At 38.6% G+C, this 59,280-nt stretch overlaps 1 protein-coding gene across 1 annotated transcript; it reads right to left on the reverse strand.

The window, feature by feature from the left end:
* Window positions 1-951: 951 nt before the first annotated feature.
* On the reverse strand, window positions 952-42,484 carry LOC139738141 (adenylosuccinate synthetase isozyme 1 A-like). Its single transcript, XM_071648805.1, has 12 exons — window positions 42,181-42,484; window positions 23,896-23,998; window positions 21,803-21,916; window positions 21,074-21,137; window positions 9,067-9,174; window positions 8,440-8,521; window positions 7,414-7,540; window positions 6,848-7,002; window positions 6,406-6,530; window positions 3,350-3,447; window positions 2,214-2,363; window positions 952-1,004 (listed from the first exon to the last, which is right to left on the reverse strand). The coding sequence occupies exons 1-12, from the start codon at window positions 42,358-42,360 to the stop codon at window positions 952-954; spliced, it is 1,359 nt and encodes a 452-aa protein (XP_071504906.1). The 5' UTR covers window positions 42,361-42,484.
* Window positions 42,485-59,280: the final 16,796 nt, after the last annotated feature.

Here is a 59,280-nt window from a genome sequence, read left to right on the forward strand (position 1 = left end):
AGATTCCTGAGCAACACAGTTTGAATTAAGTACAAAAATAATTCGATCAAAATCCACATCGCGGTGAATATGCATTCCTCATTAGCCAAGATATTTTCTCCCATTCTCCAAAAATGGGAATGCAATTATGGTAGAATCACCACACAGATTATACCACATCATGACGAGTTAGCAGACATAGCAGCTGACTTTGTAGAGGGAAGAATGATGTAAAAGAATGTCAGAAAGCTGGTTCATCATGCAGGTAAAAAAAATGACCTAGTGAGACCACTATCTTTCCTTTCCTATTGTTGTGTTAACTCCTACCATTCACAGTGGTAAATTTAAATAAATCTATACAAAACCTAACAAAAGAAAAGAGATGAGTATTACAAGTCTTCAAGCCTCTCTAACTATTTCAAAAGAATGTGAGATAACAAAATTTTACGCACACAATGTTGGCAAACTACAAGACGGGGAGATATGATAGTTATGATGCTATGCAGCATGAGTGGGGAAACATTTAAATTTGTGCTAGTGGGGTACAAACATCGCCTCTTCAAAACCATAGTTAGGATGTGAATAATGTTAGGGTTAAAACGCCTGGAGTATCAAAAACAATGGCCGATCATCACTGTACAAGCTGCGGATATAAAAAGGTAGATAACCGGACTTAATAGTGGGTACATCTCTAATTCTACTGCACGAGGAGCGAGTGGTGTAAACTACATTCGTGAAGATGGCATACTGGGTGTGGCATCTCCCTGCGTCATCCAAGCGTTCTCTCTGAATGCTACATCAATGCAGCGTTCCTGATCTCACAAAGTGTTTGCAGTGTAGCACACAGCTTACAAACAGACAATGATGATGCACTTTTTTTTTTCTGTCATCTGCTGTTTCATCTTAACCTTGTTGCTCCGACGTGTCGATGTGAAGGGTCTTCCCCGCGATCCTCGTCTGTCAAGCCTCTGCCTAGAAGAGCTTGATTATCGAGTCTCTGCTCTTCCCAACTCCGACCCACTTGACTGTGGAGGTGAACGGCGGTGAGAAAAGACAAGAAGTTACAATGTGCAGATGATGGAAATGAAATCAATTAATGTTAAGGATGTGCATACATAGCTGGCAGCAGTGATTCATACGGCAATAAACAGAAGATGGCGACACCTCTCATAGCTGACAAACTTACATTCACACCACCTTCAGGTTGAGCTACGGCCACTAGATTGTTTTTCAAATTATCTTACATCTTTGTTGAGTATTTGCAGTGCCTTGCTTTGCCGTGATATAGAATAACCATAACAAAACAAAACAAAAAACAAAAAATACCCAAGGAAAAAAAAAAGTGGGCACTCTTCACTCTCAACCACATTCTGAGGCAAAAGTTTCAAAACATACTTCATCAACGAGTTTTCCACTTCCCTTATTCAGTTTCTATAGTGGAGAAAAAAACCCCAGAACAAACGAGTTCATGTGACATCAACACTTAATTAAACTGATGCACTTCAACTATCTGAAGTAATGGCCACTAATTTGCACTGTATGAAGATGCTATTGTTATACTGGACATACCATATATGGGTATGTGTTACCCCGCCCCCATCCTTCCCTTGAGATGAAAGCAACATACCTATTAAAAGAAAATGGCATGAGTATGTGACAAACTGCCAAGTTTCACAACAATTACAAGCTATTCCAGTTTGCATGTGACACGGAATCACAATACATTTTATGAATACTCTGAAACCAGAAATTTTCACGTGCATGAAAACTTCGGCAAATTTTAGAGAGGAGCCATGATTTGTGGAAGCAAAATTAATTCAATGTCATATCCTATATTGCAAAGACATTGATGGAAATGGCAGAATTCATCAAAATCTGCACAAAATCAAGATGAAATGAACAAAAATGTTGAATTTGAAAGAGAACCAGGAACTTTAATCTTTTAAACAGTTACCAATTTTAGAATCAATCATGAAGTTAGCAATTTAGAGGCTTTTGAAAATTTTGCAACCGAAACCAAAACTCATATAAACAAAGGGTTCAATTTGAAAGATCACGCATTTTCACTGTACCCCATGACACACTGACACTGAATAATAAAAGTCATGATAAAAACGACACACCAAACAACAGATATGCAGTTTATGGGATTTGATGGGTGACATAACGGAGCTGTTTTGATTGATTTATCCCTTCCTAATTGGCCAAGGGACAGGCATTCTCATTGAGCTTACTTGGCACCCCAATCAGCTCCTCTGCTTTCCGCACGTAGTTCTGGGCAGCCTCAGGAAGGTCCTCAAACCGCCGGGCATTGGCCGTACACGATTTCCATCCTGGCATGGTCACGTACTCCACGTCAACCTCCTTCAGGACATCCTGCCGAGCTGTTGTTTGCGTTCAAGCACATGAAAAAACGAAAAATGAAATAATTTTTATGATTTGACATCAAATGTACTGTTGGAAGCTTGCAGTTTGGAGGTGTACAGCTGAGATGTTTTAGTTAAACCATTTTATAACTTGGTCAACCATTATGATATCATATGGCCAGACTTGTAAATTCGTCAAGAAAAATGTGATGATGTTTCCTATTCACTAAGTAACTGTAAGTTCTAAAAGTGGTCTGAAACAGGAAATCGTGTGATTTCAAGTAATATACCACAGGAAAAAAAAATGAAAAGAGGACTGTTTACAACTTATTTGATATTGCTATTCCTGCAGCAACCTTACAAACTGTACATAACTATGCTCACATGTCTTTCAAATAAATGGGCCCGATACAAGGTACCGCTTTGTTCCAACAAGCCATTTTCACTAGAGGTTAAGAAAAGGGAGGATCTATTAAAGGAATCTTCAACAGAGAATTTATGATTTCTTTCTGACAGCAAAATGTTTGTTGTGTATTCACAATGATCACTGGTTGTTTGCAGGTTTCTGTCAAAACTGCTAAATTCCTGAAATGCCTGTAAAGCTGCAAGACAAGTGGGTACTTCAACATGAGTCAGGGAGCAATAACTGGTAAATACTTGGCATGCACATGTTCCACTTCAAATTGCCATGTTTACAAATAAACAAACAGGTCTACGGAAATATTACATCCAGCATTTTTCAGCCTCTGATGACATGAGCAATTAGACACAAAGCACCAACAACAGACAATTACTTAGAGTGCACGTTGTACTCCAATCCCAACAATTAATAAATCAAAGGACTTAAAAGAGATTTTATGAATTAAAAGGTTTCAATGACATTTGACCGACATCACTTGCCTAAGACAAAAGTATGTCAAAATTTTCTTTGAGCAATTGAAAGTTTTCCTGCCAGTCGTAACTACCTGATGCAAGCAACACATGCCTTCATCTCGCTTCCTCACCTGGGAAGGATTCTAGTGGTTCTCCATTGAGGACATACTTGACTCCTATCTTGATCTCATCAAAGATGTCCAAGATGTCCAACTTGGTCATGGCCAGCCTGAGTAGGGACATTAAAAAAAATAATGAATATGGTGAAATCATCTCTACATAAATGAGAAATAAAACTGATGTATTCGCATATCTCATTTGTCACAGTGCCAGACAACGTTCTATGCTTTCATTGCAAGTTACAATTTACACTTGTCTTGCAAAGACAAGTACAACATGGGGTTCGACATTGTGTCACAAGTGCAATTCTTCATTGTTTTTGATTACTGTAAAAGTGGATATTTTCGTGCGACTAATTTTTTGTGCTCATCCTGATAAGAGGAGTTTCGCATGTTTTTAATTCTTGCGGAATCAAGCCATCAACTACTGGAACATATATGGCAAGCACAAATATTTGCGTGCTTTTATTTTCGCGCTAGTTTCTGGTCGTGCGAAATGCACGAAAATTTTACAGTAGTTCACAGTATATATATAATTTTTTCTGTAAATACCTTTATTCTAAAAAGACATGATCATTGGGAGGCTTCAAAAGATATCACAAACAGGCAGACTCTGTCAGCCCTCATATCTGCATGAGGTGTCTGTCTATGCCTAAAGAAAAATCAGTGACATTCTGATTTTAATATATGCTCGAAATGGAAGGCAACAATACCTTTGTATGTAAAAGAAGTCACTTTTTTTTAACGGGGGCTGTAGTGTAAAACATTGAAGTAGAAAGAAAAATTTCACTCTCATCCATTGCTTCTAAAAATGTTGACATCTATTGGGTTTATGCGGTTAGCACACTTCCTGAAAACAATTTTCTTCTCATGATCGATCTCCTTTTAGTGCACATTATCACGCTCTAACAGCTGCAACAGGTAGTGAGCTGTGATCATGGGAATGACACGGCGTGAAGGAAAGGAGAATTGAAGCTAAAATTTCATTTGGGTTTAAAAGGTTTATATAAACAAGAAATCAATCATCGTTAAGTGTTCAAATGATGTGTGAGATCGTATCAGGGCAATAACCACCCTACCCCCGGCTAATTACTGGTTAGTGATAAGGTTAGAGTAAAGATTAGGGTGAAGGTTAGGTTTAGGATTCGGAGTTTGGGTTAGGGTTAGGATTAGGTTTAGGATAAGGATTAGGGTTAGGGTCAGGGAAAGGGTCAGGGGAACGGTCAGGGGAAGGGTCCGGGGTAATTGCCCAGGGGGTAATTGCCCCAGACCCGTGTGAGATAGCAGCACAGCTTCTGAATCCGGACCTTTTACATCTTGATTCAGGGATATCTCTCGTAGGATTGCTTGTGTCATACGAACATGCTCTCTCGGTAGGCAAGAGTGCATTTATTCTGTTGGCGAGGTCTTGAACGGAGATGGTAGGAATGAAGGAAGAGGGGCCAAGGAAGTGAACTAATGGGGCATGTTGCCATGGAAACAGGAAGTGAGGTAAGGGGAAGCCAACCAAAAAGAGGGACCAGCTGAGGGATAGGTAGACAAGCAGATTTAGAATATTTGACTCTTGAACCCTCAGAGGGCACCAATGTGGGAGTTCACGGTTGCGATTTGCGCATGTGCAAAATAAAGGTCAAATGAGAATGTTTGTATATTTGCCATTGACTTTCAAACGAAAAGAATCCTCAGGCAAATGAGGATTTGGAATGTTAAGTTGTGTGTTTCACCTTGTTAGAATGCACAGGTGAAAGTGATTCATCAATAATGTTTAACAAAAGCTGCACACGCATTTCATTGACATTGATTACAAAGGTGGCATGCTTCAACAAACAAGGAAAAGTAGAAATTACGCGGTGCGTAATATATGTCCCCGCCGGAAGTAGCATTTAGTAGCAAAATGTACAATATAGGTAAAAAGATCAAGGTAAAAAGATCAAGGTCAAATGTCAAGAAGTCAAATGTCAAAATTCTGTGTAGAAGTTTTGAAGCCCTCACCTAGTGCCATCACATAAAGCAAACGGAATCGAAATCGGGTTAGAAATGGCTTAGGAGTAGCATTTTGTAGCCAATGTACAATATAGGTCAAAAATCAAGGTCAAAGGTCAAAGAAGTCAAAGGTCAAAATTCTGTGTACAAGTTTTGAAGCCCTCACCTAGTGCCATCACATAAAGCAAACGGAATCGAAATCGGGTTAGAAATGGCGAAGGAGTAGCATTTTGTAGCCAATGTACAATACAGGTCAAAAATCAAGGTCAAAGGTCAAAGAAGTCAAAGGTCAAAATTCTGTGTACAAATTTTGAAGCCCTCACCTAGTGCCATCACATAAAGCAAATGGAATCAAAATCGGGTTAGAAATGGCAAAGGAGTAGCATTTTGTAACAAAATGTACAATATAGGTCAAAGGTCACAACTGAAATTCTGTGTAGAAGTTTCAAAGCTCCCATGTAGTGCTATCATATAAAGCAAACAGAATCAAAATTGGCTCATATTTGACAGAGAAGTAGCAAATTGAACATTTTGATCACACACGGACGCACGGACGCACACACGGACGCACACACGGACACACACACGCAGAGACTCCAACCCCAAGCACCTTCTGATCTGGAGATTCTCCCGCCCAAAACCCCTAGCAAACGGGAGACTCCAAGTTGATATGTGCGAAGCGCGAAGTTCCTAGGATTCTAGATGTTCTCTGGTGCTATCTAAGGCTTATTTTTTCAACATACAATAGAAAGAAGTAAGAAATCCTTTCCACCGGGAGACACAGAGCCAGGGCGGGAGAAATCAAATCTCAAACGGGAGAACGGGAGATTGTGCAAAAATGGGCTTTCGGCGGGAGACTCCCGTCGAAAACGGGAGAGTTGGAGTCTCTGCACACGTACGGAGCCCGTTTCATAGTCCCCTGCTCGAACTCGTTCGGCGGGACAAAAAGGCTCTGTCACAGGTCCTTTCCATGTTATTTGAAAGTCTGTGGTGTAAGGGTCAAATGAGACATGAGCTAACCATGAACTCTCTTATGGATGTATGATGACTGTGATCATTATTGCACTCGTCCATCTTCCACTTACGCTGAGAATCCATTGATCATGTTGACGTATTTCAGTAGGACCACATCCAACCATCCACACCGCCTCCTGCGCTTCGTCGTCACGCCAAACTCCTGGCCCGTCGACTGGAGGAGGTCTCCGATCTCCTGCAGGCAACACAAAGAGATGAAAACTGTGTTAGTAGACAGGTGGTGATACCAAACATCTGGGAGTACAGCAAGCAGCAGTCAAACTATTTCAAGAGCGCTTTCCCAAGGTCTTATCTTTGAGGTCACTTCATACATATTCATGAGGGCTACCTCCCTACTATTGACAAGATTACATAATGCACTCACTGAAAACGTAATCTCTTCTTTTCTCAAAGGGAAGCCAATTACAACTAAATTGTTTTGCTGACAAATACACTCATTCTTTTAAGACCAATTAGACAATTAATCATGCTTCAGGTGGTTTGGAACCTTACATTCATTAGCTCAGTTGGGAAAGCGCCGTCGCCCACTCGTGTGGTGTAGGCCTTGAAGACACCATACACCTCTCCGATGCTGCGGGGTGGCACCCCAAGTCCTGTACAGACGCCCCCTATCGAGCAGTTTGACGACGTCACATATGGATATGTTCCTGTTGGGGAAAGGTTAATAACATATTGGAATTCATACTGATGCTGCAATTGAACATGAAACCTTTGTCACAGTCTAATCTTCTGATACTGATCTAAACACAAAGATACAAAAAATATTTGACATCAAATGAATAGTACCCCTTACAAAATTTCAGTGTCTGGATATAATGTATGGAAATACCACGGTAATACAGTGCATCAAAGGAAAACAAAGTTCACAAACAAATTCTGTACTCATGCAATGAACATCAACAAGCCTGGAGAATAGTTAACACACAGATTTGTATCATTTCAATTTCCAAATTCTTATTACATCATCAATTTAGCAAATCTTGGCATTGTTTACCCCTTACCCCCACCTCCCTCCCCCCCCCCCCAAAACAAAGAGAGAAACAAATGGCAAAACTCACCAAAGTCTATATCAAGCATTGTTGCATTGGCGCCCTCTACCAGGATGCGTTTGCCAGGTTCCCTGAGCATGGAGTCCATGAAATACACTGTGTCACATACCATGGGCTTGATCTTTTCTTTGTACACCTATGGTGGTCAAAAAGGGAACAAAAACAAAAACAAACAAAAAAATTGGAAGCAATTAACATATTGAGAACACATGTATATGTATGTAAACAACTCTCCATATTATCTATGCAAACTGAATAACAAAATACAGAATTACTCTATCAAATCCACCCACATCCTACCCTGCAAGTTTGACTGGCATCCTTGAATAGAATATTCTCTTCAGGTAACATTAGACCTACTTATTGATGAAATTGCTATTAAAGTATGAAACTAAAATGACTCATATTAAGAGAATGATCAACACATATTCAATTTGTCTTCTACCTGCTTTAATTTGTGATAACACAGTAGGCAACATATTGACAATTACCTACTATCATAAAAACACAATTGATAATATTGATAATCATAAAATGGAATACAGAGTGAAGGAGGAATGCAAATGGGAAGAGAAACAGATACGGGAAGAAAAGGCAGAAGAGGAATAGAAGATGGGGAAAGATGAAGATGATGAGGGAAAGAGGAAAAACATTTACAATAAAACACATATTACTGGTAGGTAGATTACAACTACTCTTCTTAGAGTGTGAAACATCGATATTAGACTACTGTAAAACGAGAAATGTTCGCGTGCATTTTAATTTCGCGAATTTCGCGAGCGCGAAGATTCACGAAATTAAAATGCACGCGAAAGTTCTTTTCTACACTATATGCATTGAATACCAGTTCCAGTTCGCGAAAATTTCATGCCGCTAAAAAGGCCGTTGGCTCCAATTCGCGAAAAATTCATGCCGCGAATATATCATGTTTTACAGTATTCACATCTCATCATCAGACGTTAAAGCTCAAGACCGTATCAGCTGATTTGGTGGACATTTTGACATGAGGGACCTGTGCCAGGGAACCACACCCACCTTGTATTTCTGAAGCTCAGCCTCCTCGTCTACCTCAAGCTGTGGAAAGAGCTTTTTGTGTATCCTGACCAATGTTCGGAACCTATTGGAAAAAACAACAACCGCAAACGAAGAAACAAAACAAATGACAAAACAGGCATATTTGTCCGTCTGCATCTCTATCAATCATACATATATGTAGCTGACAGTAGCGCCTGGTATTCAAGGACAATTTAATTTGTTACAATGATTTGGGCATATGGAACAATTCCTTTTCTTTCTTTTTTTTGCATCAATGTTTTCAGCTTGTCTGACTCTATCTTGGAATGCAGAACATATCCTCCCCTCCCCCCCCCCCCTTCAGTCTTGCCGTCTGCTACAGAACTCTGTATGTCACATGGGACGATGTCTCCACTGCTGGTGATAGCAGTGATATAAGAATGTCAAAGACTAGCATACACACCGCCAGAAGTGTATCTGAGGCAGGGAGAAAGAGTTCCACATCAGACAGAGTAGCACCTGCCAGCGGCTAGTCTACTCTCCAGGTGCTTTTCTCATTAAAGCCTACTCTGGGGTTGCGACATGTCCCCTCTCATATATATGTATACAAGGTATTTGAACCTGGACGCTTGATGAAATAGGTCTTACTTGTCCGAGAAGATCTCAAAGTCTCCCATGAGGTCGCAGACCCGTAGGCCAGTCCTGCTGGCCTTGCAGGAGTAGGTTGGACCAATGCCTTTCTTGGTGGTGCCCAGACTGAAAACAAAAATAGAAAAAATGCATAAAAATTAGTAAAATAACGAAGAAAAAAAAGACCAAAAGGCTTGAAAAAAAAAAGAAAACTGGACATCTCTTGACTGCAAGAGTGAAGGGGAAAAGATATCAAAAGAATGAGCAAAGAGGACAATGTCAAGTACATATCAACACAAAAACCCACATACACACACACACATACACACAAACAAACACACAAGGACATTTATACACAAAGGCAAAGATTTGCATGCTAACCCTTAACATAATTTGTTCAAATCTGATAAACATTAACTGAGATGTGGTCATAAGAGAAGTAAAACTAGTGGACATTAATAGCATAATTGATCATGTGATAATTACTGCAAAACTTTCACTCCTTGTTCACAGTGTGACTGCGATATCAAAATCTTTACTCCGCTGCATTCTACCCATTGACGACAACAGGAAATTCAACGACTAGTTTCCATTTTCTGCGCAAAAAAAAAAAAACCTGGAGTAATTGAGCTGTTAAGCTGTGTCACATGCTGAAAGGGATGATATAGTTTGGTTGAAATGGGGCTTCAGGTTTTCAACTTTGGGGAAGATAATGAGAAACCTGTTATGAAATATAAAGAGCATACAATTCTATGAGAAATATAAAGTTTATGTGATGACAATTGGTTTTGAAATTGCTGAGATATCCAGAAACAAAGAGGTCCTAATAAAAGATGGGTCCCACCTTTTATTGGGACCACACTGTTTTACTTAGTTTTTAGATATTTCAGCCATTTCAAAACAGATTTCCATCAAATAAACTATAATTCCTCTTAGAATGGTATGCTTTTTAATATTTCATAAATGGTTTGTAATTATCTTGCAAAAAGTTAAAATCTAAATCCTGATCTCAAGATAACATTGGTGGGAATGGAATGGGGTGGGGGGGGGGGGGGGGGTGGGGTGGGGGTGGTAGATTAAAGAGCAAGAGGGGCTGATATACATGATATATTCATTCCCCTGACAGGTGATATATATGATTTTATATTCTCACCTCTTGCCATACATCACAGTTACTACACACACACCATGCATTCGTTCATAAACTAAAGATATGGTGATCAATCAATTGGGGCACCAGCACTACATGTACCAGGGAGGTAGAAAGAGAATCAAAGAGTTAGTATTATAGCATTACTCTTGTAAGTTAAAATGTTAGCAGTATCTCCAACTTGCATTAATATGTGTGAGTCTCACCAGTGATAGTGAGAGTACTGCTCTAAATATCCAAAACTTTTCTTTTCTATGGTTAAAGTGCACCTATCACTAATAATATCTACAATGAAAAGAAGAAAACAACTAACTTTCAATGTGGACATGGAGACTTAAGTCTACAGGTCAAGCACAATGACCTCATTCTAGACAGAAATTTTCTATGACACAATTTAGGATTAGTGTGCACAATATGGCAGAAACCATGGCACACTTATGTAACTTGGTCACACTTTCATTGGGTATTTCTTTTTGATTTTGTTATTATTATTCATTTTTGACATGTTTCAACATTTGAATAAAACCTGAACAATTTCATATTGTATCAATGCAGCACATTTTAGTGGTTTACAAAACGTACTTAATGTTTTACGAAATATCTTATTATAAGACATAAACATGCTTGAAAAGTGTACCCAACTAAACATTGGTACTCAGAAAGTGTTCAGCACCAATCATTACGCATTTTCCTTTTCTACATTTTTCAATGACTGGCCCTACTCTTGAGCTAACGTGATATAAAATTGCAGTAAAATCATGAAACAGATACCTGTCATTGTCATATGTATTATATCATACTGCACAGGGCATACTCTGATCCCATTCCAGATGTACACAGAACTGCTGTTAGCTGGCCTTAAGTGCATTGATATCGGCTGGTTACATAATTATTTGTGCACATACTATAATCATTAGTGCACAGAAGCACATTGTTGTCAACCTTTCACACTCTACTCAATGGTATCCACACCACAGTAACCTGCTCTGGGCAAGTGACTCGTCTGAATACCATCTTTTCCCAGGACAGGACCACTCCTTTTCAAACTCTTGCACCTCATTATTTGTGCTGACAATACCCCTCACCACTCCCCCCACCCCCCCCCCCCTCCCATGACATGGCAATCTAGGCTACGTGACATTCTGCAGCATTTGCAAAATGCTATAGGCAGAAACACATTTAGGAGGTGTTCCCATGAATTAACACCTCAGACACATACTAGACACTATTATATTGATACAGTTATTTATGACTCTGTTGTACCAAACCAAGATAAGGATATCTCAATTTTCCTCTGTTCAGAAACAGTGGCAAGGCCTAGAAGTGCTAGTCTTCATTAGACTTCTCAATTTCCCAGTGGACCAATATTTCTGATCACTGATTTTAGGAAACAATAGCTCGAAAGCATTGTTTAACAATGTTTTTAGTATAAAAATCTGAACTACATGTTAGGCCAAGTAAAAAAAGATAGCAGTTTCTCGTCCGGGTTTTTTGAGCAAGGCGATGAGGGAGGTCCATACTATTTGATATCTTACTATTTTTTCGAGGATTGTCAAAATGAAAGTAATATGTGTTTCTCTTCCGGTAATTCCGAGAAAGGTAAAGAGAGAGGGCTTTACTATTTTCTATATCCAATTTATGAAATGAAATATCACTCTGGTAGCTGTGTTATGAGAGACCACGTCCCAAGGGTGGTATTCTGAAATCCTTCCTAGGAAGAAATTTCTTCCTAAGTCAGGATTTTTTCCTAAGTGGTATTCTGAAAATCTTCCTAAGTTTCTTCCTAAGTAGACTTAGGAAGAAACTTAGGAAGGGGGCGGGAATATGCAAATTTCTGACTTAGGAAGAAGTTGGTATTCTAGAATGCACTTAGGAAAGAATTTTAGGAAAATATTCAGGAAAGCTCCACCCCTGTCCTAAGTACGTTGTTAAGAATCGCAAACTGCAAGCATCGTGATAGGCGTGCTTGTCAGTCATTGCGCGCACAGGTACTTTGATGCGCGAAATGAGCGTGAGAAAGGGGACATGCCGCGCCCTCGTGTATGTGACCCTACGTCATAGTAATATGCGATTGTCATTGGCAGACATCGGTTAGTTCCTTATGATACGGCATTTCGTATTGGCTTAGGAAAGCACGTGGGCGGGAATAAGGATGGCCTAATTTGCATTAAGAAGTGCCTAGGAAGAAATTTCAGAATACCAATTTTGTCTTTCCTAGGCACTTCCTAAGTTTCTGACTTAGGAAGAAACTTAGGAAGAAACTCAGGAAGATTTTCAGAATACCACCCCAAGTGTATGTCTTGCCTGCACTCTGCATTTTCAAACAAATAGATTATGTACCATACTTGAAATGAAACTTCATGCATGCAGAAATACATTTGCTTTTTCTTTCCACTACAGATGTCAAGGGAAAATGACCATCTTAATACTGGTATTTAGTGTTGTAATGGCATTTCTGATACCAGTGTACTTGCAATTCTGATGTATTGTGCTATTAAGTAAAACAGGTATAAAACCTGTCTTTCAACAAAGAATGTACGACTGAAATAAATTCCATGATATTCAAAACACTGCTGTATTCACCATTGGTGTTTGTGACTTTTTGTGTCCACACAGCTGGTATGTATAGAACTGCATTTCTTCACAGTACAATAATGAAGCACATTCAACTGGAAACTGGCTCGTACAATTGCAGATGGATGTCAAAATAATACTAATATGGCATTACAGCATTAAACATTTAAAGATGTTTCTTCATGTTCTAAAAAGACATTTGATAATCACTCATCATTTGGATGATGAATGATTGTATACCACACTACAGATGATACGACTCACGGCCGTGTCCGTGAATTTACATCGTAAAGAAAAGTATCCCGCAGAAATACGAGACAAACCAGAATCCGTGGAAAAGTTATTTATTTTGTAGATACACCCATTTGATAATTCTACTCTCTAAAAAAAGATCGAGTGAAAATATTCACTCTTAAAAGAGTGAATACAAAATACTCATTTTGGAGAGACCTCAGGGATCACGCGTACGCACATTTTGCCAATACGGTGCGGCGTGCGGCACGGCCACTGCACCGGCACCGTATACCTTCCGACACTGCACACACATGCACAATCACATAGTCACAATGACATGAAAATGTATACAAACTCGATACAATCCTCACAAGCATTTGTACAGTACAATTCATCCGCTTGAAATATGAGAAACGGGAAAAATACGAACAATGCGCGAAACATGCGTGGAATATCAGCGATTGATCGCAAAAATGTTGCCGCTATCGCGTTCACGACGTACCGAGTGCGCTGTACATCACAGCTAGCCTCGCCTAGCCCAGGCCCGCCCGCGCGCGCCCATCCAACTGCAGTTCGACCATTGAGTTCGACTGCTTTGTGGGTCATTCCTTCTTGCCGAGCTCGCAGTGTGATGAAATGCATGCGTTATTACATACGCACTACAGAAGTTACAGCTAGCTGTCCTGTACAGCTAAGTAGAGGACGCAAGGCGTAATTAGAAATGAGACATCACGATTGGTAGGTAAATTGTCGATTTTTTTTTCGGCGGCCGAAAAAATAGTAAATATCAAAAAAAGTCGATGCGGCAATCGAAAATCGATGCGGGCGGGGAGCGGGCTGGGACGAGAATTATGAATTTTTGGTATTTTCAGCGCCATTTTGAAAATAGTAAATAGTAAAAAAATCGATGCGGCGGCCAAAATCGATGCGCGCGAGGACGAGAAACTGGTTTCTTTTTTTACTTGGCCTTACAGTCCTACATGCTATATCAGAATGTCTGATATTGTGTATTTAAGTATGAAGCTATGGAAAAACTTAGGCCTCAAAATACACGCTCAATGTTAAAAAAAAAAAAAAATAAGGCAAAGTGACTTTACTTCCCTTAATACTCAATAAATCCATACAAACAGTAGAGTCAACTGCTATAAAAACAGTCAAAACAAATACAGAAATAATTGGTGCTCATTCTATCATGTCCTGGATACACATCAGAGACCCTAAATGAGGTGTTCAATGTACAGTTGTACTTAAAAGCTGCAGGAACCATAATTCACGATCTCTATCAATTCACATGACTCGTACATGGCTCGCAAAACACACAAAACATATCCAACGGGGGAAAAAAAAATTACAAAACCCAGCTATGACTATAACTGATTTTCACTTCCAGTTTCTTTGGTAGAATGGCTGGCTGTGGCGATTCAAACACCTTCCAAATCTTCAACGCTAAGGGTAATGTACTGGCTGTAAATGTGAAAATTTTTGCGATGTTGAAATTTGTGCATTTCGCGCAACCACAAACTAGCGCAAAAACAAAAGCACACGAAAATTATTGTTTGCCATATGTCCCAGTTGTTGACGTCTCCATTCTGGGAAATTAAAAGCATGCAAAACTCATCTCACCAGGTCGAGCACGAAAACTTCCTCACATGAAAATATCCACTTTTACAGTACTACATAATTATGTGTCCCCTTTAGTGGGAACCCCATATGAACTCACATGCCACTCTTGTCAAAACCTCTAATGGTTGCATTATCTTTCCTTCTCTTCCATACTGAAAAGGTTACGTAATCAAGACAAATAAGCAACATTCAAACCAAGTAGACAAACCCTCTGCATATAAAAGAAAATAACAATCACATGGATGCACAACACAGACAATGTTGGCGGGGGGGGGGGGGGACCAATAATGAACGACTCATTATCTAACAACTCATAGGCTAACAGAAAGAGGCAAATAAACAGATATAAATTGGAATAAAAACAAAACAGGACGCGGCCCTGGCGGGGTGACTTCGTGTCAGAAGCATTATTACTCATAAGGAAACAAACTTGACTGATATTGCATGATGACAAATGCTTTTAACTGAGAAACAGCGTCATCAATTAAGCATGTCCATGGATTATAATGGCATGCCAGACAGATCTTTTTTTCATGGCACTGTGATTTTGGACATATACTATGACAATATATTGGCCTGCCAACTCTTTTTTTTTTTTTAGAAGAAGAAGTCGTGTTCATGTTCACATCTTAATCAATTTCTGTCACTCTATACATAAAGACTACTTTAATAGACAGTATTAAACTTTGTGTGTATGTGTGTCTGGATGAATGTGTGAGTGTGTGCGTGTGCGTGTGAGTATGTACGCATGCGAATTACCAGCCCTTGGTTTGGAAATTAAAAACATGAGAGGGTATTTTGGTTTGATCTTGGCACAAACTGAATTGTAACAATGTCACATGACAGTCACATGACCATATTTAACAAAAGAGCAACGCCCTCTTACAGGGCTCCATGTGACAAACTTGATACCCTCCGCCCAGGTAAACATGCACACATGTTGATCAGTCAGCACTGGTTTGGAAATAAGTGTAGTTTAGTGTCATCCTCCGCCACCAGTGAACATTTTTTTATGACTAACGTGAACAGGGTGAGCTCCACTTTTGTTTTGTTTCTTCGTCAGGTGCCAAAGCACACTGAAACGTGGAAAGATGTTTACTCAGAGCAAAGCTGATAAGCATTTCAAGGTAGCACAAAACGAAAGAAACACATGAACATCAGAAAGAGAAAGAATGAGAAAGAAATGAAGTTGGACTTTGGGCTGAGCAAAATTACGACATCGTTGAAAAGGGTGGTAATGGCATATAAATACAATAGATTTTGCATTTGTTAGTAGGGAACAAACAAACAAACAAATGGCCACAAAAAACGGCTTACAATAAAAGGTAGCACAAAAGGACATGGAACACACATCTATAAATCATACCAGACGTCCACAGCCTACAGACAGCCGCTGGAATATGGAGCACACATACACATTACATCCACAAACAAGATTCCACTATGAAAGCAGTTGGAAATGGCATTAGAAATGAGATCAGAGCACCTGCCTGGGATAAATGGAAACCTTCAACAGTGATGAATTCAATCATTAGCTGTCTAGAGAGCTCCCTCGCCTCTTTCTGATACCAAAAGCATCCAGCTGCTCCCGCTCCCGTTGTTATTGGTTTTCTTCATTGCTAATCCATGCCTTTTGACTTATCTAAGTGCATAATTTGTCAAATTATCTAAGCCAGCTGCACCAGTTGTATCTGACCTCAAGTCAAAACTGTGTTAATAAATTGGTACAGGTATGGGTTTTCTAATCTGGAATTATGCCTCTGACCAGGAAAGTGTCATAGAAAGAGAAGAAATCGGAATCTCTCTTTCGCACCCATACTCCGTGCCGCGGAGAAGTTAATACTAATACGTAAATGCACTCCATCGCAGGTGTTAATAAATCGCTCTGACAGAAGAGAGCACTTCTGTTTTGGTACCACAGGTATGCATCATTCCTAAATAACAAAAAGCCTTGCAAGCAGCAGTTCACTTTCCCTTTCAATATTTTTGCAGTGCTCAGTAATTTAGTGTGCCAAGAACAGGACATGGGGGAAAAAAATCTGTAAAAAAATTGTAGTTTTCTAAAACCTGTAAAATGTTACTGAAGTATGCACTTGCCAATTACATAATCGCAAAGATTTAACATTCAACTGCTAAACCTGGCAAACAAAATCATGCACAAATATGTGCAAGATGGTTAAATGTTAACTTTTTTTTTAGAAATGGTAATCTAATACCCTTTACCTGATTCTCACTGTCCTTCCTAACAACTGTCCTTGTATCTTATTCTCCTATCTCAATTATTGCAGCCTTTATTACCGGCTCATTGCTGTCCTTCCACTGTCTCTAGCTTTATATACAAAAAAGACCTCTCCCTATGTCCCTTCCCTCCTTCAGCTTATACACATTATATTCCCACAAACCTCTTTCTCACTTACATTGTACATCATCACACAAGAAACATTGATACACTGTACTAATATATATATATATATGAAATATTTTCAGTCCTTGGACATTAATAACAAGGAGATTTGATGAAAACTGGAAGGATTTGTTCCGCACAATTACTCAATACATGCATGACTCAGGGCTATGCACAGATTATTTCACAGGATTATTTTATAGTCTTATCAATTTTGCATTATAGACTTGTGTAGAAAAGAAGCTGTGTGGTAAGATGTCTTGTATGGAGAATGAAACCTAAATATTTTGAATTAAAGGAAATGCAGCAATACTAGTACAACATGTCAGCAAATTTTGTCAAAAATCTGGCAATCAGCTGAAAATTTATGAATTTTCAAGGTTTCAGTACCACCATCAATGGATGAGAAGACTACAACAGTCTGTGATGTCACACACGGATAACGACATCAAGAAAATTGGGAAAATTCAACATATTTTTGCTTTTTTAGAATTTGTGAAACAGAACTTTCAGAAAGCAGTGGGAATACTATTACTCACAACATTACTATGCTAGTAACAAGTCGAGGAAAATTGCACTTTTGATAAAAAAAATTAATTCTTTTTATATTTTCTTTATCTTGTCATACATACTGTAAATATGTGATGTCACAAACTGTAGCAGTCTTCTCATCCAGTGAAGGCTGCACAAAAACTTTAAAAATCCCTAACTTTTCAACAAATTGTCTGAATTTTCCTCAAACTTCAGTGTTCTAAACTTGCTGAATTCACTCAATTCACATGTATATTTGGGTTTTCATTCCCCTTCATATTCTTGAGTGCAACATAATTCTGCACATCCACAAATTATGATATTGCGCCCCCCCCCAAAAAAAAAAGAAAATAGTAATCACATTTCGTAAGTCGCTAGAAGGCTTTAAATCACACATCAAAGTCATATGTGATGCCAATGGCAATATGGTCAACTTTCTAGTATTTGGACTTACATCTTAGCAAATCAGGATTTAGCACTTAAAGGACAAGTTCACCTTCATAGACATGTGGGTTGAGTGAATGCAGCAATATTAGTAGAACACATCAGTGAGAGTTTGAGCAAAATCGGACAATCCGTTAAAAAGTTATGAATTTTTGAAGTTTCTGCTCAGACACGGCTGGATGAAAAGACTACTATAGCTTGTGATGTCACATGACTACAACGATATAAAGAAAGAATAAAGAAAATTTGACATATTTCCATTTTTCTCGCATAACAAAAGAACACTCGACTTCTCTCTTTCAGAAGGCAGGGGGAATAATATTACCCTTAACATACGTCAGTAGCAAGTCGAAGAAATGTGCACTTTATTCAAAAAGTAAAGTTTTGTGAAATTCTCTTTTTATTTTCCTTATATAGTTGTACGCATGTGACATCATACACTGTAGTAGTCTTCTCTTCCAGCAGTGACTGCGCAGATACTTAAAATATTCGTAACTTTTGAACGGATTGTCCAATTTTCCTCAAACTTTCACTGATGTGTTCTACTAATATTGCTGCATTCTCTCAATCCTTGTGTATGTGAAGGTGGACTTGTCCTTTAATGCCATATATGGACCCTCTGAACACAAATACTGACAAAAATCAAAACTGGAACAATGTTCACTAGAACTGGCCCCCTGATAACCTGTCATAGTAGACCAGTGACAACCGACCAGTATGAGAGAGAGAGAGAGTATTGAATGGTAAACAGCTTTACTACAAGAGGCAGGATAGGAAACATGTTATTTGTTTTTACTAGAGATACCTCACCATCTATATCTGAATCAGACCATGGTAAGCTGTACAATGACCTTTATGTATTGGTCATGTGGTCTCACTCCCAGGCTGCTCAATATTTAAAGGGATGGTACAGTATTGGTAGAGCTGAGGATTTGGCTTTTAACTTTTTGCGAGATACCAAGAAACCACTTCTGAAATGGTACAGAGCATGCCATTTTAAGAGGAATTCAAAGTTTATTTGAAGAAAATCGGTTTTGGAATGGCTGAGACATCCAAAAACAAGGTAAAACAAAGCGATCGTAATAAATTATAGATTGTGGGTCCCATATTTTAATAGTATTGCTCTGTTTTGGGTATCTCAGCCATTTCATAACCAATTTCCATCAAATAATCATTGAATTCCTCTTGGAATTACATGCTCTTTCATATTTCATATGAGGTTTCTCATTATCTCACCCAAAGTGTTAAAAACCTGAAGTTACGTCTCAACCAAAACTATACGAGCCCTTTAAGCCAATCTTAGCTGCATTAAGGTGTGGAATGACAGTAGTTAAGAAACAACAACAATATGCAGAGCACAATATCTTTGTGTAGAATAAAGCTTTGAAAAGAGACACCATAGCAACAAGTTTTCTTGTCTGCCTTCATCATTCCTTGAGATCATTCAGGTGTGAATCATGGAGTTTTTGCCTGGAAGGAAGGCTACGCTGGATACAGTAACTGCTCCGATCTATATAATGTTTCACTACATTGGCACAGCTGTGTTTGTGTGCGTGTGGGGCATTATGGTTCTCTGGCAGCTAGGCGATAGGAAAGCAAAACCAGTCATATCCGTACATTGCAATCAAGCTAACCCAGCTTATTCACACCAATTCCTCCTTTTAATCACTTCACATAACACATCAAAGGCAGTTATCGCCAAAATAATCAAGAGCTTTTCATCCGATTGCCCATTCAGCCTTTAAAGTGGTCGACAGATGACTCGTGCGTGACCTATATTGTCGGGACACAGTGAGAACAATTTCCAGGCACTACTCACACTGGCAAAATGCATTCTTGCCTACTTCCAAGTGAAAAAAAAAAGAAGGGACAAACTTACTGCCCTGTTCACTGTATCATACAAATGGCTGAAAATGTCATGGGTTGAATAGATACCGGACAGAATGGTAAATGGACTGAGGGATTTAAATTGTTAATTGGTTCAGTCAGTGCTGAAGCTGCAAAAAGCTTATACCTTCGTATCATGTACAAGTTGTGAAATAGTGGCCATAGGGTGTCCTAAACACTGTGCCAAAGTTTAAAAAGTTTTACAAGAAAAAAAAATCCGCTATCCCCGGACAAGGGGATAGAAACATAGCCACTTACTGCTATGAATACTGGTATCTTGATCTCATTTTCTTGCTCTCTCTCTCTCTCTCTCTCTCTCTCTCTCTCTCTCACACACTTTAACTCCAACAACATCAGGTCAACTTACTATAGCTACGTTCACACAGAGGCTAATCATCGATGGCAGCTAATCATGACTGGAAAGAGTGAGTGTCCACACGACACCTAATCTTCAAAATTACGCTGTCTCGAGTCGGAGTTCCAAGAGGTGACATACACACAGAAAAATGGAAGAATTTATACACACTTTCAGCACTTCTGAGGAATCTGATAATGTGAGACGATAAAGCAATGCACTCCACTCATTGGGGGTTAACATGGAAGCTAACATGAACTAGAGAGGATACGTGAACTTTCTAGCTTGCTGATCATCTTTTCCACATGATTCGAAAAATTTAGGTGGGGACGCCCCCACAGCTTGTGGATAGAGCACAAATCATATGAAATCTCTTAAGTTTTAATTATTGACAAATCTTAGAGATTGCTAATTTTAAAATGCGTCTACACAGGCCTTTACTAAAAATACTAGCTAATCATTAAAGTGTAAACTTTGAGTTAATCTTTGAGATTAGTACCATTCAACGTATGACATGAAGAGATCACAGTTAGGGGAGCATGCTTGAAGGCGATACGTGATTTCGTGCATTAAATTCAAAATACAGCCAAGCCACCCTACTATTCCACTCTACTGTGACAGAAGAAATAAGTAACATCTCCAAAGCAGGCTTTGGACTAAATGCCCCCTCCCCACCCCCCCCCCCCCCCCCGAAAAAAGAAAGAAATGAAAAAAGAAAGACTTCAAAGAAAAGTATCAATTCTCAAAATCACAACTTGAGCATGTAAGTATAAGAAATGTAAATAAGAGTTGCGGCATACACGTTACACAGAAAATAACTCACCTTGACTTGTTCTTAGATTTCTCTTGCTCTTGCAAGCCATCTACTTGTTGATGTAAATCCAGCACTAGAATAACAAAAAGAAAAGATATATTAGGAATAATTCTTATTGGTGCTACACAGGGGAGAAAATGAACTGTCAAACAGTCTGCAAAACTGTATCAACATGTCAAGACATAGCAGTTAGAATTGGGAGTATTTTGGAAACAGGGGATTGGTAGTTTCAGAAGATTAAAAAAAAAACCCTCACACACACTCACATATACACACACACACACACTCATACACAAAACAAACTCTACAACTGGTGTAGGATGCTTGGATTCCTAATGGAATGATACACATACGTACTGACGGACAGTTGAGCTGTTTTCAATGGTGACTGTCATCATCAGAAAGCAATGTCCTCCACTACTGAGACACTGCTTGTACACATTCTAATTTTTGTGTGATGACGTCAAGTTTTGATTTTTCACTTCCATTTTGACAGTAAACCAGCAAACATCACATTCCAACAATCAGCTGCCAGAAAGGGATAAATATGGCAGACCAAAAATATGAAGCCTACCAAAATACTTGTCTTACATTAAAGAGAAGAAGAATATAAGATACTGTCATGTCTCCTTTAGAAATGGATTATGGAAGATAATGAGCAGAAGATTTAATTTCAAGAATGAAATCATGAATACAAATGTCAATGGAAATAAAAAGAGCTGAGGATCAACTTCTCACCAAGATGGGCCCTGTCCGAGATACGGAGCCTTTCATGCCAGCCATTCAGTCCCTTTGTAAGAGCCTTCTCAGCCTCCTCAAACAGCCCCGGTAAGTGGACGACCAGACCATTGCCTGCATGATTCCAGGATCACATTGTAGACAACATTCAATCACCCATGGCAAACAAAACAAAAAATCACATCTAGTCACAGTTGATGGGAGTGAAGTACATGTATTCCTTTGTATGCTTGTTCCCAGCATACCAGTGTGCAAAAAAAGATTAATTCAGTTTTTAAAAGTCTACATTGGCAAAGATACATTGCAGCTGACTGCATGTAACATGAACATGGCACAAAGAAATTACCATTTCTGCAAAATTTGACACTTTCACAAAGATCACCTCATCCTAACCCATACACAATGAAATATACATGTATATCTACACAATACATATACAGATTTCTTATTCATTGTGCCTTTTTGTTTTGTGTTGTTCATACTTATCTCCGTATCCTTATAAAAAATGAATCTTACAGAATATACAAATATACTGATAGAGAAATACAGTATTAAAGGATAACTACTCTAACTCAGTAACTGAAGTTAACTTAGAGATATTCACTGAATCCTTGTGTTGGACTTCCTAATATGAAATTCGCATTATTTCCACAACAATGAAGAAAGTCTGTATCATTGCCCTATAGATGCAGAACTCTGGATGAAATTGATCTTTTGGATCTAGCACAGCAGAGCTGTATTTGCGAGAGTAAAAGTGCCAATGATGTATCACTTGTATATTAAACATCAGGTGATAACATCAAGTACAGTTGAACCTCTCGTATCCGGACAAGTCGGGACCGGGGCTCATCCGGATAAGGGATTTGGCCGGATACGAGAGACTCAATGCTTTATACATGTGCATACACATACACAAGTACTGATGTAGCCCATTGTAGTACCACATGTAGCAATGTGTTTACTGCAACCTTTTCATTGTTACATGTGAGAGGACTCAAGCGCAAAATCTGTCCATGTTCTTGCGATGATTTGGGGATGTTTGGGGATGTTAAAATGTCTGAAGGTAAGCAATTTGGAAGGAAATTTGATGTAATGTATGATAATCATGTTGGAAGTAATATGTAATTCATGTGTGTTTGTGTACGAGCTCTCAAGGAGTTGGGAATCCCCCTTTCCTCCCGTAATTATTAAAAAAACAACAAATCACGGCGAGAATGCGTGCGTATAATAGAGAGATCCGGATAAAGGGAGGCCGGATAAGAGAGGTTCAACTGTATCTATAGTTCATTCATTCAAGTGCCTGTCCTCTACATCTAGATATTCTCCTTACAGTATTGCTACAGGGACATCATGCTACTTTTGTTTGTTTCCAGTTTATCCAGTGCATTGTACCATAATGCATTGATCAGTGAATGTAAATTCCCATGTTTATTATTGACCATGAAAGAGAATCTAAAGCTGAATCAGAATCATACGACAAGCTACAGGTTTCACTGGCACTTTCCTTCCTTATGCAATTTGTATCAGCTTGAGCTATGACAGACACACGTATGTTGAATTCTTAGGCAAGTACTTTAAAATGATGCATCAGGTTAAAGGTACTGTTTACCATTGGGAGCAGTGATTTTAAAAAAAAATGTTCGAGATATCACATTTGATGCATATGTGTAGGTCAGTTGTATCACAAAACATCCTACAAATTTTGCAATAAAGCCTAGAATGTAATCACTATTTTTCTCAATGAACCATAACTGTACGCGGTTTATCGGACCATGTTTATTATAACCATTGGTCATACTTTGTTAATGTAACAATACTTAACACTAATTACACTGATTCAAATGTCTACATTGGTTGTTTCCTTCCCTAACTCACATTTTAGAACTAGTTTAAAGCATTAATGCTAGGTTTTTGTTTTTATAGGCAAATGGTAAATTATGCCTTTAACCCTTTTTGTGTCAAAGACTTTAGACAGTGTGTACAATGCCATGGGGTTTACTGTGCCAGTCAGTACTCAAAGCACCCAAAGGTATATTATTGATAAGACCAAGGAGGTATCTTTAAAGGAATGTTCCCTCCTTGATAAGACATACCTATGACTGATGTACAGTTGGGATGTATGATACCGCTGGGCAACAGATGGAAGTCGTATTCCTTGTCGCCGACGACAACAGTGTGGCCAGCGTTGTTTCCTCCCTGCAATTTCATCATGTGTGAAGTCACCAAGTCCGCATTTTAAGTTAGAAAGAAGGAATGAAAACAATTCAGAGGGGGAAAGAGAGAAGAACAGAAGGTGAGCAGAGAAAAAAAAAGAGTAAAAATAAGAAGAAAATAACACCAGAGTTAAACGTCAAATTATTGATAATATTGACTTCAATGATAATGTATGAGGAAATTTATCAGACGTAGCATTAGTAGCAGTGGAATTACAATATACAATCTTGCAAAATATTTCTTTTCTTACACATTGTCATTCAAAAAAAGTAAGGATGTCACAAATGTACACACTAGTAGTTATGTACATATGTATGATGTACTGTATGCATGGCTGTTTTAATGTGTATGTACACAGGTTGACCAGATTCATGGAGAACATTCTATATGGTATAGATATACACTGTAGTACATACAGGCTGACCAGATCAGAGGAGAATTTTTTAGGTGGTATACAATGTAGCTATACAGTACATGCATGTAACAGGAAATACATTATAGCTCACTCAAGCTAGAATGATTTCACCCATTCCAGAAAGTTCTGGGAAGTGCTTACATGTTTGGCTGAGTGAGGCACCGTCCCTGTAGCCCAATGTGATTGGTAGTTATTCTTGGTAATGATGTTTTGTACATAGTTAGGCAGTGAGTCATCCAGGATTCCTGGAACTTGGACTAGCTAGAATGTGTGGCCCCAGGTTGGAGAGAGTTACAGAATGTGCTAGAAGGGGTGAATAGATAGTATATAAGCTAGAGAAATTCTACAGTAGGCAGAGTACCCAACACCTCTGCTCTGAGAGTTACGTCACTTCTGGCTCTGAAGCGACTTGTTATAGTCAGTCCTGTGTTACCTGCTGACCTGTTATGTTTGTGGAGATAAGGCCTGGGAGACATTTTGCCTGCAGGGAATTAATGTGCCCTCATTGGAGATAGACACCATGTTTGTGTCAATGGACATTGCTACGGCAAAGCTGTGATGGGCTCGATTCTTAGCTGAACATTATTAAGTGAATCATCATTCAACGCATCAACTGGACGTGGTCGTCACAACGTTTGGACTCTGCACGTTTCGCCGTGGACATATATCGTGGATTTTACCCCGGATCTATACCGTGGACTATCGTAACCTGCGCCTCTGGAGTTACGTCGGAGGAATCATTCATCGGTGCGTCAAGGATCATTCGTCTGTGCATCGAACATCGTATTTGGACACTTTCAAAGGATTATTTAATACGTGTAAGTGATTCCACTACCGATTTATAACCGCTTCTATTGACCATTGTTGTATTGATGTGACGCCGATTACCAGTCTGTACCCACAATATCACTGTTAATAAACCACCTGAACATCAGTTGATTGTTTCTTTTGTGCGATCATTCTCAGAGTGATTTTGGTCGTAACAAGGAGTACACAAAAGAAATATCTCATTCAATACATAGTAAATGTAAAGCTCTTAGTTCCTGCAGAAGTAAGTGGAGCATGACTGAAAAAAAAAATCTGAAAGGGAGAATTTAGTATAATACAAAATTGCAATGATAACAATAACACAGCTGTTGTGTGTGCACAAGCCAAAAAAAATCCTTGGGATGAGCCAAAACTGTAAAATGTTGCTTCTCAAAGCATCAGATTTAATATTAAATATTCATTAATAAAAAGCCAGATGAGCAATTGCTACGGGCAGACAAAGCACAGTCTCAGTACTTGACATATCTCCATATTCGCTAATCTAGCATAAACACCAAAGTGTCTCATCAAAGGAGAACAGCAAAAACAGGTTTGTAGGGAGGTCTCAAGTTTGAGAAGGCTGAACTATAATTGTCAAAACAAGTCCTTTTTAAATTTTGGAGGCATCTGTAAACATTATTTCTCATTATGTTCGAGATGGAATATATAGAGTAAACATGCATAAGCCGGAATCTCCCAGCCCACTCTCATCATTAAAGAATATTACTGCAAGGGCTTTCAAAGATTTCCACCTATCCGCGAGCAGATCTACTTCATCAATCACACGATCGCGTGCTGCAGGCAGCCAATTTCCCTGCGCTTTTTAGGCAAATACACCCGTTTCCGGTTTGCCGGCACCACCGAGTTCTGAGAACCTTGCACATATCTCGCTCGTGGGTAGGGGGGAATTGAGAAATCCCTTTTAATCTGTCGTCCAATACACATGGGACTGCAGTGCGTGGGAGTGCCTGAATTAACAAAAGAACCAATTTTGATGGGGGGGGGGGGGGGTGGAGGGAGGACTGCACTTGAAGGGGAGGGGATGGTTGCAATGCATGAATGCCAGGCACAATTACTGCCATTCAGCTGCTAATTTATATGGGTTGATTGCTCATCACTGCATTTTATGAGGAAACACTAATATATCAATGGTTGGGCATTGCTTAAAAATTTTAGCTTTATTGATAAATGAGTTTTTTCTGTTTTTAAAGGGGGAGGGGTTGTCTTATATTATCTTTTACCACAGCTGCTATTCTCATTACATGTGTCATATGTGTTGAAAATATGAAACCACAAATTATATCAAATTAATTTCATGTTTCCATCATAATATTCTTGGTAAATCTCATGTGTCAGCATCAATGTATTACCACAAGTCGTACCAATCAAAGTCGATTGGAAAATTGCATACATTCTACAAGTCAAAAAAAATAATAAAGGTACGATATATATTATGTTCAACTCTTTAAACGAATTAGAAGACCTATTATTTTAAGTACCTTGCTAAGACAAACGATTAAAGGCGAAATTCACACTGGAGTAGTTATGATTTGAAGTTCAAGTTTTTGTTTCCAAATGAGCTGGAAGAACACATCAAAGAATTACATTGTATTTCCGTACATTGCGAAATTTGATATCTACACACACACACACACACACACACACACTGCAAACAAACATTTTTCTTATGACAATGTGCCCATCATATCAGTATCCTAGTACACGGATCTTGACAGATAATTTGTTTATTAATCGATCTTGAATTGTGTGTATGTGCAAGTGTGCGAGTATAAGTGTGTGTCTGTCTGTCTGTAACTTGTCAAAATCAAGACTTGGTGACATAATTTCCTCTGGTACTCTCCACACCTCTTTTGCTAAACTTTATTAAGATCTGTAGTTGCTGACACAGCTGCTTTTTTGAATTTTCCGCTCCAACTATTCAAGAATATATTACAATGTACATGCGCAGGGGTTAAACTCTCAACCTGGTCCTTAAGGCAGTTTAGAGCAACAGTGATAGATTAAAAGGCACCATTAGCAAAGGCTGGCAAGAGAGTTACCCACGATATATAGCAAACAAATGCCACTTTAGACCCCACTGCTAACGTGTCACACTTGGTCCTTATCATAACATCTCCCGCTGGTAAAGGGCAGACGATTACCCATCCACTAGTATGAATGACAGATGACATTTAGATGCTGTCTCTGGGATGAGAGACGACTGTATACCTGCTCAATAGTGCTGCCGAGCTGCCTTGTATTGATGGCAGGACAGGTAAAGACGGCTTCTTGCGGAGCTGGATAAACACAGATTTAATGCGATCGAGTGTCTTCAAAGACGTTACATCCCAACCCCTAAGTTACCTGCTATTTGTTCACCTGTAGCAATCCACCAAAGACGTCTCCGCTGAATTGGTTTTCAGGGTAAAGTCCTCAGCGTTTAATACAGGATCACTACCCTGACTGGGCACTATCTGGACAACATACAATTGTATGCAAGGCATCTTATATTTATCATACTTATAGGGTGATACAGGCAAACCGACACATGATTTTTCATCAAATATACCCCTGCAAAATGAATATCATGTTTTTCTATCAAATATTCCAACAAAATAAAAACATTTTTAACTTTACAAAATGGGAAAAAATGGATGAATGTTCACAAACATGCAGCCATGGGTATTGAAAAAAAAATGTTCATAAATAAATGAATGAGGACATCACATGTTAGTGGGAATATTAAGTAGCAGATAAGAATCTGTTGCCAAGACAACAAAGTAAATAGTCTACAGTCTCAAGTCATCCCAATTAAGCAGTGGAGACTTTACTCTGCACTATTACTGCTCATTTACATTACTTTTTTTTCTTCCAAACTTTGCAGGCATCTCAATAGCTTTTGGGGTTATCATGGGTCCAATCTTTGTTTGTACAGCATCAAGATTTGTCAACATTAATGAAGTGCTTCTGATAGAAAACCAAACATCACATTATCTATACATGTACTTGCTTCCTGGTGCAGACTTCATGAACAAAGCAAAGGATTTATACACACCCTGAGAAAATCCTCAACATGAAAATAAACAACCCAAACAAACACAAAGCAGACATCGTAAGGAATGCCAAAACACCATGGTGTTCCTGCGCAACCAACATTTACAAAGTCCGAACCAATCCTTCAATGACCCGTAAACCTTTTCCAGCATGCCGCTATCTCTTAACATCATTATGGTGGTACTCGGCCAGTGTGTCACATCTCGGGGAGTTCGAGACTGATGACCAATTACTCAACATCTCCCCCAATTAGTGGACACCATAGAAGGACATGAAAGACATCAAGCTATTCAGGAAAAGGTTAAAGGTCACTTATGGTACCAAGGAAGACACTGTCCAACAAACTTGACTTCCACAGCTTATACATAGTTGCATGCAACCCATCCCTTTTCCACGATAAAAAGTCACTGTACTTGACTCACTCTGCACTTTCATTGTTACCAAGGGTTCAGTATGACCTGGGCCCCCATTTCATAAAACTTGTTAATGACAAGTTACTGATAGTTGTTATAAGCTAATAAAATTCTTGCACCTTACTTGCTGAGAGCAAATATGTCAGAGAGATGCGGCAGTTGTTATTGATAACAAGTTTTATGAAATGGGACCCTGGTCCTTCATACATCATGTCAGTCTGACCCAGTCACATGTTCCTGCACTGACCACCACAGTGCAATGTTGGGGGGGGGGGGGGTTTGAGGCGGGTACAGGAAACAGGTAATAATATTTACATAAAAAACAAAAAAACAAAGAAAAAAACATTTTGGAAAATTTGGCTTGAAACAATTTTGTGCAGAAATACAAGTTGCATTTTTCACACAAAGGTGGAATCTCGCATCAATATATCATGGGTAACATCCACCTGATACTGACAATTACACTGTAACTGTAAGGGATAGAATTCAAACAACTCTCCACTAAGTTCAGAACAGTTTGGAGGTCTGAACACTTGATATGTTTCAAGCTAGAAAAGTTCTTTAGTACAAGTATTCATTTTTTGTTGTTTTTAATTTACCTTCATGGAAACAAAGAAACAAGAATTGAAGGGGACATTCTGACTGATTTACAAAAACAAATTATATCAAGATGTATGGTTTAACACCACAGGTGGAAGCAATGGAATACACCAATGTATCAACATGTGATGGTTTAACAGACACTTTCAATCACCTTGCAACTGTACAACTGTATGTCACACATGTATTTTTCTTTTAGAACCTACAGTTAATAGGAAAGCAACACAAATAAACAGACATACACTACACGCAAGTACATTGTAGACACAGGCCCACTATCACATACATACAGAGTAAATTCACAGTATTTTTATGTACCTATCTGCCAAAGTTGCTACGTTATACAATGTACACTGCCAATAAAACTCTTCTCCATATTGTCTGACTTTAACGACCGTCATAAAATGTTACACAGAATGTTCAATGAATGTAACATTTTGTATGTCACATCAATCCATACCAGCAGTTTTACCAATATGCCACCCAGAGCATTGCCAGGAAACTGTTCAGACCAGTGTGCCATTTTCCAACATGTTGTAACTCAGCAGGAAGTTTACTGTCAACATTTTGCAACGCAGAAAAATCATGAAATTTGTCATTATATACATATGAGAATCCTCCCCGTGGCCAATCACAATACATGCTGGTGTGACATCATGGCCATTGGTGCAGCCGAGTAGACTGCTGGAAACATCACCATTTTTTCGTGATGAATTCTTCACGCTGAGCAGCTCAAAAACATGCACTAATACATGACACGTGTGTATTCATGGTTCTTAAATATCTGCATCTTGTGCAATTGTCAACCTGTTCAAAATGAGCTAAGAAAATTGCAGCTAGATATTTTCTCACATTTTAGAATTCACGCTAGCTAAAAGTGACATGAAATATGTGAAAATTAAAGGACAAGTCCACCTTCATAGATATGTGGGTTGAGTGAATGCAGCAATATTAGAAGAACACATCAGTGAGAGTTAAAGGTAAAATCGGACAATCTGTTCTAGAAGTTATGAACTTTTGAAGTTTCTGCTCACTGAAGGCTGGATGAGAAGACTACTACATGTATAGCTAGTGATGTCATACAACGATATAAAGAAAATATAAAGAAAATTCAACATATTTTCACTTTTCTCGCTTAATAAAAGGTCACTTGACCTTTTTCAGAAGGCAGGGGATATGATATTACCCTTAAATATGTCCATGACAAGTCAAGGAAATGTACACTTCTTTTTCAAAAAGTAAATTTTGCGAAATTCTCTTTTTATTTTCTTTATATCGTATGCATAGACATCATACACTGTATAGTAATCTTCTCATCCAGCAGTAACTGCGCAGATACTTTAAAAATTCATAACTTTTGAACGGATTGTCCCATTTGCCCCAAACTTTCACTGATGTGTTCTACTAATATTGTCGCATTCACTCAATCCACATGTATATGAAGGTGAACTTGTCCTTTAATGCACCGCAAAAATGTCTACATTTACAGTACTTAGGGGGTGTTGCAAGAAAGTTGCAATTAATTGCAAGCTCCCTTCTTGCAACTGCAACTTGCAATTGATTGCAAGTTGCGATAGATCTATCTATTGCAAAGTTTGCAATAGATATTTGCAATTAATCACAACTCGAATTTCTTGCAACACCCCCTTAGACTACTGAGCCAAATGTATAAGAATGTGGTGCATTACAGTAGCAAAACTTGAAAAATGATTTCTACCTTTATCACTTCCATCTTCAGTGTAAATGGAAGGCTAAAAAATCACACATTTTTATTTTTGAATAGTTCATCAACAGAATGAACCATTTCAAACTGTTACCCCCCCCCAAAAAAAAAGATCATCCATTTCATTTTCTTCTGTTACCACATACAACACAAATATTAACATCCAAATCCCATGCCAAACAGTTTCTTGTCCACATAGCTAATATAGAAAACTACATGTAGCTATCTTTTGACCAACTTTGGGTCCCCTACACCTATGCCCCCACCAACACTAAAATTGCTATTTAAATAGCTATAGATCTTCATGCCCTAGCTGCTCAATACTCATAAGACTAAGACCCCATTTACAGTGCGGGGCTGGGCCGAGCCGCGGCCGAGCCCCGCAATTTTGTCCGTTTACACTGCCGGGCTCGGCCCGAGCTTTTTATTCAAACCTTTCAATATTTTGTGGTAGTGGCGCTCTGCTTGTAAACAAACGCAATTTGGTCATTTGGTATGGTTGGTTTTCAGCCTCTTTGCCAACTGGATTCCGTGGCGACGAAGTCGCCGTTCAGGCAAAGGCCTTTGCCGAAGGAAAAATCCTTTGCTGGACAAAACCACCTTAAACTATACTACTTTTCGACGTTGAGGGGGTTAATATCCTGAATAGCGAAAAAGTATGGGCAGAGGGTCTGGAAGCCAGACTAAAATTGGCCGCGCATTTGGCCCAGTTTGCGTTTACACTGAGAAAAGGCCGGGCTCAGCTGCGGCCGAGACCACCTCCAGAGCGTGGCCAAATGCGCGGCCAATTTTGGCACCGCATTTGGCCTTTTGCGCGTTTACACTGAAATGAAGGCGGGCTCGGCCACGGCCGAGCCGCGGCCCAGCCCCGCACTGTAAACGGGGTCTAATAATTGCTACTTTTATTCTCTCCTGAACTGTGTCACTACTGGCTGTGGGAACATGTGAGCTGGCTACCAGACATTCAATAAACAAAGTAAACAAAACAGAAAATTACCTTCACCTTCTTTTTATTGATCTCGGTATTGAAGTAAGCCCCTGGCAGGTTCTTTTATATGATGATCGTTATAAAATGACAATACACAATAGAAGAAGTTGCAAAGGTAACCTTGCATACTCACCAAGGGGGTAAGGTAAACCAACAATACACCCCCATGGCCAGTAAGTCCAAAAGAACACTGTAAACTATAAACAGTAACTTGGGTGCTATTGCACTGTTGCGTGTGTACATAGGACCTACAAGAGGTGCATGAAGTAAACATGTTCCAACCATTCTATGTTGGAATTGGTCACACTTGCTGATTTGTTACAAAGGTAAACATGAGGTGGGGGGTAAGACACAACTCGGCCACAAAAGGATGAAATAATTTTGCATGTCACGGAATGTTCCACTAAGGAATGTCTTGATTCCACGGAATTAAAAACACACAAAATACATCTTACCTGGCTGAGCGCGAAAGATTACCGGTACTCGTGCTGAAGTATCCACTTTTACAGTAGTGGGTAAATGAACATTATAGGAAAATGAGGTGGTGCTACACAACGGCATAATCTGGGGTATGATGGCACCCCCGGTTACGACATGCTGCATCATTTTCTTACTTTGACCAATCTTGAAGGACTGGACTCTTCCATTCAACTGAGAGGGGGGTTGTGCTTCAAAATTTATACCATGTTTCTCCCCTCCATTAACACCCATTTGTGATTTTGTTTATTTCCTTGATGGCGGAAATAGCAAGGGAGTGGAAATGGTGTTCATTCCATCAATAAATGATGTTATCATCTTTATCCTCTTTTTTGTTTGCAAATACAGCAATAGGCTGGACTGCCCCCCCCCCCCCCACACACACACACAATTCAAGGGGTACAACACTGACATGTAAAGTCAATATCCTTAACAAAAGGAATTTAAAATCAAAATAATGTGTGGTTCATTTCTGATCTCTCAAAGGCAGCAGACCAAAGGGGAGCACTGTGATTGAAATCTGACACAAGTGTCTTTTTTAATCCATCATGTTGTCATCTTCATCCTCTGTTGAGTTCGCAAATTACAGCAACAGGCTAGACACCCCCCACAACTACAGGTGCATAAGCCATTATTTGTATACTCTCTCTCTCTCTCCTTCTGTAAACAACACTACCATGTTTTGCAAATATATCTCAACACCAGGAATTCATATAGCCTAATCAATAAATACATTGTATGTGGTTCACTGAACTGATACATCAAGGCCAGCACATTCGAGGGGGGCATTTTGATAGAAATTTGACACAACTGTCATTTCTAAAACCATTTCACATCTCCACGTTGTTTCAAAAGGAGTGGTAGACCACTCCTCTGTGTTGTTCAGAATAAGCATTCAAAACGCAATATAGAAGCATTGCAGCAGCCAAAGCTTTTTAACATCATTTAGCTACATTGTATAAAAACATGTTTATCTGTACCCTTTTCAGCAGCTGTGATAAGGGCTTTTTACGCTTGCAAATTTTTGCTTAGTCTCGTACCAACGGTGGGGCTAAGATGGGCCTTAGCCCCACCGTTGGTACCGGACTTTCCTTCGCCCACTTTCTGTTTACACTCGTTTTTGCGAAAGTGGGCTAGCCCCACCGATAATCCTGTACTATCTGGCCCTGTAAAATAGCAGGGTTAGCACCGCAATCCCGCAATTGCGGTGCCAAGCAAACGAGTGTAAACAGAACGAAAAAATAATCCGGGGCTAAGCGACGGAGACGAAGTCCGACCCCCCACTGACCAATCAGAAAAGAGGTAATCAAGTGCTGCCGGTGCGTGCGTGTACTTGTACAGTGCACAGCATAATCATGAATATTCATGTGGTTTTCGAAAGTACGGGGCTAAGAAATACGAGTGTAAAAAGGTCAGTTTTCTCCTTAGCCCAAGAAAAGAGCTTAGTACGGGATCTATCCGCGAGTGTTAAAAGCTGAAAAAATTGGTACGTGACTAACGATAGTCCTGGGTCAGAGAAAGTACGGGATTAAGAAACACAAGTGTAAAAAGGGCTACAGTACACTTGGGAAAATAGATTCTTCTGCCAGGAGGTTACAGGTAAAAACAGAGAGGGAGAAAAAAAAATCTTTAAGAACAAAAATTTATTGAAAGTGATGTACTGACATTTCTAAATTTCATATATTCTGTTTGGCACAACTGTTAACCCCGTCACCTTGTATGATTGAACTGATACTTAGTTGATCTTCATCAACTGTTTCTTCATGGTTTTGAAACTGAAGTCGAGAAATTTGGCCCTGGACTTTGACTTTTTACCTGTGGAACAAAGTTCCCAAATTCAGCAGTCTCTGACAGAATTTGGTCAAACTCAAACCTTAATTCACAGATAAACAGACCTCTTCCCCCCCCCCTTCCAAAAAAAAAAAGGAGAAAAAAAAACCAACAGCATCCAATATTTGATACTTCTGGCAGTGCTTCTTTGGTAGAGGCACACAAATGAACTCTTCTGTATACCTGGTATATTTCCTTGAATCTTTATCGTTTTCTTGAATTTCACAAACTTAAGAACTCAATTAACAAATTGACAACTACAGCAACACCAATGCTTTGTATGACTGTCTGATGGTGGGAAATAGTTAACTGTTGTCTTTAACAAAAAAATAAAAAGATAACACTTTCTGCTCATTTCATAAAGGTGGTCCTCACTCGCAAATCCAACAACTCGCTAAATTGTCTTACAAGTCCTTAGTTGCAATTTTACTCTATACAGGGATAACTATATGGTAGACATAATTGATTTGCATCTGATACAAATGCAGCCATTTCATCATAAATGCAAATACTGCATCTGTGACTCTTACCTACGAACAATAACATGTACACATTTTGTTCCTGAGAACAAATCAAAAAAAAAAGATACATCCTAGAATGCTAACTGTTGAATAGAGTATGATCACTGAAAACAAAATCACAAGCACAAAAGTGTTTTGTTTTGTTGTTTTTTTTTACGCTTTGGAGCATTTGAGGAATTTGTGCGCCCCTGGCTGACTTACATGTACAATATAAGTTGCAAATCCACTAATGAATAGAAAAAGTAAATGTTGCAGAAATAGCCTTGAAATCTGCAATAAATAAATAAGACTGACTTTAAGATAAAGATGTGGTTGGAATTTTAAGAGTGGGAGGGAAATGAACAATAAAGCTTAGAATAGAATGCTGACAGTTGCTACAGTCAGAAATAAATATTGCAATGTTGTTATGCAGCAGTTCTCATACACATGACAGAACACAAACAATGTTTGAAGTGTCTGACTGAAAATTTTGCATTTTGACTTTTGTTGTTGTTGTTGTTATTTTGCTCATCAAAACACAGTCAAATAGTCCAGAATTTCAGGAGGAATACAAACAGCCTTTATAACAATGGTGCATCAAAACTCCACATACAGTGTATTTGACATTGCTTGCTTGTACCAGATAAGTCATCCTGTATAACGTCAGATGTGTATGTTTCAAGTTAAGGCAGCAGTGTGTGTCTCAGAAGCTGATGCGATTTGTACACTGGTCACACAACTGAGACTTGCCTACACCAAGGAGGTTCAAGAGATGGAGTTACAACTGACTATAATTATTCAATCAGCTATCAGTTTTCTATGGATGGACAAAAGAATTCCACAGGTGCATTTGTGCCTTTGATGTTCCATGCTTGAAGCCGCCATCTTTCTGAGCAATCTGAAGATTCATTTTTAACGCTAACATAATATCGGGTATATGCTGCTCGTTTATATATCAAATGCAATGAAATTTCACCTATTGATAAAGCATATAAAACAAATGTCAATTCCGTTCGAAAATATGTGCAAAAGTGTAGATTTGAGCTGTATTTTGTGAAAGTGTTTGAAATTTTACCCTCATGGAAAGCGGGTTTTATCACTTTTCTCCTTATTTCTGCCAAATGAAACTAATATGGTATCATCTTCAAGTATAGTTCTTCATAAATTAATATGTGAGATTAGCGTACAGACACGTACGTGTACAGTCAAGTAATTTTGATATCTATTTCAGCAATATTTGAGCAATTTCTATTCGCGCACCCCCATGCCTTTACCATTGTCTACCGCCCATCATTTGTAAGTAGAGTACTAGGGATAGCGAAAAGTAATTACCATCACAAAGACATATGTATCTTCCTTGGAAAGTGGCTGGTGATTATGCAATGAGACACGATTCAATTGTCTTCGCATCTGAGCGGCAGATCCAGTTTGACACATACTTCAAATATTTTTGAGTGGCGGCTTCGAGCATGGGATCAAAGCGAATAAGACTGTTGTGACTCCATTTCTCGAACCTCCTTGCCTACGCTGATAAAGAAATTAATGCTACAGGACACATGTATGTGTGGTGTGAGCAATGTACCTAGATGCTGCATATCTATGAAATTAAGATTGACTTGAGCCTTGGATATGTTATATGAGCTGTGATTGGTCATTCCCAGTAAATCTCAAGATTTACAGGATGCCACTGTTTTTCAACTAAAATCTTTTACTGTTCACTTCCGTGGTAAATTTTGCCTCACTTCGATCTTGGAGATTTATGCCAAAGATCGAAACGAAGTCTCTGCAGTATGGGACCCCACGTCTTGCCCACAGTCCGAAAAAAAAGAAAGTTATCTTGTATGTTATATACAAAAAACAACTTGTCTCTTTATGTGTTGCTTGAAGGTTGTCTCTTTGTTGATTACTGTATACGCTAAATATATTTCGCGGGGGTTTTATTTTCGTGAATTTCGCGAGTCGGGAGCTATTTGCGAAATTAACAACACGCGAATATACCTTCCAAACTGAATCCCTTGCCTTGATGATATGAACATTTCAGTACTAGTATACCATGTCAAGGCTTACCGAACAGACCATACTGGCTAGCTAAGCTTGTATATATACATATAGCACATCAAAGTCTACTTACGGATACTGTAGAGAGCCAATCCATTATCGCAAGGGGACCACTCGTCAGAAATCTAGCGCGATGGACTTAACCACTTCAAAAATGTTGAATTCTAACTTACTAGTTCGCAGAGTTTGGTAAGTTTTTTTTCATGCAGTGTATAACTATATCATTCTTATTTGCTAGTAAATTGAAAATCCACACTTTCTTCGCCACTTCACATGTTCTCTGGTCCCCCAATCGCGAATTTAACCACTCGCGAAAATGTGTGACAGCGGCAATTCGCGGAAATTTATGTACGCGAAAATTATAGCGTATACAGTAGGTCTTGGTTTGGGTCTAGGGCAATTACCCCCTGGGCAATTACCCCGGACCCTTCCCCTGGCCCTAATCCTAGTCCTAATCCTAAATCTAATCCTAACCCTAACCTAAACTCCTAACCCTAAACCTAACCCTAATCCTAATCCTTACTCTAACCTTACCACTAACCAGCATTTAGCCGGGGGGTAATTGCCCTCTGGGGGTAATTGCCCGGATACGCTTGGTTTATATGATCTATTGCATTCCTCTATTTTTCCCCCATGTACAGTAAGTATACATCTACAGGTAAATGAGATCTGAATGCACACGGTTATACATGTACAAAAAGTAACTGATGAGAAATTTGCACTGCATGCTGTAAATTAATGGTGTGGCTTTCACTTACTGCATCAGGATTTTAGTTCCAAACTGACATTCATACAAGTCAAGAGCTTGTACCATTATACACAGAACTTTATAGCAGCAGTCTCCTGGCTCACTAAAACTGAGAGCCATTTTCTCATGGCAACGATTCATTATGATCAGCCCCCACTCCCAACCCCTCCCCCCCCCCCCCCGAAAACTTTACTGTAACAGAATGCTGACATGAACTACAACAGAAATAAGAAGTCAACATATCTTCTCTGTAGCACTGAATGGGATGATTAAAATTGGCACCATTTCAACAAGGCAGCTTACAGACAACTCAAAATAGCCATCACGGCTATGTGGCCTACCAGTCTCTTGAAGGGAATAGTGCCAATAACATTTCAATAACGAAGAGACAATAATCAGGGCTCGCCATTAGAGGTGGCCCTGGGCCACTAAAAATTGATGTCTTCTAGCTCACCAAATCAAAAAAACAAAACAAAACAAAACAGAGGAAAGTCCTCTTCTTATAATCTTAACCAGTAGACCCAGCAACAGTCACACTTGCAAAACAATGAGAAGTTATAATTTGAGGACACTTTGCAAAGTTTGCTGTCTGTTCACACCGGTGGCCAAACTTCTCGAAGATCAGTTCTTGATCGGTTTGGACCACTGGTGCACACGCACAACAACAACAACAACAACAAATGTGCGCTGCCCAACAGCATCAGAGACACTGCAAACAGGAATAGGACTGGTCACGTGACAAATATTGCTTTTTTTCAAAAGTTTCAGCTGTGTGCATTCCAACTGCTCAAATTTTGCAGGGCGTTAGGAAATTTCCCTAGCTTTAGTGGGAAATTTCACAAAAAGTTTTTGATCACAATCGTCACAATGGCAAAATTCTGAGAACTTGTGGAGTTCTTTTAAAAGTTTGACCAGTATAGCTATAGTCCACCTGAACATGATGGCGAGGGTCAAGGGCCAGATTACTCAGAGCTAAACTCTACCTTTCTCCCTCTTCTTCTGTAATCTTCAAAGGGCTATGCAGCCTATCACAAGGATGAAATTGACTCATGTGCTTGTTTTGAAGAGAAACATGGTGCTATTACAGGCTGATGTGACATCCCCTATAACTCAGAATATATCCTGATATTTCATCCAGTGTAGATCTATTCTTGAATGCATCAACAAGCTGGCAAAAACCACGAGAAAGACTTCCTTATGTCCCCCCCCCCCCCTTAATTTGTCCATATCATTCTACATACAGTACTCTACATTCTACCCTTGTTACTGTTAGCTCACTCCCAGATGCACGCACTCAAAGTCCCACACAGATTGTGCACTACGGTATTTTTTTTTTTTTTGGGGGGGGGGGTGCAACATAAGAAAGTCTTGCCAAATCATCTTTAAAAAATATGACACTGTTCCACGTGTCAATATCTCTGTGAATAGCAAATAATTTTTCACCATGCCTGAAGGGAAAGAAGTCAGTCAAGAAATGCAGTCCCCTAGAGTGCAAACAAACATCCACTGCACAGTAGTCACATAAACTTACATACCCGGACAGACACACACCTCATGAAAAAATTCATTTTGTTTAGCACTATTCATGAACTTATATGAAGATTGCCGATTCGCGACGCACTTTCATATCCATGTATATTGTTTGGATGGTTGTTTAGATGTAGTACAGACTTTATAAATAACTAGACAATTAATTCCAAATATAGGTTCTAGGCCCATTAAATATTGAATTCAGGATAATGCGGTTCGAATGACAACTCAGTTTTCTCACGTTAACGACTTGACTGACAAGTCTGTCTAATTCCACAAAAAAATTCTTTTATAATAATGACATAAATTGCTGGGTCAGTTGCGTTAACCAGAACGGTTAAAAATCGTCGCAATAGTGTATGTATCAATGTTGGCTGTCTAAGAAGCGAAAAACTGACCCAGCAAATGTTATTAGGTGATCCGAGTATCCTCTCGGATCACCTTCTGTTTCTGTACGGATTCTTTCTTCTTTTTCTCTTTATTTCTCCCCAAAAGTTGTGCAGAGGTTAGCTCAGAAACTGCTATGCCTATCAAGTTCAAACTTATACCATGTATGTATCGTGTCCCAAAGACGACAAATCTAGTAAAATCATAGTGATCAGTTGACCGTGACGTCACTATGACGTCATTATATGAAAACACATTCTCAATCATATCTCATTAATGGAATGGAATTTTTCAATGAAATTTACGTCACATATATTTCAAGTCAAGCGCATTCTACTCATATTCTCAAAATTCATTTATACCTTAAAACGTGCGCGTACGCGCGCGTTGAAATATTTGTATGCTCCAATCCAGCTCAAATTTTTTTTGCACATGTTTCAGACCATTTGGAGCATTTTTTGAAAAATTGAAAAAATTGGACGGACGCGTATGCGGGCGCGCATATACGCACGCACAACTCATATGCAATCTAAATTTCCCGGTTTTTCACACGGATCGGATGTTTGAAATGTCAAGGAATAATTCTACCAAGTTTCAAGTCAATCCGACTCAATATCATACAGGCCCGTCAAAGTCGAAATTCCGCGCGCGCGTCAATGGCGATATACAGTGCAACTATGCAAAAAAAAACGCCAATTTTAAGCCCGATTTTACTCGTCAGGATGGACAGTGACCCCCCATTTTCTTTACATATTCTGAAAGCTGATGAGTTGTACATGTCATTTCATGGGGTGGGAATGCTGGCAAAATGATAAAAAGATATCAAATTCCTTAATGAAGTAAAAAAAGTAAAGTTTCAAAATGACGTCATCAAATTTCAAGTTCATTCGAGCGTATCTCACTAATCCTTGGCCGATTTTCACCCAGATTTCAGTATGTTGTAGCTTATTTAATGTTCTTTCATAAATATTACAACATAATTTTGATTGGATGACGGCATCACCTCGAAAGAATGGATTGAAAGTAACCTTGTCAAATTTGACCAGTTTACGTGTTATCTCTATGGGAGTGCAGTTTTTCTGCAAATGAAAATTGACATGACTATCTTTTTCGAGCACTAGCTCACTTATGCTTCGGTGAATTTCTCACAGATTTTAATATGATGTAGTTGAGTCTTTGGGCTATTGTGAGTGTGCTCTTCGTTTTTTCATGCGATGTTGGGATCATGTTAAAAAACTTGATTGAAATTAAAGCTTATCTTCGATGTATTGAGATATTTCTTTCTTTCTGCTACTATCTTTGCAATAACTCAAGAAGAACATACCTTATCACCACTATAATTTGCACATGTTTAGTTCATGTCATGTACATTATTTCATAAAATAACAACTACTTGATCAGACACCATCTTGGGTATGTAAATTAGGGTCAAAGGTCATAAATGTTTCATCCTGTATCTTGGTGAATACATGTCCTATCTTTTCCATATTTTGCACACGTAAAGACCATGTTACAAGAATCATTTCACAATATAATCACTTTTTGCTCAGATGCCATCTTGTCCATGCAAAGTGGGGTCAAAGGTCATATGTACTTCTTTCTTTATCTTCGCTATGACGTGTTATCTCTATGGGAGGGAATTTTTCTAGATGTGAAAATTGACATGATTGTCTTTATCGAGGCTCACTTACCCTTCGTTGAATTTGTCTCAGATTTTAATATGTTGTACTTGTAGCTGAGACTTTGCTCGATCGAATGTGTGCATTAGTTTTTTTCATACAATGTCGGGATCATATTAAAAAACTTGGTTGAAATTAAAGCTTATCTTCGATGTATTGAGATATTTCTTTCTTTCTGCAACTTTCTTTGCAATAACTCAAGAAAAACAGTCCCTATCATCCCCATATTTTGCACATGTTTAGTTCATGTCACAAACATTATTTCATAAAATAACAACTACTTGATCGAACACAATCTTGGGTATGTAAATTAGGGTCAAAGGTCATAAATGTTTCATCTTGTATCTTAGTGAATACCTGTCCTGTCTTTCCCATATTTTGCACACGTATAGACGATGTCGCGAGAATCATTTCACAAAATAACCACTTTTTCCTCAGATGCCATCTTGGGAGTGTAAAGGTGGGTCAAAGGTCATATGTATTTGTTGCTGTATCTTCGTTATCTAGTGTATACAGAATTAGTACCAAAGATGGCAGATAGGACTCCCTTTTCTAAACGAGAATCCAAACATCACACGGCCAATGTCTCTAAACACAGATGAAACCTGTATGGTCATGCCTATTGCGATCAGGACTCGAATCATTGATTTAAAAAAAATCGGATCACCTTAAATTTGTCAGTAATGACAAATTACAATCTCTAGTTATCAAATGAGAAGTTTTTCGAGGAATTAGACATAAATTACTTGTCGGTCAAGTTAACGACAGGACAAGATCTGCTGATTGCTTTATCTTCCGCAATTTACTAGTAAGATAGAATCTAGACCTATTCAGAGCTTGATCCTGATCTGGGATTGATCTCGTAGTGAAACATTACATAGAATAGGCTACTGAATAGCATTATTTAATTCACCATCAATTTTTGTGTCTATTGAATTGTGGTAGGCCTACTTACCGCACATCGACAAACAACATCAGCCTCTGTAGCGAGTAAGTCGACAAGCTTTCCTTTCCCCTCGTCACCCCACTGGGCGCCCAGAACGACAGTGACTTTGTTGACGGGCTGTGATCGTAACTTCTTCGTATTGCTTGAGGCAGAGTTAGAATTATTCTCTACAGCTACGTGGTTAGACATCTTTACTATATCTATGGTGAATATCAGGCTTAGCGAAGAAGAGATGCCGGCTTCCGTTTGTCTTGCGGCGATTGAAACTAGTAAAACACGCGTAGATTTCTCACTGCAGTGTGGTGGTCTAGCTGTCTCGTGAATCTAAGCACGGCGCAGGTAGCGGTAGGGCTGGCTGGGTGAACTGATCTGCATGCACACTTGTACGGATCGGATCGCGGACGGAGTCGAGCATGTAGGTAAGCGCGCGATCGCGGTGTCATCATCCACACATTGGAAACACAAGATCCGGCGCTGTGTGTGTGTTGTGTGTGTGAGGGTCGATGAAACACCGCGCATGCGTTGTGTATCCCTAGTATAATTCTCGCGCGGTTTCTTCAAATTGGACTTCCGGGTTATCTTTGATGACGTTGATTGGCTTAATGCGGGGGTGTGGCAGGACTACCGGTATGTCTTCGTGATGAAAGGGCCTTTTGTACCCACCAGTACTGTACCAGCGCGTAATTGGTTAATCTCTGCACATACACAAACTATGTTTCTCGCTTTACCTTTTGAAAACAATATTATTGACATGATGATTTCATGCCGTTGCTCTTTTCGTCCATTAAAGGGAAATAGGTGGCAAGTTATTGTTTTGAAAGGGAGGGGCCCTGGTGGAGGGATTCTTTTGCGATATAACGGTCCCGTTGCATAAAACTTTTTTAGCAACCTTAGAAAATTCAGGTTGGGATTTGCCCAACCTGAATTTTTTAAGGTTGCTAATCTAAGAATGTAAAATCCGTTGCATAAAAACTCTGGTTGGGAGCTTCCAACCGGAATTTTGTGATTTCAACCGGAAAAAAATCCGGCTGGAGTTTTATGCAACGGGCCCAAGAACTTTTTTTATTGTTTACAATATGGATGAAGCATCGATTATCAAACACTTCTAATTAAATCGGTTCTGCACAAATCATTCTTAGATCATGAATTTAAATAGCAGTCAAATTAATCAATTCAGTAATGACAAACTGGAGGTGACAACTCAGTAAGCACAGCTTGAAGTAAGTGCACCTTTAACATTTTAAAACGTAGTTGAATCTGATTGAAACATAGCTAAAAAGATATTGATATACATTTACAAGACGAAATACAGATACACAAGAGACTAAAGCTAGGGATGCAGGAGGGAAAACAGATAGGAAGAAGGAAAAAGAGAAAGAAAAGAAAAGAGAAGAAAGAAAGAAAAAATACATTATAAGGAGAGGTAAAGAGAACCTAAAAATATATACACTTGTAATACTAAAACAAACAAGGCAATATTGTACAGACATGTACCTGTATAATGCATTTTAGTAAATCAAGAGAAATTTAGCAGCCCTCACTATAAACTACCTTATATGGATGAATACAACTTTTTCTTGAGTCTTATCTTAAAACAATTTTGAGATGGTGCATTTCTTATGTCTTTAGATCATGACAGTAAAGTACCTAGATTTTCCTTCTGCTTAAATCAAAGGTCACATCGTGCAATGCAAAGCATCTCGTAATTTCAGCTCTCTGCTGATAACTTCGTTATTCTAATTTTGTCCACAATAAAATTGACGAAAAAACTTAATCCCTTACAGTAAGTTCTGATTTGGTATAAAACCAAATGAATGAATCCTATTTGAAAAAAGTGAAAAGGAAGGTATAATTTATGACAGACTGTAAAGACAATATTTTATAGTTTGATATTGAGACAACGTTTAGGCGATACAATGGATATGATAAAGCATGTGGCGTGTCGTATATCACTTTTTATTGCTATGTGAACAGAAGGAACAGAATATAACTTGTTGTTCTCATTGCTGATTTATCATGATTGTAGTTTGGAATAAAATACAGAAAGACTCCCTCAATTCTGAGCCATGTGAAAAACGAAATTTTCTGACACAGTAACCTAAATAAATTGCAGAAAATGTTTTTATTTTCTTCTCTTGCATAAGTCTCTGTTTTGCTAAAAGCGATAGAATTATATAATATTTCAAATGCAAATCAATCTTTTAAAACATATCATAATGGCAGGTGAGGTCGAGGTCAACAAGGGTCGATTGAGACGCCTACATTTCGGGTTACTTTCTAAGATATGATAATTATTTGAATATCATAACACTCTCACTAATTACTGCCTGGTGGTCTAAAGTTTTGTTAATATTCATAATTCAATTGGGTAAATTCTCTTCAAAGTCAATCTAAAAAGTGAATACAACTTCTAAGGGTAAGGACATCCTTAATGAAATAAAATGAAACAAGTTACTTTCATGGTTCTCAATATATGCGGGTATTGGTCGATATGATAGAACCTCATAGAGACTAAAAATGACATTCTCGCTACTTTTTTCTTTTTGTTTACAGTCACCATGCAAGTAATTTCCATAGATTCAATTGTATTCTGTTTTCTTTTCTCTTTATGACAAACATTTTTGATATGCTCTCCTATATCAGTAATAAAATCTTGACGTTGGATTATAGGGAAGTTGTCTGCGCGCGGAATTATTGGGAGTCACGGGTTTTCTCGTCATTTTTTAAATATTCTTTTTTACATTTTTTCTTATAGGGCTCCTTCCAACCCCCCCCCCCCCCATAAAAAATGAGGGCTGCAGCTCATCATAATTCAAAGAAGAGTATATTTTGACAGATCTGATGACATATACAATCATAGTGTACGTTTTGTTTTATTTGAATCTGTATCCATAACAAACATGTGTTATTGGAAATAAAATGTCATTTGAATTGAATTGAATAATAGAGTAAAAGAAATTCCTCGTTTTCAAAAAGAGAGAGACAATTCTTAAGGTGAAAATTTAGGGGAAAAATAATAAGTATATAATCATACTATCATAATCAAATATCATATCGCTCTTTGCCTTAGTAAGCAACCACGAGCTACCACATGCACACTTTTTGTTTGCTTGCACCGATTTGGCACGAGTCTTGACTCTAGATGGCGCTGTTCCCTTATCTATCTACACCATCTATCTATGAAATAAAATGAAATGAAATAGAATAAAGTAAAATGAATATATCTATCTTTATTTCTTTATCTATCTATCTATCTATCTATCCATCTATCCATCTATCCATCTATCCATCTATCCATCTATCCATCTATCCATCTATCCATCTATCCATCTGTACCTATCTATCTATCTATCTATCTGTGATTGAACAGTTCAATTTGCTTTCAAGTAATAGTAAGATTAGGCAAATGGTTAAATTGTACGTCTTCACCGTGTTTGAATTGAATGCTAAGACAGGGGGAATGACAATACCATAAACACAAAAATGTCGGTATCAATTTGACATTTTTTAAGAATGCTTTTCATTTATGTATCTATCCATTTATCTGTCTATCTGTCGGTCTATCTATCTATCTATTTATCTATCTACACTATCTATCTATGAAATAAAATGAAATGAAATAGAATAAAGTAAAATGAATATATCTATATTTATTTCTTTACCTATTTTTCTACCTATCTATCCATCTATCTATCTATCTAATGTATATATATAATATATATATGTATATACATATACATATATATATATAATATATATATATACATATACATATATACATATATATATATATATATATATATATATTTATCTATCTATCTATCTATCCATGTATCTATCCATACTATCTATAATCTATGAAGTGAAATGAAATGAAATAAAATAAAATAAAATAAATATCTCTATTCATTTATTTATTCATCTATTTATTCATTTGCCTCTATCTATCTATCTATCTATCTATCTATTTATTTATCTATTTCCCCTATCTGTCTATCTTTCTCTATCTATCCATCCATCTATGTATGTATGTATGTATATATGTATATGTATGCATGTATGTATGTATGTATGTATATGTATGTATGTATGTATGTATGTATATTATATATATATGTGTGTTTCTATCTATCATTCAATTTTGATCCGAGTTTGACTCCCGTTTGCTGGGGGGCCATTATCTCCCTCTTACAAGAACTGTTTTTACTATGATATCTCGCCTGATTTAGGGCGTCCTGCTCTTTAAAGCAAACCTTCCAAAGCTCATTTTCTGTATATTGATGTCGTACTGTAGCATCATGAATTGTGTAAGTATTATTATTGTTTTCTTCACAACAATGAAGACTGTACATTCTGCATTTACTGAATCAGCATGTACATTTGAGGTGGTCTTTCTTATCTAATGAACTAGGACAAACCAAACTGTAGAAGTGTAGTTAAAATGTGACATAAATCAAGAAAGTTGAGAAATGTTAAAAGGGATGGTATAGTTTTGATTGAGTTTGGGCTTCAGATTTTAAGGTTTTTGTGAAATAACGAGAAACCACCTATAAAATATGAAAGAGCATACAATTCTAAGAAGACTCTAAAGTTTATTTGAGGAAAATCCGTTTTGAAATGGTTGAGATGTCCTTTTTTTTTGGGGGGGGGGGTATATCAGCCATTTCAAAACCGTTTTCATCAAATAAACTTGGAATTCTTCTTAGAATAATTTTATCGTATACTCTGTTTTCGCTGGTGGTTTCTCATGATCCCCCCCCCCCCCCCAAAAAAAAAAAGAAAATGAAAGGTAAGATATCTGAAGCCCCATCTCTACCAAAACTATACAATCCCTTTACACCTGTGAATAGAGGTGTTTCCAATTATCCAAACTGATGATATTGCTCAACAGCATTCATATTTTGTGTATGAAGAAAAATATTGAAAAATCATAATTTTGGTCAATGATTTGGCAAATAAAATTTTCACCCAGCTATAACTCATCATTAGCATGTTTGGTCATTGCAGCACACACACACACACACACACACACACACACAATCTTGGGCAAATTATTTTTTTTCTAGTTTATAATTTGAAAAAAGTAAGGATAAACACTGATCAAGGAAATTCGGTGAAAATGTGTACTTATTTCAATTTGAGACTTGTGAGGCCATGATCATCACCTCATCTAATTTCCATCTCACAGTGGATGTTACTATATATCACTATAAAAAAACAAACAAACCAATAAACATCTAAATGGTTTTACAACATTCTAATTTCTTGTCCATTTTATGTGTGTGTGTGAAATTAATCCATTCTGTTATTGTAAGTTTAGTCTGATTTATTCAAGCCAAAATTAAACATGGCCTCCAGCTGCACCAACAAATTCTTGACTTTACAACCACTCACCTTTGGTCTCTGAAACATATGACTTTTCCCAACCTTTCTCTGATCATGTTTCGTGTCATTCCAATTTTTTGTTTTGCTTTTGTTTTTTGTTTTTTTTTTTTTTTACAAATTCTCTATCTTAAAAGGAAATATATATATATATATATATGATATAAATACCTAAATATATAGATACACTGTATATGAAGGGTTTGTTTGCAAAAACCGATAAGTCCAATTTTTAAAATTTCCAAGTACGGTCTCTGTCATAAAGTACAAAATAATACCTTTTAAATGATATATTGGTCACTACATATACATGTATATTTTAAAAGTTATGGTCAAAAGAAGTAAAAAATTTCTTATTAATCTCTTTATTTTTCTTGACCTTTCATCGCAAATATCTCCATTTGGCAAATATGGACTTATCGGTTTTTGCAAACTCTTCATATATATACTGTATTTTTATTGTTATGCCATTTGTGTGTTAGGATGCGTGTGTGTTTTGGGGGCATGTATGAAATTGTACTACAAGTATTTTGTTGGATATGAGATGTTTTGGTAATATCAAACAACATTTTGATAGCATGATTCATGATAGGTAATGATGTAACTGTTTTATTTGGACAAAGCTTCGATAAAAGCCTTTACTTTCCTGTCTCCTTATGCTTTCCAATTACCTTGTTTTCTGTGTTTTGTGTAAACATTATTGTTATCATGCTTTTATATGTCTTACTGTTTGCAATGCTGTCTTTGTTGTTGTTGTTGTTGTCTGATTTACGGAAGTGTTAACAGAAGTGCTCAAATACAAATGCTTGCTTCATGCTTCACAGTGCTCTTCCAAAGGCTACACAGTGCATTCTTTGATGGAAGCGGTTAATCTCCCATAATCATTGGAGATGGTGAGAAGAATGGAGGGCAATACAGCTGTACGGAACCTTGTTATATCAAGCTGCTTGGAACTAACTGTATTTGCCTTGGTATATTGTGTATCTCCTTAATTAAGAGATAAAAGCCAAAGAATATATAAAAAGAATCAGACCTTCAAAATAACCTAGTTACATACATGTAAGGTATTTCCCTATTATAAGTATGTCCGGACTCATTATAATAAGTTTCCATCCCAAATCAGGCACAGAAATACAACATATACCCATGTTTGCACACCCACATCCCCCACACTTACATACACAAACAAACACAAACACAAACACAAACACAAACACACACACACACACACACACACACACACACACACACACACACAAGAGAATAGCTATAAGATAGTTCAGGTGTGAAAGGACTACATGAAGCTATTTTACATGAAACACAAGCACACACATACAAAAACATGTTCATCAGTGAACATTAATTTGTTCAATTTTAATAAGCTGTACAAACTGAACATGCAAAATATACACAGAGCTAGACCATGTGTCTTCCAAACATTGTGGGCATGATGCCTGCATGTTAAGAAGTCATTTTTGATGACTTTTGAATACTTGCAATGTCAGGAAACTCTAACATCAGCTTCTGCAATACAGCATTTTCATGGGCTGACAGAATTTGATGACACTGGCTTAGACATTGTTGGAGGGGGAAAAAATGATTTGAGCCAGACCTCATTCGAAAGATAACAACCTTCTTACAAGTTTTACAACTGTGAGGAAAATGGTCCTTTGCAAAGGGGTATCATAAATCAACTTAACTCCAAGAAACTGTGCACCAAAAAGACAGGTCTCATTCAAGCATATACAGTGGACACCTGTTCTAAGAACGCTGTTATAATAAACTCTCTTCATAACAAAGTAAGCTTCCTTGCTCGAAAGAGTTCAAAGTTTCTTTGTATTTCATTATTTCTTAAACCAGAATATAACAAAATGTCAATATACATGTACACCGTATAACAAAGTGATTTTACAGAAGCAAATTGAGTTTGTTACCACGAAAGTATACATGTACTGGTAAATATGTGTACATTGTACTGTAATGCTGTACATATACTGCTTTACTCAACTGGATATTTTTACACCAACATGTACCATATTGTCAGGCCGCTATTCATAATGATATTGCTCAATTGGAGCAATATCACTTTTAAAACTACCCAAGAAACTTGATATCGATGACTGATCCCATGCTATTACCACCTGCTTTTGTTGCTAAAGAAACACATCCGATTGGAGATTTGGTCACAGGCGCATAAAACTGCATCCCAAATCTGGGAAATTGCGGGTGTGCAGCTGTTAATTAACAATTACCTAAACATTTTTCAATTTTGGAACAAAAAATAAGCTCCAAAGGAAGAGCAAGCTCAATATACATTGTACATACTGTATCATACACAAATACTGTAGGTGTCATTTTCCTGCAGTGTTATGAAAGGTTGGCATACAATGTACAGTTGAACCTCTCTTATCCGGCCTCCCTTTATCCGGATCTCTCTATTATACGAACGCAATTTCGCCGTGATTTTTAACAAAAATAATTACGGGAGGAAAGGGGGATTCCCAACTCCTTGGGAACTCCTACACAAACACACATGAATTACATGTACGTACTTGATACATTTCTTAATAATTATTTAGGTAAATCATCCCAAGAATTTATAAAAGAAAATGATTTCATTCTTGCAAACACGAACCTCTATTTTGGGGTCTGTTACTGAGTGTAATAATGAAAAGGTTGCAGTATACACATTACTACATGTGGTACCGTACTACAATGGGCTACATCAGTACATGTGTATGTATATGTTCATGTATAAAGCATTGAGTCTCCCTTATCCCGCCAAATCCCTTATCCGGATGAGCCCCGGTCCCGACTTGTCCGGATACGAGAGGTTCAACTGTATGTTTAAATACTGTACACTGGAAACAATGTGACACAACAGCTTATATGGTATCATACAGGATTGACATACCAATGAACATACCCTTCCCCCTATCAAGTAATAAATAAACTAGAAAAGCACTCAGAGAGCGCAGACCTCTGCCCATTTTCGTCCATACACATGCTAAAAATCTGATATATCTCAATCATGTAAGGAAGCCTTTCTGTTGTGTTGCAGAGTCTACCTCATCAGCAGCTTACTGCATGCCGCACCTCGAGCGCAAGTTCAGTGTGCATATGCACACCTCAAATAGGCCCAGCTTGAAGTCCCTTGTTCGTTGACCCTATTTGCCAATGATAATCCTTTAAAAAAAAATCCATAAAAGTATCTTGGATCCAGGCGGTGGTCTAGATCAATACAAAAACATAATTGTGTATTCCTTGTGTCACTACCATGTTTTCCTGTGAGTTTCATCTAAATCCATTTAGAACTTTTTGAGATAATTTTGCAAAAAGTTATTTACATAATTTTTAAACCAACCAGCACTGGCAAAAATGTAACCTCCTTGACAGAGGTAATGAATAAATACCTTACAAGGTAATAAAGACAAATAGTAACATCCCTGTTAATAGATAAGAGTCACAATTTAACATCAGACAGTGAAGAAATTTAAACTAATTTGGCAAATAAATTCATCAGGCAGCTAAATTTGAGATCGATGACAACAATAACAATAATGCTTCTAAATGTTTATCTCTTGTGTTAACTTTTCAAATACTAAAAGCTAAAAATGAAACAAACACAAAAATAACCTTAGACAGAAAGCTTCAATGAGTTACATGACAAGTTTTGAAACACCATAAGCAGCCTATGCATATCATCTTGACTGACTCGTACAGTGTCATTACACATACAGTGTATATGATTCCTTTGACATTTTATATGAATACTCTGTCTTTATTCTTTTTAACTGCAACTCATGAAAACCACCCTTATTAGTCACTCAATATTTGACTCAGCTTCTTCCGTTGAGTCTTAATCATTTTTGGTCTCCCTTGCAGCAGCGTAGGAGTGATTACAAAAAATGGGATTCTGCTCTACCACTGAAGGGCACACCGTATCAGTGAGTACACTAATATGGCTGCTGTACAGCGTACACATCTAGTGGTTTCTTAGGTCTGTGCTACTTTACACAGAACGATGAGCTCTTCTATGCTCCCCTTGACACAAGACATCATGTCGTGTTTTACCCCGTCATTCTCAAGAAGAGTCAACAGCTGCTTAACCATCACTTGCACATCAGCAGTTTTGGGCTGGCCATCTCCCTGGTCCACCCGCTGAGCAGCAGAGATGCGCTTTGTAACCTCATCAGGGAATATGATCTCCACAGGGGTTGTGGCCGATGTGGCAGCCACTTTCTGGGTAGAATTCAGCATCAGATCTTTGGAAATGCCCTGATCTGTAGTGACCTCTAAGTGCATTGCTGTGTCAGGTATGACCTGATGCTCTGCTCCACAAACCACCACAGAAGCATCCTCTACGTTCACCTTATCTGAGGTCTTGTCCGATATCACTCCGCTTCTCACCATGGAGCGCTGGATAGACCTTATTTGAGTTTTGTCCACTTTGCGCAACCTGTTGTACATGGCTATTGCCACGGCAAGTTGCGCCTGGTGGTCCCTTTTGAGCTGCAAGTGGACTTGGCTGACCGTCAGGCCTGCCTTCAGTTTCTTCTTGATGTAGTGGCGGAGGCACTCTGGAATTGGAAGATGTTGGGTACCCGAATATGTGAGTGGATGTGAATGTGTCTTGAAGTAAGTGGCGCTGACAGCACCAGTTACCCTTGACTGCTTAACAACAATGCGCGCCGGACAAAACAAGTCCATCTTTGCAAGTCTTTCTTTAGCGGATTTTCTGCGTGACAAGTAGCAGATGTAGTGCTGGTGAGTTGAGGCCAGCATTTCTGTGTCTCCCCGCCGCTTTGTGAAACACACAAAGTTCTGCACTTCCTCTTTCAGCTTCCAGGCATAGAACTCCTCAAGGTTTGGAAACTGCAGATCAACCTTTTCCACTCGGGGTGTGTGTTTGAGTTCGAGGTGTAGCAGCATCTTCCGTTTGTTGGAACACTGATACGTACATCCATCCACCAAGCAGTTTTCCTTTTTCTTATGAATGTTCTTCAAATGACGGTGCAGGTTTGATGCATAGGAAAACTCCATGGAGCAGATGGAGCAGATGAAATGTTTCCCCTGGAACAAAAGGCAAAACAAGTTTTGAATAAACACAATTTTCCATCGGAACAAATTAAGAGCTCTTCAATATCAATACATTTGCTAAAAGTGGTGCTGCATTTCATTAATTTCACATAATTCCAAATGTGTTATGGTACACGTATTGAGGGATTGAAGGAACAATCAATTTTATTCCCTTGCAGAACCCTGTAACTGAATGCTAGTTTTGAATGGTACATATCGTATAAAAAAAAGAAGGAAATCAGAGAAAAGTTGAGGCAATACTGACATAATGCAAAGAAGCCAGGTGACAAAATTTCAAGCCATTCATTTGTCATGCATGTTGTCTTACGGACATATGATCAATAGCGCAATCAAGGTATGCAAATTCTAATGTGTAACAGGAAAAATGAAAAAAAAAATGGTGAAAATGTGTTTTCTGCTGGTATGCACTGAAGGTGCAAGTATACAAATTTTCATTTTATGTAAAAAAAAGTCTAAACTTCACATTAAAATGTGCGTAAAAAAATCAGTATTTTTATTATGGGTGTCAAATTTTTAAAAAGGAAGAAATATTTATTTAAAAATATCTTTAAAAATGAGAAATGTTTCTTTTTTTTAATCTGAAACTGCTTTAAAATATTTTGTAATATTAAATACCTCTTTCATTCACCACTGGCACTAGAGACATATCTTATCTGGCATAACACTTAGGGCCTACTACTAGGTCCTACCCATAGATGAATTAGAAACTACTGCCATATTTTAACTACTCGAAATGGATGCTCAATTTTGTAGGCATTAAACTTCATGCTGATGCAATCTTTACCAAGTCAAAACTCAAAAGGACGCATAGAAGCCCTACTGTATATTAAAGCTGTTATTTTTGTAAGGGTTTAATTTTTGCGAATTTCACGAATCACACTCACAGTCACAGTTGGATCATGAATTTAACAACACGCAAAAATGTCTCCATGCACGCGTGTGCGACGTGCTCGGGAAATAGTGCATAAAATTTATGTTTATACTTAGCATCTAAATCAATTTGCGAAAACAACATTGTGCGAAAATGGTCCAGGCAGGAGTCATGACCTCCTCTTTCACAAAAATATCTGTAGAGCTAGGCCTAACGACTCCGTTATGTAAGAATTACAGCGTATGTAAATTTTAATACAGTAACAATCGTAACATCAGATCCTCTTTAGAACTATCCATAATTATCAATTTAGGCAGTAGGCTGCCTTTTGCTTTTGCTTTTTTAATTTAAAGATGGATTTCTTAAGTTTCTAAACTTACCTGTTTCCCATTTTTCTTGCCAGTTGCAGATTTCTTCATCTTTTTGCAGGTATTTCCCGAAATGTCCGAAGACTCAACAGGACATACAGGAGCTTCCATGTTAGAATCTAGATCTCGAATCACGTTGGTACTTGGAGAGGCCAGAGGGCCTACAGACAGATAAGACACGGCCAACGGCCCGGTAAACGAAGCGGAATACCGTATTTAAAGTTAGTTGTTGTACAGGCTATTTGCCTATACAGTTGTACAGTAGTACAGCCGTATCTCTAGCTGATGGTATGGCCCCTCGAATGGCACCCGGTGCGGTCTCAAGTCATCAATGCCATGGAATGGCTCACCGACAGTGACACTAGGCTCAGGGCTCAGCCTCCCTCTCACTCGGGCGAAGGTTCAGTTCTCAGCCCCGAGTTCAGTTGTAGCATCGGAATCAGGGCCAGGATCAGCCAAAATTCGTAAAAGCAAGTGATAATAACGTTGTCCGAATTTTTCAATTTGTCCGAACTTGTTTTCGAAGTGTGGAAAATGTTTTATTTGCTAGCTTGCCAGCAAGGCTAAGACCAGCGCTTCAGAGATCCTATCCTGATGGCGGAGGAGGCTAGTGGAAGCGGCGCGGCGGCGCGCGCTGCATTCGCTATGGGGCCGCCGGCCACAGAAGAGTTCTGTGGCTGGGGCGGGCGGCCCGCCGCCCGCGATCCGCGCCGTGCCATAACTCTACTTCGTAGACATTGTGCTGCCCTCACCCGGCAGACAATGCAGCTACCATAGATTTCGCTGCTGCTTAACTTTCCCCCGAAAGGGAGGAGAAATAGTTAGGGATTGGTGATCGTAGGTAGATCAGCGAAGGTCCTGAGATAGAAATCATCATCAAATACATAAACACGCGTGTATAATCGTGAGAGTGTGTCATGTCACTGTCTTTTATAAAGTCGAAATTGAGTTAATACAACCTCAAGAGCTTATCGCTTTATTTACGCTCGAGACGATTCAAGATGATGGTAGCTTAAGATCTTCAGTCATTCTTGGAAGAGCAGCAACTGCAAGTTTTAAAGTCGAAGTGGCGAGGATGTGGACATATCGCCGCGCCGAAGCAAATGCCAAATGTAGCTGGTGTCTCTAGCTGTAGGTAGGTGCCTACGACTGTATTGCCATTGCATTGCCACCCACACGTTTAATACACGTAAGTCGTAGAAACCTAGCGCAACAACTAACGAAACGTTTAGCAAGTTATAAGTTTATCGCTACATTAGAAATCTGTAAGATTAAATTTTACTTCGAGAATTTAATGATACGCTACATTAATCTTACAGCATTTTTCACTCATCAGTCAATAATGCACTTGTCAATTGTAGTCCCGGCCCCTTGCCTTGTTTTTTGGTACCCGGGGATGGCCGGGACTTGCATCCCATTTGCAATTTTGGGATGTTACACCACCCGGCCAAGTCCCGGCCAAGTCTCCGACAGGTCGGGCAAAATTTTCACGGAAATCCCCCGCTAAGTCCCCGGCAGGCCGGGCAAACTGAAGTTGAAATCCCCGGCCAATTCCCTGACAGTCCGGGCAATATTTGTGCAGAAATCCACGGCCAAGTCCCCGACAAGCTGGGCGTATTTGCATAGAAATCCCCGGCCAAGTCCCGACCCTCAAGGCCCGGTCACACTGCCCAAAAGTCGCATAAGTTTGCATGAATCACGCAAGAAATTTGGTTGTGTGTGCTTGTCCGTTGAGAATTTTTGCTGATTTACGCGATGAAAATCACCGATGAATTGGGCAAGATTAGGGAAATATCACAAAAAAATCACTAAACCACGCACTTTCAGCGCATAGGCACGCAAAGGCCCCAAATAGGGCGAATTCGTGGTTGTGCGCGATGATTGAGGTCCACGTACGGAAAATCACGCATAATCTGCGCTTTATCACAATGAATTGCGTATGAATCGCACATGAATGTGATAGCGGCAACATTTTCGCAAACGATCACCGATATTCCACGCATATTTCGTGCGTTTTTTGCGTAAGAACAGAGTAGTTTTCCGCGCATATTTCACGCGTTTTTCGCGTAAGACCAACGCAAACCACGCAAAAATTATGTGAAACAGTGCAATACTGCCTAAACTTTTACGCGAAGCCGAGTTTTGAGCTGGAGACCTGGCCTTTGAGGACCTGTCTCACTGCCCAAAAGTCACGTAAACGCATGAATCATGTAAGAAATTCGAGCCTTATTTACGCGATACATGCGCGATTTGCGCATTTCATGAGTTTGTCTACAACGTGGAACCTTCGTAGTTGTCAGCCGATGTGCGCCGGATCGGCGCTTTACGCAAATCCGGGTTTTGAGGAGCTCAAAACTCGGCTTCGCATAAAAGTTTACGCGTTATTGCGCTGTTTTACGTAATTTTTGCGTAGTTTGCGTGGTTCGTACGCGAACAATGCGCGAAATATGCGTGGAATATCAGCGATTGTTCGCGAAAATGTTGCAGCTATCGCGTTCACCAACGACTCTCCACTGACTATAAGCAGACATAAATAATGATGCATGTTTCGCGCCTGTAACACCTACGTATCAGGATACGCAAATAAGCGCATGTAATACTTATGAAATACTGATCGATGAATCACTAATGTATCACTCTTAGTATTACCACTCACGTATGATTGGCGCTATATTTTTGCGTGATCTTTCCGTAGTTCTTGCGCAATTCATCGGTGATTTTTCATTGCGTAAATCAGCGAAAATGGTCAAATTCTCGACGGACAAGCACGCAAAAACAAATTTCTTACGTGATTTATGTGATTATGCAACTTTTGGGCAGTGTGACCGAGCCCGCATGGAATTGCGTAAAGCGCCGATCCGGCACACATGGGCGGACAATACGATCGAAGGTTCCACGTCAGAAAAATTCATGAAATGCGCGAATCGCGCATGTTTCACGCAAGGCACTATTTTCTTATGTGATTCATGCGTTTAGGCGACTTTTGGGCAATGTTACCGAGTCCTCAATAGCGGGGAATTGCTAGTCAAGCGAAGTAATTTATGGTCACATTACCGCACTGGAAATGGTACAAGTCATGGTCAACTCTTGAATTTCCCCCGACAACACCCCGGTCCATCCCCGGCCCACCGGGGCAAATTAAGTGAATTTCTTCTTACAAAGCCCGGTCTATTCCCGACCCACCCGGGCGAAAAAAATGCTGAAATCCCCGCCCAACTTGGTTGCAAATCCCGGCCATCCCCGGGTACCCATGGGCCGGGACTACAATTGACAAGTGCATAACTCCTTGACATTCGAGTGTAGTATGACGGCACTACCGCTAGTGTGAGACTGAATTTACCGGTAAAGTTTAACGTTAAATTTACACACGTTACACTTTTTTTTTATAGGCCAACGTTAGAGCATCTAAATTACTTTCAAGACTTTCGATGAGTTTTGCATTTCACCTGCTTTTGAATTGACCTCCAAACATGCACAAACTCGCCCTTGATAACTTATAAGAGTCTAGAGTTAGAGTAAAAATATATCTCGTTTGCGGCAGTTTAAGCATTGTTAAGGGTTTTTCCAACTTGTAAACAAATCTGGTAAATTATTTTTAACCATTTCATATATCATAGACAAGATTATTCATTAACGCAATTGTTTTCATAAAAGAAATTTACCATTGACCAACGCAGTTTTCATGATTTACCAGGGCAAAACCCGGCACAATTTTCGCCGATAAGGGCGATATTATGCGACATAGTATTTCTGCTTGCGGCATGATGTACAATCCCTATGCAATACTAGTACGCGCGTGCTCCGTGATCTTTAGCTGAACGCCTTCACATGTCTCGCAAACATTGCGTAAGCCCCAATTCCCATTGTGAAAGCACGTGAAAATAGCGGGCGCACATGCATTTGCTGCAAACAAGATCGCAATTCTGGCGGTGTTGTTGATGTCTTTCTCGTGTTTTTCTCATTTTTTTTCAATGGTAATATTCACTTTCCAAAAAAATGGCGGCCCACATCGGCTCGCAAAAGTTCTATTTTACGTGAGGATATGTTTTCAAAATCCATGAACATCAAGAAAACGACAAAAAATCCAGTTTCTTGGACCATTGTTTCTTAACCTTTATGTTAAGAAGTACCGGAAATTTTATTTTGGATGCGATATGTTGTCATTTAGCTGAAAAAATTTCACTTTCGTCAGAGATCATGCCTATTTTATCGGTTGATATTGTTGATTGCTAGTGTGTTACTGTTAGTATACAGTTATTACACTGTATGTGTAGTGTGCATATAACAGTGCAATGCTGTGTTTAGCGGTATATTACCGTGTATGTTGTACCGGCCGCTTACTGCCGCAGTTACTCTATTCAGTATTGTAACTTAAAATAATTGCATCTGAGTCTCTAGTAGATGTATTTAAAAGACCTGGAAAGTCCAGATAGAAATTAAGTTTTCACACTTTTAGTGTTAACAAGTGTCAGAAAATCTTTGGAAAATTGCGATCGCTGCTGGAATTGCTTCTCTGTACACAAGCACAGTACGAATGTGTTCAGTGCATGCACTTACAAAGGCCGAGTTGATTTTGGTCTGAATGTAGCCACAGTGTTCCGCATATTCTATGGTGTCATTGGAAAGCTAAATTTTTTTTTTTCTTTTTCCTCGGTCAAGTCTTAAGTTAGCGGTTGTAGCTGCATATAACGCCAGCGGTCTGCATGAGTGTATACTGCCACATACATGATGTATATCTTTCTCTATCTTTTCTTCCATTTTCAGGTAGAACATAGAATCTAGACCTATTCCTAAGTTTCTATTATTATTCTATTATTCTACATTGTTTTTTTTTTTATTTTCTTTCTATATTTTTATTATAGTACATGTAATTGCTTTCCTCCCTTCTTTTCAAACATATCCATCTCTCTCTTGCTTTCCTTTATAATGTAAGTTTCTCTTCTTTCTTTCCTTCTGTCATCTTTTAGTTTACCTGTCTACTCTCTATTTTGCGAACCTTTTGTTTCATTTTTTCTAATTTGAACTTTTTGTTACAGTGTAGGCCTGCCTTTTCTTTCATTATTTTTTCCCCTTTTCGTAGCCTTTCCCTTTACATTCTTTCACCCCTGTCTTATAACCACATTTTTTGCAATCTTCTTTCATTCACACACACGCATACACACATGCTTTTTTGTTTTTGTTTATCTTATTTTTTTTCTCTTTTTTATATGAACAATAATGCACAAATTATTTAATTGCAAAATAATACAAATTTCATTATGACAACATAAAGTTCCACATTGTTAATATTACGAATGAAAAAGGAAAAGAAATGTATATAAAACAGAGCACACAAAACCCTCACACACACAACATGAACAACCCCAATCCTCAAATCAATCGGTACCT

Source organism: Diadema antillarum, unplaced genomic scaffold (genome assembly GCF_040938485.1).
Source record: "Diadema antillarum isolate AM-2024a unplaced genomic scaffold, OU_Dant_1.0 scf00000029, whole genome shotgun sequence".
Lineage (NCBI taxonomy): Eukaryota > Metazoa > Echinodermata > Echinoidea > Diadematoida > Diadematidae > Diadema > Diadema antillarum.

Coding starts and splice junctions, on each gene's coding strand:
- LOC139738141 (XM_071648805.1), bottom strand. CDS start 42,360: ATGTCTAACCACGTAGCTGTAGAGAATAATTCTAACTCTGCCTCAAGC. Junction 7,541..8,439: donor CTGAGCTTCAGAAATACAAG/GTGGGTGTGGTT, acceptor TGACCACCATAG/GTGTACAAAGAAAAGATCAA. Junction 6,531..6,847: donor TCCCAACTGAGCTAATGAAT/GTAAGGTTCCAA, acceptor TGTTGCCTGCAG/GAGATCGGAGACCTCCTCCA.